General features: G+C 39.3%; 1 protein-coding gene and 1 non-coding gene across 2 annotated transcripts; both read left to right on the forward strand.

The window, feature by feature from the left end:
* The first annotated feature begins 834 nt into the window (after positions 1-834).
* LOC139692595 (U1 small nuclear ribonucleoprotein 70 kDa-like) lies at positions 835-20,017 on the forward strand. The gene is made up of 10 exons (XM_071590868.1): positions 835-1,104; positions 1,249-1,366; positions 1,470-1,534; positions 4,734-4,796; positions 5,952-6,033; positions 13,425-13,526; positions 15,490-15,700; positions 17,793-18,071; positions 18,209-18,285; positions 19,027-20,017. Exons 1-10 carry the CDS (start codon positions 961-963, stop codon positions 19,221-19,223), a joined length of 1,338 nt encoding a protein of 445 aa, XP_071446969.1. The 5' UTR covers positions 835-960; the 3' UTR covers positions 19,224-20,017.
* A 15,327-nt stretch (positions 20,018-35,344) lies between these two features.
* On the forward strand, positions 35,345-35,417 carry TRNAR-UCG (transfer RNA arginine (anticodon UCG)). The gene has a single exon. It is a non-coding gene; the product is annotated as a tRNA-Arg (tRNA).
* The last annotated feature ends 36,672 nt before the right edge of the window (positions 35,418-72,089 follow it).

Genomic DNA, 72,089 nt, shown 5'->3' on the forward strand with positions numbered 1-72,089 from the left:
GGAATCAATCTATCATGTATAATGACATTTATAACCTTCAACTTTCTGTTGCTCTGTTTACCATCATGATTGTAGCCTCTTTCGTGTTTTACACACTGCTGTGTTTTTCAATTTTGTGAAATTATGATAATTAATTTTATACATTATCAATTAGAAATATCGAAGAGGTTCTTTAAATTATATCATTTATACATAATTTACCATTTTGTTTTTACCCAATGCCTAAAAACTAGAACACTTTAAAGTCATCTTACTGAATAAAACATCTTATTCGCAGGGTTCAAATTCGGCGCGAAAGCACCATCAGTACTACCTGCACATTTTTTTCGAAGTAACTAATTAGTGTAGAATATCTTTTGTTTAAAAAATGGACAAAAAATTTAAATTAAATTGAAACACGGAATAAATATAACATTCCTGATAGCTGAAATAGAATTTCGAGGGTATCACTTTGACTAAAATTGTTGAATCGAGTAGACCGCGTCTTGATACATCCATTTTATTTTGCACATTAGTGTGCATTATCTTAAATATTGTTTATAATGAAGATGTATTTTTTGGTTCCCTATTTAAAACGGGCGATGGAAGGCTAATCAAGTTTTTTAAAAAGCTCGCAGTTGATCTATGAGGTTTTTGTAAACCTTCGTGACCTATGTAATATAATTACTGTTTTTAATTTCGTGATGAACTACCCCGATATTTTTCGTTACTGTTTCCTGTAAAAGAAATAAAAATATCCATAAAATATATATAATTAAGTATTAAATCAAGAATATTAAACAGGTATCCGTTATCTGAGGGACTACTTCGCGTTGGGCATCACTAACTCTCCATGTGAATGCATTTCTTGTTGGCCGGTAATGGCGGCGTCATAGGTGGATGCCTTTCACAATATAATGTTTTATTTAGTACACTGGACGTAGTGGACTGTGCTTCGGTAATTGCTTCAGAAACTTCAAAATGACTCAATTTTTGCCACCAAATCTTCTCGCCTTATTTGCGCCGCGGGACCCTATTCCATTTTTGCCTCCAGTAGACAAGCTTCCCCACGAGAAGAAAAATCGTGGTTATACTGGCGTCGGCGATTTTCTCTCTCTTTTTGAGGTTAGTACCATCATTTCATTGCCTTATGCCACTGTAGTTCTCTTATTACAAGAATGTGTGTCGTTGAATGGTTTAATTTCACTTTAAGTTGTATTTATGTGAAGAAATAGTTTCAATGCAATGATTTGTTCTCCACTACCATAGGATCCAAAAGATACACCACCACCGACTAGGGTAGAAACTCGAGATGAGAGGTTGGAGCGAAGAAGACGTGAAAGGGCCGAGCAAGTAGCGTATAAATTGGAACAGGAAATTGCTGTTTGTACGTTATCATTGGTTATTCTAAAGGATTCTGCGTTTAAAAAGTAAGATTTGCTTATTATACGGAATTACTAAAAATGGGATATTTCTGTTTGTGTTTCCAGGGGACCCGCATGGAATCGCGACTGCCACTGGTGATCCATTTAAAACACTTTTTGTTGCACGAATCGTAAGTACTTGTCCAAAATAATGTGTAATGCTTGCAATAAATCTATCTCTGTAAGTTGACTTTTCGCTGGATTGTTCTGCACATCGTAATTATCTTCTCGTATTAATTGAACGGCGGGTATAGCAATTGGTGGTGTTAGTGATGCCTTCAAATTTCATTGTTTAATTATAGTCTACGCATCCTCTCCCTGACTCGCATGCAATCGCTAGGCGCAAAAGATTCTGTACCCATCCATATTTACATTGGTCTTTACTATATAGTTTATACGTCACTTTCTAGAAAAGTTAATTGTCGTAATAAGTTCTTGGGAACTCTTTTACTAATATTCTCGGCCTATTCAATACCGCGTTTAATATTACATTTTAAGATATTAGCTCCTTGTCGAGGCATCTGAAATGTGAAAGAATCTTGGATCTTATAGCAGAATGGATGGACATTTTTCTGTGGCTTGTATTTATTCACAAGTCGTTGTAACCGTTTCCTCCAGCGCCTTCTGAGTAAGATGTGTTAAAATGTGAGTTTGGTAAAATTGAAACATGTACACTCTTCATTCATGTATTCCGGTGCACCTAGCGAATAAGTTACTGTTACGGCATATCCCTATGTTTAGAGAATCTTAAAACATTGTCAGAAAACATTTGAACGAATCTATAAAAGTAGAAAGTTTGGGAATATGTATATATATATTTATATTAATCCCTTGTGCCTCCAGTAGTGTAATAGTATTAATAATTACTAGAAGAAATTAGCCTAGAATGCTAGAGCTAGGAAACTAAAACGCCATTTCCAAGAGACAGTAATTGTAATTTAATTGTAAGTGCCATGGTTGTGGATGTGAAATCTTTTATTTACGTCACGATTTTTATACACATGAACCGAGATACTTAAGGAAGTTCATTTGTGTTACCCATCACGTATCCCAGTAACTGATAAATTTTTTGAGTTTAGTTAAGCTATTTCTGTGGGGGAGAAATACAAGATGCAATGGGTTATTTGCTCTCTTCATTCAGAATTTTCTCTATTTTTCTTATCCACTACACATTTTTGAAGTGAACTCTTTTTATTTACCTTTGAGTTAATGGTCTTAGACAAGTGATGACTTATCAATGTCATTGCAGAATTCTAATTGGGCTATTACCCTTCCTTCTGTCATTCGGAAATTTTCTGTGTTCATACGGTTTTAGTGGTTACGTTTTATCGGGTAAGCTAGTAGAGGACTGCCTATTGACATTTTGCATGAAGGTCTTACATTTTTGGAGTAGAATCACCTCAGAGTAGTAGTATGCATGTGAAATTCTAACCTCTTCTGATTGCAAAAACTGTACTGTATTGGTTATGAAAAAACTATCCATTACCTAAATAATACCACAAAAAGCAAGACTGTATAGGTTAATATAATTGATTTACACTAACAATTTTGGTGCTATCAGAAATGAACTGTTCAAATTTTAGGAATGGAGAAGTTCTTTTACTCGTAAATCTCATCTGGAATTTTCAAAATAAAATCTCTAGTTATTTGTATTTGAGTGATTATTTTTTCGATAAATGTTGTCCAGATTCATATACTGGAAAGGACTGTCTCAGGACTTGCTGGGTTGAATTATCTCATCCTGAAAGGATTAGAGGAGAAAACTCTGCAAATTTTATATTAAATACCATAGTTTTGCTGCAGTAGAGCATCATCATGAGGTGAACATAAGAGATCGTGCGAGCACTACATGTATGTTGCTTACTATCGTATGAGTTTTATGGTATGACACATGTTAAGGAGGGTAAGATAGATGTTGGGGAAAAGAGGTGGTATGAGACCATCTCACCCCAGCTCTTCTCCTGCTCCCCTCCTAATACCCACAAAGTCCCTAACCTGCCTCCACTAGCCAACCACTCCACCGCCTCCTCTTTCCCCCTTGATTTCCCCTTACACTTCTCCCTCTCCTGTCTGAAAATCCATGTATGTGCAGAGCTCTCATTTTTGGTCTGTTTACCTGATGTTGTACTGCAGAGAAACCATGATCATGTAAAATGGAGCATACTATTGCATTTGCAGTATTCTCCTTCTCATTTCTTTCCAAGACCTTAATCATTTGAATTATCTTTATTATAATGTATGTCCTCGGAAGGGCTGTGAAAATTCTATTGATTAGCTCCTTGCAATTAATTGAACTAAACTTTTAATGAAAAATATTAGTAATTGGTTTAGAGTAGCATCTTAGTGCTCTCAAGCATTAGGAAAAACTTGTATATGAGGCATGTTCAGAAAGTAAGTGTACCGTGACCTTCATGGGCTGTGATTTTTTGTTTAATGAGGTTTAGCAACACTGAGTGGTAGAGGGGAACTCCTAACCAGAGTGAGCATTGCAGGAACATGGTAGTATGTAAACTCATGTTGTGATGTCAGGTTGCGTGAAAGATACCTGTAAGAAATCCCACTGAGTGTGAGCCACGTGCTGTGATCTGCTTCCTACTCACGCAATGAGTAACAACTATCAAAATTTTTCCCCCAGTCATCATGGCCCATATGTTTTAGGACCAAACAGGCATAATTTTGGTCGAATTTCTGCCTCTGGGGGGGTGGGAGGACCATGGACCATCGATTGAGACCATCAGTGTTCAACGATATTGTGATACCCTAACAAAATTCATAAGGAGCATTCCAAACATAAGGAAGGGAATGCTGATAAGAGGATTGTGCTTGTTGCATGACATCTCTCATCCTAGCACAGGCTTCACCAAGGTGCTCACGTACTCGTTTGGTTTGAATTTTTTGAACCACCCTCCGTATTCCCCTTACTTGGCCCCTTCAGATATCTTTTCAACTTCCTGATGGCACAATTGGATGGAATTGAATTTTCAACCGACGAGTAGGTGCAGATACAGGTTCTGAAATAGGAGAAGCTGGCAGGAGAGTTCTTCCAGGCGGGCATAAAAAGTTTTAAAAAAAAATGTAAAAATAAAGTACACTTACTCTCTGAAAATGCCTTTTATATCGTTACAAATACAAATTGTTTGCTTGTATTTTGGCTGCAATTTTATAAATTAATTTTTTAGCAGACTGTTGTTGTGTGATTTTCTTTATAGTAATGACTATAACTGTTTTTTATTGCCATTGGATAGCTAGTTTGTTCCCATTATTGGTACAATTTGATTTTTTATTTTTTATGTTCAGTATGTTTTCAGAGATTAATTTTGTGCATTACAGAACTATGACACATCTGAGTCCAAGCTTCGAAGGGAGTTTGAAGTGTATGGAGCAATTAAAAAAGTAAGTTTTAAATCATAGTTTTTAGGAGTAAGATGCTGATTACACATTCCCATATTTTGCTATAATTTCACATTTAGGCTACCAATCATTTGGTACAAATTTAGATAGTATTGAAGCTTTGAGTATAGTGCAGTGGCCATGATTTGTGTACATCAGTTTACTGTCATTTTCAAAAGTTACTTATTCTTTGATCCCCTGCTTAGTTAGTCTTGTCCCCATATGACTATGTGACCTGAATTGTGGACCTGAAAGCTTTAAACACTTGTTCTTTTTGACAATAAGCAGCTCCCAAAAGCCACCAATACCAGTCATCAATGCTGTGAAGAAGAGTTCATTGCATATGATGAATTTACTGCGTGGATTACCCATTAAAGATACTTTACTTGTGGAGGAATAAGCCTAACTTCTTGAATTCACCAAAATGTATTAATTTGATACTACCAGTTTCATCACATAGGTGACATCTTTAGGTACAGGGACAAGTGCAGTACCTGAAGATGTCACTTAAGTGATGAAACCAGTATTGATAAATTTTTGTGAATTAACAAGTTTGTTTTATTTATCGAGATGAATGTTTGCAAGGTGAAGCCCGATATTTTGAAATGTTTACTTTGAGATTTAAAACATATATTTGATTGCATGCATCTTTGGTGATTTTGCATATAACTGCTCTGATAAACCTTAACATTTTTCATGTGTGTCATAGCAGGGGCAGTTAATTCGATGATGTCATTTTTTTAACTTTTTTAGTTAATATTGTGCTGGTGAATGCTTTTGTAAGACCTACCAGAGTATTCACCAGCACGATATGGTGTTGTGAACACTCAATAAGTCTTACCCCTTCAAATTTCCTCAGTAATAATTGTCCAGAAATGGCTTTGCATTAAGAACTTTGTCTATGTATAGAAAGTAATTTTAGGTGAAAAAAAGATTAAACAACCAAGTGCCCACCCAAAAATAATGCTTCCAAGAAAAAAAAATAAGCTAACCCATGGAATTTTAAAATGGTTGTGGGATGACTGTGGTGTTATAACATTTGAAAATGTTACTGACTGTGAGGATTGGGAGTATTAGATCATTTCCTTGAAGGATTTTGCTTCCATCCAACTGGAAAATGCTGCTTGGTCTGAAATATTGTGAATCATTTTATTTCAGATTGTGCTTATCCATGATACCAAGACAGGGAAGCCTCGGGGTTATGCCTTCATTGAATATGAGCACGAGAGAGATATGCATTGTAAGTAACGTTCAGTTTATGAATTTAAGCAGAGTATTAGACCTCCGACTGCAATTATACAATATTTTTTTTAATAATCTGCCAGTTTTCATTGCTCCTTTTAGAATTGTTTTCCTGTACATCAGAGATTTCATTTACTGGGTCTAATGAAAACTGCTTTTACCTATAACCCTCTTTTTGCTCTCCCTCTTGAGGTGTGAGGAGGGCAGCTGGCAAATGTTCATTTTATTGTTTTACAGAAATTGGTTTAAAACCATTCATAATAGATTTTTGAAATGCATTATTGTCTATCCATGTACATCTATTTATTTTGACTCCATGCCCTTCATTTATGTATACATTAAGAAAGAAATGTAAAACTGTTCATTAATGCTATTTAGATAAGTCATCTTATAATATCTTCTACTGATGATAGACCACATAGCATTTCTAGATATTTTAGGATGTTAGTAAAATTAGGATTTAAATGAGACTTCCACTTCATACTAGTATAGTTGTGTGTAGTGGCAGGCATTTCAAACAGACTCCATAGTTGCCCCCTGTTAAATTATGTTTTTGGCAGTAGCTACCTGTTTTCAGTTGCAGTTACATATTGTTTAAGCTGCTGCCTTAGCAAACTAGCATGACAGCCATTGTTTAGCCATGGCAATAGCTTTTCTGCTACCAGGACGGAAGGAATGGATTTGGGAGGAGGGGCAGATGTGGAAGAACTTGTGAAGGATGCACAGTCCTTCAGTGTGTATAGAGCATCTCTTAGCCATTTTTCTTGTGGGTTGGTAGTTTGTTTCCTGACTTGGTTATCAGTGGAATTTGTTATATCTCCCCAATTCTTCTCTGTTCAACCAAGAGGTAAGTATGTACATGTTTGTATTTGTTTACATGGTGTTTGATTATCCACTTTCTAAGGACATGCATGGCAGGAAAATGAGTTAATCTTCTCGTGTTGTTAGTTCAATTTTAAAGTAAATAAGTAATACTAATTAAAGCTATTTTTATGTATGGTTTCCGTCACAGTATTGTAACACACCAAACATGTCCATAAAAAAGGAATCCTGCAAAAGAAAATAACTAATTAGAATCTTCAGTTTTCTTCACTCCCCCTTATTAAGTGAGAATAATATAGCTTCCATACAGTGCAGCTAGTCATTTTTCTGCTACCGAAAAGGTGGTGGAGGCAACTGCAAATTTAGAAAAAGCACTTCCTTATGTTTGGTTTGTCACATTATTGTGATAAAAACATTGTGAATTGCCACATTGGTGAAATTTTGTTTGATATATTATTAAGGATACATACTTCTGTATATATTAGGGGCCTGCGGAGCAGAATATTTGTCCAGTGAATCAGGTTATGAACTGAATATTCAAATAACTTGGCGTACAAATAATTAATAAATTTCATCTGCTATTTAAAAATAATATCTAATCATTTAAGACTGATTTTTTACAATGCCGATACATTTTATGCTACCCTTTGGGTGACGTTTTGGTATTCGTAGCTTTGAAACATACTATTCCTGTGGCCCATTTGCAATGGCATTTAGTCATTTTACAAATTTCTAGAACTTCGATTGATATGAGTGAAATTCATATTTTCCTACTTTATGTGTGTAGAACAAATGTTAGTGGTGATCATCTGAAGTACTTGTGCAGTAAATGTTCTCTTCATCATTGGTTTGAGTTTACAGCATCACTAGGTTACATATTCTTTTGAACTATCATCTAGGTATTTGTTATAACTAATACGTTCAAAAATATTCATGATCATGTGTCCATGATCCCTTCCATGCTTGATATTATATACACACACTAATAGTTACTAATATTTCCTGGCATAGGAATTAAGCATTCAAGAAAGTTTGCACAAATGTAACCAGTGTTGCACTTATTGATTGATTGTGTGGTAACAGATCTTTTTCAGCATGATTTGATTCACTGGATTACTGATTGCTTTGAAATCAATAATGAAGAAGCTTTACAAGCCCCTTATGAGATATGTACAGTCCAGCTAATTGTTGGACGGAAAGGAGTACCTTCGAGGTTGATGCTTACACATATTTTCTTCTTTTGCCTTCAATGTCAGATTCGACGATTTCATTCTCACGTTTGATATATTGTAGTCAGTTTTAATGCTTGGTTATTTGAGTTCCACTAGATTGTTTAACCCATTAAATGTCTGGCACTAGGTGGTTCCTCGGAAAGTAGAAAGAAAAGTTTTGAAATAACATGAGGATGGATTATTTTGCAGTGTGATGATTAAATCTTAGGATATTGGACCTTTGTATCCCATTATATTTTCTCTTCAGTTTCTTCTCCCTGGGGGCCATTGGGGGGGGGGGGCATGGTAGCCAAGTGGGTAGGCAATCGATGGAGAATTGATAGGCTAGTGAGCCAAGGACCCAGATTCAATGCCTAAGGCATCCTCAGCTTAAACCGAGCTCTGCAATTGTAGGCGTGTAAGGTCTACTTGGGAAACAGCATGCAGCACAATCAAATAAATACTCTCCTACCCTGAAGTTAAGCTCAATCCTCTCCTATCAAGCCATGGATCCTGTTTTTTTGTCACTGTGATATTGTGTAATGCAGAAAATATTTAGTTGTTTGTATTAGTTGGATGCTTAAGCCTGTCAACTTGTTAAAAGAAATTTTGTTGATATTAATTTAAAATACTATTTTGTAGTACGTCATAGGTTGCTAAGAGTGACATAGTAACCTTATGTGTAGCATTTGACTGCTGACCGAGGAGTCTTTATGTGAATTTTGCGTACTCTTAGGGTTTACAGAACTTTCTGAGAAACTGCATGCAGGGCATGGGAAGTGACATATGGTGGCCATTTTCAGGGAAAATTTGAAAAAGTTAAGGAATTTGTGAATGGTTTAGGATTTTTTTTTTGAGGAATCTTACATATTTAAATTATTTTTTTCCACTTCAAATGACGAAAACTTGTCAAACAACAATGTTTGTTAGGGAAGATGGACCCACATTTTATATCAATATTATTGTGTAAGATAACAAATAATCAGTATAAGTAACCTATGAGTAAGGTTAGTCCAGTCCTATATAGACTATTTATATACTTTAAAATTAAATTTTTTTTACAAATCTTTATTTTAGCATTATTATCATAGTTTAAACTGTGGGTAAGTGAAGATTATCTCTGGAGTTTTCTTCCCCAGACACATTTGATATTTCTGCTAAAACATTTGGAGCAACCTTGAAGTGAATCATTTCAGGCCAACGGGCCATCTAAAAACTTTTAATTCTATCATCTAAGTGTAACCAAGTTTGTGCCTGTATCATCATGATGGATGATACAAAGTGAATCTTTCAAAAAGTATTTGCTAGTATTTCGTGGTAGGTTTTGAAGGAATATTTTGGAAAAGTTGGTAAATGTTTTGATTAGATTTTGATAATAACCCTAGTAGCAGCTCCTTCACTACATTTGTAAAATTTTCACACTAAAAAGTCTGGTGTTAGGTGTCATCTACTCCTTTTTAGAGTATCCTTCTTTGTTGCTCGGTTGGTTACTAGTTTTTGTACATCCAAGTCTCATGGAAGTGAAATCATTCCTGAAGGAAAAGTTTATTTTTTTGGATTATAGTTAGATCATGCAAATTTCTCATACTGTTTAAATTATCATTTACACATACATTTCATGAAGCTCCGGCATAGGCCACGGTTGAGCAGAATATTTTTTTACAATCTATTCACAATTTTATTGTAAGAATTCTCGAATTTACATCTCTTGTTCTTCCCATGATTAATTACTCGTCTAGAATTTTAGAAAGGAATATCCAATCTCTAAGCCCTTTTTCATAAAACTTGCCTGCTTATATTTCTGATGTAATTTTATAGATAGAAATTATTTAAATACAAAAGATTTTGTTCCTAGGATGTTTTTATTTCCTTGTTAAAATTTTCCCAAGATTAACTTCCTTGATCCTCCCAATAATATTATGTTGTACTTATTGATTTCACCTGGACAAGTGTTGCTATACTATTCTTTTACTCATTCATAGCTAGATCTGATTTCATATTCTAGGTTCTCATTCCAATGGTATTCTTAAAGTAGCTGAGTTATAAATGACATTGTGGCATAAATACGTATAGGTAAAGGGAGACCAGTCAGAGGGTTGCAAAATTCTCAATTGTTAAAGTTATGGTGCCATGTATTTCCCTTAAGCCATTCATAGCAAAAACATGGATATTGTATCGAGACTATGAATATTTAATTGTATTTATTATTCTACGTTTGAAAAACACTCTGTGTGTTAAATCAATCTTGAATAGTTATTCTATAGATTTTTATTAACAATCGAAATGGCTGAACTATATCTACCTGCTGGATGAAAAAATGTTGAAGAATTGCAGTTAAGAGCCCAATAAACAGTTGGTAGTTACAGCTTAGGGTCCTTGCAAAAGGTTGCTCGGGTTTATAGACTTCAATTTGTTAGGGAGTCTTCATTTTGTAAAAGGGAAATTTTATGGCTTTCTGTTGAAGTGAATATCTCCGTGTAAATATTTGATATTCCGAACTTGAATTTTATCATCATTTTCTAGGGTTTGAATCAGCTATTGTATATAAAAATATTTTTTCCAAATTAAAAGATGCAATTTTAATTATTGTTTCTTTTAGGATCATGCAAATTAATGATTTAGAGTCATGCAAATGACTGAGGTGTTTGTGATTTGGTTTCTTCTATAAATTCTTGTATAGGGAATCTGTCATTTGATGTAGCATGTATATGGAAGACAATTGGTGATGGCATTTGTTTTTTCATTTCACTTTGGCATTTCCACTGCCCTCTCACTCCATTCAGTTCCCTGAGTCCCTATTATATTTGTTGCAAATGGTGTTGGGTAAGTTTGAAAAAAAACATTGAATTTCACTTAATCATTGCCTCAAACCTTAGGGTTTTATTCACCATTCAATTGCTGATCACTATCATGTGTATTGATGCTCATTTCAACAATCCTATTCTCTCCCTATTTTTGGAATACTATTAGGTATAGGGCCGTAATAGCCTAGCTCATAATTAATTTCTTGTTATTTTAAGCCAGCTAATTCCAATGTGTGTTACAATCATTGTATCAATTCTTATGAAGTGTACCTTTTAGCCCCTTTGCTGTTCGCCTTAATTTTTAAAAGATGTTAATACAGTTTTGTCTTATTCCCGGTGACAGCATATGGCGAGCTGCTGGCAACTAGTGCCCTCTTATGTGTGAAATACCAAACATAGCTGGCTATATAGGTTTGTATGTGTGGTAAGACCCTGCATACAAAAATGAAAACACATACACTTGATGTGATTTGACCCTTTTATATCTAGTATCCCTTAAATTTTCAAACAATTCTCTGGCTTTAAACATAGTAGCGTAAACATTTCATTCTCTTTAGTTTGCTCATGCCATTTTTGATGTTATGATCCCTGGGAAAAGAGCTTAAATCTTTTTGAAACGTGGTGTTGGAGGCTTTATACTTAATTTTTATCCGGGTCAAACTTAAATTGGCTGATAGTCCGGGGTCAGTAATCCAAAAGTTTTTCATTTCCAATTTGAGGGTGGATGTGTACTATAGATAACAATAATAAAATTTGAAATTTAGCTGTAGACTTAGTTATTCTTATCACTGTTTTGATTTCAATCCAGTACTTCATTTGCACTATAATCCAAACTTGTTGAGAACCTTGAATGTCCTTTTCTGAATAATTTTAATGAAACTGTAACACCACGTTTCCATTTCATGTCAGGCCTCCCTATTTACTGTAAATGAGTGTAGTTAGGGTTACGTGGTATCTTCCATGCCTTTGGAAGGTTATGGGTAAGATGAGAATTGGTGTGGTTACCAATTTAAATAGCTAGAATAAATATGCGCTAAACTCAGGGTTGACGTAAGTAAGTTCAAGTAATAAAATTGGCGCACCAGGTAAATGTGTTGTTCAAGCCTTGCGGAGGGGTGGAGGAAGACGTTTAACTAATCACCCTGGTGACTGCAGTTCAATAAAACCAGTGGGGTAGTATTGATTAAAGTAACAGTTAACGCGATGGATGTGGAAAGAAGGGGAGAGCCAAATGCAGTCTGAATCGACCACTGCTCATGTGTCAAACAAGAGATTAAAACGGGAGGGAGCTAACATACTTGGCCTCATTTTTTGGCCAGCCTTAAAGAGGCTAGCTTCTGTAAGTATGCCATTTCCGTGGTAGGTATGTTTCTCAATTAAAAGTGCCTCATTAAAAATTAATCCTGTAATTTCAAACATGCCATTTTGACTCTGTGTGCATGTCATTTTTTTTCTGTTTTGAAGGAAAGTAAATGGGAATGGTCGTTCCAAATAAAAATTTCGACACCCTTACACACCGAGATCAAATTTGCAAGTCTTCTGAGGGTGGTGCAGTACAGCCATTGCTCTTGCCTGTTCTCCTTCCTTAATTTCATGTGCTTCTCTGCTGAATGTTTTTTTACCATAAAAACATAACTCATTTGATGTCAAGGTGGGTTCCATGTTGTTATTGCTGATATTCTTAGGACTCTTAATTAGGGATGCAGATAGATTAGATACTGTAATGTGGGAATATCAGTGTGTTATTAAATTGAGAGGTTGATTGGTCTACAGACATGATTTCACGAAATCTCTTGGCAGACTATGCGATATGTACACATCATTTTTGGGGCAAATTGAGTGGAGCTAGGGTTTGCTAGGCTATGCTTCTCTACATAAGTCCTCAACTTTTTCCAGGATTATCCCTTAAGTAGTCTTGAATGATTATTGAATGAGATAATGAGCTTAAATTAAATTCTCTGAAACTTGTGGAGAAAGCTGGAGTGACTTCCATAGCGTTCTTTTCTTCCAAATTCTCTTTTATTTCCTGCCTGAGTTGCTGTCTGGTGTTAGATATTTTGAGCTTTCACAAAAATTTTCATGAGGATTGAGTGCATTTTAGAGTAAACTTGCGTGCAAATTTGAGCGTTGATTGCAGGAATGTGGAGTAGGTTCTGAGCTAGCCTATGTATAAATCCTTTTTTTTTAGTTTCTTTTTTTCTGACCTTTTTATGGTAGCGAAGGAGAAATGTGCTGCATAATCTCAAAATGTTTTAGGTCCACATGGCAGTTAGTAGGTTTTACATTATATCCCTAATAATTATTTTTTGCCTCTTATAGTCACTATCATCTTGACTCTCATATTGTCAAGGTGATAGTCTCCACAGCTTAAGTATCTTTCTGGGAAATTGTGTAAGAAATGGTAATTGATGAAGCCACTTTTCTCCTTTCCATCCCTTTTAAATCCCTTCCTGTCAAATTCCTTGGCCCTCGTACCAAATTCTCACCTGCTGCCAACCTGTCATTTACCTCAACCTTCTGCTACCCCAATTCCTGCCATGGCTCATGTGTAGCGGCCTATAAGCATGCAGATGGAAAGAAGATTGATGGTAGGCGTGTGCTGGTGGATGTTGAGCGTGGAAGGACTGTGAAAGGCTGGCTACCCAGGAGATTAGGTTTGTTCTATTTGACTTGCTCATTTACAGTGGAATGTCATAATACGAGCATAATCCATTCAGCGATTTTTCTCGTAAAGCGAAACAACTTCTTGTGTATAAAGTGCAATCCAGACTGAAAAAAATAAATTATGTACAAGGTTTATTGAAAGAAAATTGGGTGCATCTTTTAGGATTGTGGATCATATTCACCTTTTCTCCCATCGTGTAATGAAGCAACTGGGAATGTGACCTCAATTTGTGAAATCAAAAAATATTCTAAATACATTTTTAATTATTTATGTGACGCACCTAATTCCTCTTTACTGGAAAGATATCTAGAGATGTTTGATTGTGCCGGTACTTTACAATTTGGTAAAAATGTGATTCATAATGATCATTAAATAAATGTATGGTCTGAACCGTCACTGCCTTATTAGGGGGATACCTCATGTGGTATGGTACAATGCAAAAGTTTCCTGTGACTTTCAAATCTAATTTAGTTTGCTGTTTTGGACTTAACAATTGGACCAATGGCCCATGGACTTCCTGAATGGTAAACAAGCAAGGGTTTAATTTCCAAGTCAGCACTTACATTGTGCAAAATAACAGCATGAGACGACCTTTCATTGCCTTACGATCAGGCGATGCATTCTCTTCCACTGTTTTGTGAACAAATTCAGGTTTGCTTCAGCATTTCCTGTGACAATTAAAAACTAATTTGGGCTGGTAATCCTCAAAAATCTTTGAGCTTCTTGAAGTCACCACTGGAAGTTCTCAGCTGCCTTTGACTCGAGAGCTTAATACTGTGGATGCCGGTTCTTATCATCAACTTCTCTAATCACTCATGACTCCCCTTAAATACTAGGTAGGTCATTTGATGATCCTGACATCTAATCAATGAGGTCGGCGAAAATAATTTTCCCCTTCTCACAAAGTATATTCTTATTTATGGTGTTGCATTGCAATTGCTTTTTGTTTTTGCATATGAGAGCAACCTTTCAGCATTGTTGAGAATACGTAACCATTGTGTAGAACTCCTGTCACTGTATTTGAAGCATCTCTCTCCCTAAGCTTGTCCTCACTTCTGAAGAAAAGGCCAATCATTGATGTTTACAGATTGTTGATGTGCATACCAGATCAGTCACACCCATATTTTGTTCCTGATTTTCAATAATTACACTTAATATTTCTTCTGTTATTTTTATTCTCTTATGTCTTCTTAGGATGGATTTTTCTTCAGGGCCAATTTTAAAACTCAGCAAAAAATGTTATTGAACGTTGCGCACGAAAATCACTAATAATATTTTGAACACAAGTTTGGGAAAATGAGTGATCCCTAGTTTTGCTAAAATACTAGTGGAACAAGTGATAGAGACAAACTGCTGGAACAGAATTCCCCTGTTCTCATTACTTGTTATGCGAAAAGTTGCTTTCTAAGTGTGTCATTTTCGGAACCTTAATTTTTGTTCGTTATACAAATTACTCTCTCTGCAAAGTGCTCGTAAAGCGAGGTTCCACTGTATCTGCATTTTTCAGTTTACTTGGAATTATCTAGTGAAGTGTGGTAACATCAATTAATTTTTTGTTAACATTTATTGAATATGCCATGAATGCCAGCTAATAATATTTACTTGATAATAATATTTAATTATTTGTAAATGACTTTGACTTTGATTTGTAAATTACTTGTAAATGAATCATTTATTTTTAAAATAGCTCATCAGTGATTCCATTTGTGGCTACAATTTTGTTCCATTATTGTATTTTTTTACTGTATTTGTTAGTTTTAATGAAATCTACTTATGTGCTTAATTTTGGATCTATAATCAAGTCATTTTTTTTGCTAATTAAACTGTTGTTTTTAAAACCATGTCCTAGTTTCAAAATTATTATGGGCATATAAGAATATTTGTGTGGAATGTAAAAGTTTCCCCACACTTAATGACGAAGTAATAATTGAATTTGTCATTACTTTGTGCAGGAGGAGGATTAGGTGGAACAAGGCGTGGTGGACCTGATGTAAACATAAAGCATTCAGGGCGTGAGGATAATGAAAGAGAGAGGGAGCGCTATCGTGCTGAGCGGGAGAGAGAGACACGTGAAGGTAGAGGACCTGGGATAGAACGTGGAGAGCGAGAAAGAAGAAGGTCCCGAAGCCGAGAACGTGACAAGAAAAGGAGAGGAAGCAGAAGGTAACATATCTAATAAGAAATCTTTTTGCGTAGTCATGACTGCTTCCATCCTGGTTTTGTTCACGTGTTGCACTCAAACATTGTTGCTTTACGTCGTAAAATCCAGGAAAATTAATAGAAATGGACTTACAACATTGTGGTAGCCAATCTTTGGTTACAGCAGTATGGTCCTTCCTGACATATTTAACAATGCTATGATTTAAACATAATCTTTTAAAATAGACCTTCAGATAAAATATACCTTGATATAGACCTTCCATTTTAGCCAATTCAGCCTACCTGGACAATTTGGCTAAAATTTGATAGTTGGCAATGGATTAGGGTTACTTTCATTAAATATTTCCTATTAAAAATTATCAGCTGTCATTATTATTAAATGAAAATAAATGTAAATAAATAACCTGAATGGTTTAATCTGTCCCATGACCATTAGAGTACTTAATATGCCCTATTTTTACATGTCATTTTATATAGGTATAAAAGGCCCCATTTAGATAACCTTGTATAATAATTATATTGCATTGATAATGGTAAATGATAAACTACTTTAAACTTCATTCATTTTTCATACTTTCTATTTTTGTACTTGTAGTGCCATGATGCAAGGACATTCAAATTTACTTGTGTGTAAGTAATATGGATTTCAATGACCTCAATTTTTATTTTATTTGTGACATTATCGAAAACTTACCACACTGCATCTTTCATAAAAAACTACTTAGAGACCCACTAGTAACATGGAATTGGATACAATTACTGCAATGAACAAGAATTAAAAGTACCATGCATCAGTATCTTGTAAACAGTTATGAACAGGCAATACCTACTGTTTGGTACCTTTCTTCCCGAGGATTTGTGCTGATGATGGTAATAGAGTATACAAATTCCAGTCTACTTATATGAGCATTTGCCTTAAAGTTATCAGGGTTTACATGCCAGAAAAAATTTGACCTCATTCCTAAGAATAAGGCTATTTTTTTATATAATCAACTTTGCTGCAGGCATTATATTTTCTTTGACATGAGCAAGTATATTAGCCTCTAGTACGTCATTTTATCTGCTGCACATGAATTAATTGCTAATAGAAACAGTGTAGGTATTCCAATTAACATTTTTGCTCAAACTTGCATGTGTTACATTGTTTTTGTGGTGTAGTTTCCTCAGACAGGGATGTACAGGGTGCCGCAACCTAACTTCTTTTTATGAAAGCGTTTTCATGAAGATTGTTGGCCATGAAACTTTCCTCAGTGGACCCATTGCTAAACTTAAAGAAAAAGTTTCTTTCAATATTGTTATTTGTTGGTGCTGTTACTGAAAATTATTTTTTGCATTTATCTATGCCATGTTAAAGAAAACCAAAATAATGTGGGAGGCCATCTTTTTGTAATTCGTGGCACTAGAGTGCTGCACATGTCCTTACCTACTTGGGTTATTTCATATTCCAGAATATGATGATCTGTTAATTGACCATTGCACCAATATCATGTGATTCATGCTTCATAGATAATTGACTGCTTTGTTCACTTGTGGAATGTAGGGATGTTGTAATTTTTTGGATATTGACCCAACAAACGGAATAGATTTAGGATTTACCAGAAAGGTAAAATTAGGTTTGTAGTCTTATATTTTTGCTTAATTTCAAACAATTCCTATGTTGAGAAACAATATTGAAAATTAGATATCAACAATACTGAGTACATTTTATGCCAGATTTCTTATAGTCAAAATTTCAGCTGGATCCAAGAGTTTTCATTGTGTACTCTTTTTGTGTCAGTAAGTACAGCAGATTCCATCAAAAGTTGCACTGTGAAAATACAGGTTTTATTGGCTATATTTTTATTCCTTGGTACCTTATTTTATAGTAAATTTGTTTGGAGTGAATAGCTGATGCAAGTTTTATGGCATCACTTATTATTTCATTGGTGATGTTAAAAAAATTAAGCAAAATATCAGAAATCATATGGTACAGATGTGGTATAAAAAAATGGTTTATTCACATGGTGAATGGTAGACCACTATTTTTTTCACGGTGTATAAAAATGTTGAGCCAAAACTTAAATTTATATTTTTGTCCTTGAACTGTGTTTTTTAGCCGCAGCAGAGAAAGGAAGCGTTCTAGACGCTCAAGGGATAGAAGGGATCCATCTTTGGCTGCAGATGGTGGTATGGATGACAGTATGGCTTCCGGTGTAGAGGAGCCTGTACCGCATCGTTCATCACGGGGTGACCGTGACAGAGATCGTGATCGGGATAGGGAAAGAGACAGGAAAAGGGATCGTTCCCGTCGCACTGGAGAATCCAGAAGTGGTGGTGATCGGGAAAGAGGTGATAGGAAGAAGGATCGTCGCGAGAAGGACCGTGACCGTGATAGGTATTTTAAAATGGAACTACCTGTGGTGAATGTGCACAATTGGAAAACTGTGCCTTATCAGCTTGGTATTTTCTTACATAGTGAAATGCCTATATTTGTTAAAATGTGTATCAACTGACAAAATTGTTCTTTTACAGGGATAAAGATCGCAGGGATAGAGATTATGATAGACCCGAAGAGCCAGAAATTAGGATTAAGCAGGAACCTCCTGATGGTTTGTATTATTTTTTCAAGACTTATTTTGTTTTAATTAAATTTGGTAGGTATAATTGGCCATGTGATTCATTCCATCGAAGAGGTGGTTGTGGGCATTCTTTCCATCATAGTCTGAAGCTCCTCTATTTCTTTGAAAATAACCTGACCTCTTTTTTGCCAAATGCTCCTGGGAAAGTAAGGGAGGTGTGAGATTATTATCATGCTTAAGTCATGAGTAATCAAAAATATTTGTACCAGAAGTAAGTACTATAAATGCCTAATTGTTTAGGTCATTTAAATGAGATGGAGACTTAATGTATAGTAGGATGTTGGGTTGTGTTTTGTTAGGTGATACAAAAGAATTATTTGGTAGTTGGTGCCCATCCAAAACCTTACCTTGAATGGTAGATTACCCACAATGAATAAAAATGTGCCATGGGCAATTTAATGAATAATAGACCATATGAACTCAATTATTTTTATTCACTCTATGGAACCTCTTAAACATAAATATTTCAAGAGTATAAAATATTTTAATAAAGCCTTATGAGGCAGCAAGTAATTTTTCCAGTGCTGATCAGACAAAAACAAAGTCATCAGGTTTTATTTGTTACTTTATTTCTCCAAATTTTAACCCTTAAAAGAAAAAAGTCATAATTGAATTTAAGCTGGAAACATATATGGTCCACACTATTACCCTTTTAGACTAAAGTGTGGTTAAATATTTTCTTTCAACTAATTTTTATATTTCCTTATGCAGATTATCCTGATTACTCGGGTCCAAATTATGGTGATGAGGGTAATTATGGTGATGCACCTATAAAATATGAGCAGGATGCTGGAGAAAACTTTGGTGTGGAGGAGGGAGTGAGGAGAGATGACAGAGATGGTGTGGGTGAAAGTGGACGAGGAGTTAATGGACGACAATTCAATGAATATGAGGATGACCAATATTAACTCTTTAAGTTGATTTATAGCTCGAGGTGGGTTGAATCCACCTGGTAAACATCAGCTTCAGAGTGTTGCATTTTGTTATATGCAGTGGAATATTGGCACCTTCTTAAGTAACAACAAACTTGGGTGACATCACTGGAAGTTAAAATCTGCACCCTTATTCCTGGATATGATGCAACTTTTGCTTCATTCTGACTTTCGACAGTGACAGGCTTCATGTGATGGTTTAAAGAGTTTGCATGCCAAAGCAACTTTTTGAGGTTTTTGATTTTCACGGATGAGATTATTTCTTTTGTCTGCAGGTAAGTCATGAACAGCTGTAAATTTGTTGCAATGAATAATGGATGGAATACTTCGGTATCCACTGTATTACTTTTATCATTGTACAACACATTAATTTGAAGGTTAACATTTTTAGTGAATTTAATTGTATGAGCTCAGGTTTTGTGAATTTTTAACAATGAATATGGGAAGAATTTTAATATACTGTGAGTGCCCACAAGTCATTGAAATGATTTTGTGGAGTACGTTTGCCAAGCAGTTATTAGCAGTGAATTTTTTAACCAATAACCTGCATACAATTGTGGTTAGTGCCTGAAGTCCTAGTCCATCATGTCAGTAATTGGTTTTCGATGAGCAGAACTTGTACAAATGCATGGTTTTATTACTGTCCAAAGTTAAAACATTTGGTTCTCCCAAGTGATCATGTTTTTGTCAGTAGTGAAGTAAATGTTTCAGTTAATGAATTAAAGCTGTAACAACTCATTAACAAAATGAAATTTTTTATTCTTACCGTTTGTAGCAGCTTTCTTTTCCCATAAACATAGTATTTACTGCAAGGGATAATTTTCATACCTGTGAAGGTGAGGCTTTGTAGAAAAGTGCTGGATGGTAATGTGTGGCATCATGTTCAGGTATGAAAGCATCAAGAATGACTGTTTCATGCTTGATAAATTTCATTCATAATGTATATATTAAAATCAAAAATGTGATTCCATGTAGAGATCACTCTTTATAACAATTGTAGGTAAAATTTCATTGATTGATTTAATGCTTTTCCAAGTACACAAATATATGGATGTATCTGACTTGAGGGACTTGTTGGCATTTGATTTTTTCTGGCACAAGTGAGGTTGGCATTAAGATTGTATAGGTCAGGAGGATTTTAAATGGACAAACATTAACTAATAAACTGGTTATGGTATTCTTTTCAAACAGTAATTCCCCTCACCATCTAGGCATTCTAAAATGTATTATTTATGCAGTATGGGAGGAGAAACATGCAATTTTGTGCCAAGGTATGCTGGTGAAAACTAGGTTTATTTACCCTATGGTGTATATTAAATGGATCTTGGTTACCGATGCTATTATCAGTAGAATGCAGCTTGTTGTTGCCCCAAGACAAGTATAATTTGTGAAGACGTGCAATTGCTATTTATAAAAATATGCTGTGGATAGAATGTCAAGTATGGAATAAATGCAGATTATTCTTAGGGAAATACCAATTTATTTTTACTATCTGATGGGGAAAACTTCATGAAAAGAGAATAAGTAGTCACTAGCTGTGTCAATTCCATGCCATCATACACTTTCATAACTGATGACAATGGATGTGATCTATCAGATTGTAGCCTTATAGTTGGAACCGCATGTTCTACCGATGTTGTTGAGGTTCAAGGTTTTCGAGTTCCCAAATACACGACTCTCAAAACAATTCTTTTTTCACTTGGTCATATTCTGGATCTATACATAATTAGACCTAAATTAAACATAATCTAAGCTTCCTCTGTTTTGTCGTGAACATTATTCATGCATCCATGTATAGATGATTTAATTATTTTTCCAATTATAGACATGGTCAGATAAGAGTGAAAAAAGTGGTATAGCTGAATTGGCATGCTGTATTTAGCTGTTAATCACTCAAAAAACATACTCCCATTTCTATTCTAGTAAGAGGTAGTAATAATTTATCATTATGGCAATTGAAGTGAAATCAGTTACTATTTGTTTCCATTCAGAAATTTGATATGGTAATAGTTAAATGAAAATAATTCCATTAGTACTGAATCAAGAGCCATAAAAGAAAATTATAGTTTTTCTCTTTGTTCCTATGAAGGAAGATAATTTTAAATTTATGGCCATGGCTAATTTATTTCCACTGTCAATTTTGTCTTGGTTTCTTCTCAAACATGCATTGATTTCTATTCTTGGAAGCTTAGTGTTTCTTGGCCAAATAGGTTTGGCTCGCTAAACTTACTGGGTCTGCCACTATCTGTCTGTGAAAAATCATTAACGAATTAGTTGATGCAATGCATATTTTCCTTCATCTGAAAACCATAAATAATATGCACAATGAAATGCAACGTTGACTTGATTATCATTTGTATTATTCATGGAGTTAGATGGCATAGAAAAAACATTATTAACAAATAAGATTTTCAAGACTTGAGTAATTTTTTATTGAACTCCTGGGCATTGGAAGTTTGTTTTCCAGCAAACTTGCTTTACATTCTGTTAAGTTGATTTGGCACTTTGCTAATATTATTATAAATCACAAAGTTGCACGTTGTGCGCTTTTCAGTTTGTATCATTTGAATTTATATTTAGGGAATTATCCTTGATTCTTTCAAGATGTTTTTCTTTGAAGAATTACGCTGTTCCATGTTCCTTTTCTCCATTATGTGGTATTTGAAATTACTTCTAGCGTCTTGGTTGAATCATCTTTTTACTTGATATGTAATTTGGTTCTACAGTTCAAATTTGTTGCAAGTAGAAATTTTTCTTCAAATTGAGATTTGACAGATTTCTTAATTTCAATTCCCTTTCATTTTTTAAGGTTCCTGTCATTTCAATTCTAAATGATGATAAACATACTAATTGCAGTAATTGTTCTGCATGTTCTAAAATTTCATGTCAGTTGATTAATGTAATCAAGTGTTGTCCCAAACGTTCATACATATTTAGTCAGACTGCAGATTTGAATTACATGTAGGAAATTGAAAGCCATGAATACGAGGCCTGTTGAAACTTATGACTTCGAATATGTCCGTGCACAGTATGAGAAAAGAAAGCAGTCTCTTCCACTATGCACAGTGGCACCACCACAGTGTAGTGATGCTGTGGTGATGCCACTGTGCTCAGTGGAAGGAGACAGCTTAATCCGCCTTTGTAGTGAGCCAGTTGCTGTGTGATGGCTGCTTTCGATTTTCTCAAGATCCCCAATTGAGTTCATCAAAGTTGCAGCACGTATAAAGTTAGTTGATTCTCAAAACTAAACAATTCATAAGATTCAGCATGTGTTGGAGATGATGATATGAGTGAACATCATCGTCTCCATCGTGAGTATGCATTAGGAATGGCTCAAGCATTATCAAAATGGGCAAATGTCGGATAGTGATGAGCATTCTGGGGGGCAATTAACAGCTCAGATTGCAGCTGTTGTTTAGAGGGTGGAAAATCTGGTAATGATAGATTGACTACGAGAGGTTGCCAAAGAGGTTGGTATAAATGATGATTATATGCATGCAATCTTGTGTGAAGATTTGAAGATGTGCAGAATGGCTGTTAAGTGGCAGCAAGCTCAGTGTGTTGTATTGTGTTTCTAAGTCCTCTGTAATTTTTCTCTCCAGGAGAAAAGAAGAACATAAATGGTAGAATTCTCTAGATGCAAGTCCGTAACTGGGCCTGAAACCCCTTTCAACTAATAGCTCAGAAAAGTCATGTGACATTTGTGTATGAAAAATTCTAAATTAGATCTCTATTATAATGGAAAAAAGCTGTGGCATACTTCTAAGAACCAATGAAATATTTCGTACCTTCTTAGTAGTAGGAAGAGCAGTTAGCTTTAGATAGTTTTTCTAATTGAAATGTAAATTAAAGAAAAGAAATGCTCTGTTGGTACCAAGTATAATTATGATACCAAGAATATTATTTTGAAGCAATCTGATACATTTTTTAATGATGGAAGCATTTGAAACTTAATGTCAAATAAAAGACGTGTCGCCAATGATTAATTAAAATTCCAAACCAAATCGGTAACTGGTTATTAAGCTGCAGCATTTTTTAGCTATTTAAACTATGGTGAGGCATTGTATCTATGAATCAAATTGGATATCAATTCATAGAAGATTCGGATCAAGTAGAGGTTTTGTTGTGATTAATGCTAATTCCAAGATAACTGATTTAAGGAAACTTAAGTCAACGAAACTGGAAGGTGAGATTTGGAATGCAAAAGTAAAGCAAAAAACTGCCATTGTGTTTTATAGTTGTCAGCTAAGTTTTGCTTGTGATTTAAAAACAATTTCACCTGCTGGTATTTATTTAGGATAATGTTATAAGTTAGCAGTTTACCAGATGGTTACGTACATTGTTTACATGTATGCTTAGTACTTAACATTGCATTTTATTTGCATCATCTTTGCATAAAATTTCACATATGCTATTATAGTATAAACTTTTTGTATCTTTTTTTAAATACATTTGCATTGCTTGGAAAAGGCTTGAATAGTTCTGCAAGATTGAGTCAATGATTGTTGTTTTGAGAAATACAATTTTTCAAAATATTTCTTTTGTGTGTGTGTGTGTGTGTGTGTGTGTGTATGGTTCATGTGATTATAAATTGAAGTTTTACATCTGTGCTGGCTGGCACTGGAAAATTTCTTAACCTTGGGGTCACTGCTGGCAACAATGCATCTAATTAATCCCAATTTTTTAAATGCTTGCCTGCAGATTTTATGTATTTGGGTCCCACAAGTAACGACTTTATTGATGTTAACTCGTAGGTAGTTTACCATATAAACTATTTCTAGGTCAACTCCAGCTAATTTGTCAACAAATCCATTGATCTTTTTAAAGAAATTTACCACCGAGCATTTAGTAAGGGTAAATGACAATCCCCATTTTGAACTATTTAATAATGCCATGTAGATTCTGTGCTAGAATTAATCGATCCTCATCCACAGATATCACCCGATAAATCAGTGTCATCCGTAAATAGCCTAATCTTACTTTTCACTTCATGGTTCAAATCGTGAACAAATATCTAGAAAAGCAATGAAACGATTGCATATCCCTTAGGTACCCCCAACGTCACTTGAGCACTGTTGGAACTAGTGCATCAAGGACTACCCTCTGTTCCCGCTCTGAAATAAAGTCTTCAACCCAAGTTATTGCGCCCTTGTTCATACCTGCGACCTTTAATTTATGAATGAGTTTACAATGGGGAACCTTATCAAGTGCCTTTTGAAAATCTAAAAAGATAGCATCCACTTGCCTATCACTTTCACCCGATAAAAGTAAGTCGTGTTTAAATAATCCTAATTGGGTTTCGCATGAGCTGGTTTTCCTGAATCCTTGTTGATTGTCACTTAAAAAGTTAATTTTATCAAGGTATCTCATTATTGAACTGACGATTATGTGCTCTAAGATTTTGCAACAGATAGAAGTGAGAGATTTAGGTCTGTAATTACTGTGGTCCTCCCTGTCACCACTTTTAAAAATGGGCATTATTTGCGTGGTTTCCCAATTTTTAGGGACTTTGCACTCTGTGAGGGATTTGTTAATTATAAATTCAAGGTACGGGGCAATGTTAGGAGCTAAATGTTTTATTACCTTAGCTGGTATATTTTCGGGACCTGGGGATTTGTTGGGTTAAATCTCTTTGAGCAATTTGACAATTCCTTGTTCGTCTGCTGCTATATTTGCCACAGGTTCAGTGTGCATTGTTGATACGTGGTGGCAACATCATCTGTGAAAATGCTTCGGAAGAATAAATTTGGAATGTTAGATTTTCCCACAATGTCAGTATGAATGATATTGTTACCAACTTTTAAGCAAGCCACAGTTTGCCTCTTTTACTTCCCTAACATACGACGAAAACGCTTAAGTGTCAATGTCCAAATACAATAGTAAGTGTAATCCAGTGTCTAGTACTTCACGTTTAAGGTCTTGTAAGGTGCTTTGTAATTGTGTTTTGGTTTCAATTTTAGAGTTTCTATACTTGTCCAATAACTCCGAGGATGATGTGTTCTTGCCTGCTTTCTTTACCCTAGAGTGTAGCATTCTCTGCTTTTGAAGGGTTTTGTCCCCGATGGTACAATAAAGGGGTTTGATTTTTTGTACCACCTGCGATTTGCTTTAACATACTTAATAGGGATGAAATCTGCAATGCCTTTTTTTATAATATTGACAAATTGTGTCCAAGTTTCTTCCACGGTGGCATGACAGAAGTGCGCTTTGAAGTAGTGATGAGTTTAATGGACTGGCAAAATTATTGAAGTCTGCTTTATGGTAATTATTATTTTTCTTTTTTAGTTAGCAATCTTTTTCATTTCTATGTCAAAGTTGACATTGATGGAATTATGGTCCCTCAAGCTCTCATCATTTGAAAAACTCATAATACACTATGGTGTGTTCGTAAGAAATAGGTCCAATATGCTCTTTCCGCGGGTGGGCATGCTTACTGCTTGATGGAGGAAGTTTCTTTGCCTCAATTTTATTGAGGAATTACATGATTTGCGGTCGAGGGTCCGAGATTTAACCCAATTGATACCAGGGAGATTAAAGTCACCACCAATTATGCTGAGTCTGTTATTACTTTAATGTGTAAATTGGTATTTTTGTTCATTAAGTGTTTTAACATCTGAGTCTGGAGGTCTATAGAAAGAGTATAGGTGAATGTTGGGTTGATTAGATCGCTGTTAGGTGCATCATATACTTTCTACGTTATTATTTTCAAATATATTTTTTGCTTTCAAAAATACTTTTCTCTGCTACAAACACTCCTCCAGGTCTTGTACCTCTATCACGTCGGTAAACTGTGAAATCTATTGGGAAAATTTTTTGGTTGTTTATATTATCACACTGCCAACTCTGTCCCTAATACTATATCAGCGGAATAACTTTGGATTATGTGCTCGAGGTCCGCTGTTTCCTGCTATTTAGTACAAGGATAGATAGATTATTTTCCATTTTGATTGATGTCCGTATTTATGTCTGACTGTAATTTAGTACGAATTTGTGGAGAAGTGCGTGTCAAATGTCTTTCTATCTCAATGCCAGTGTTGTCCATCTCTTTTATAATTTTATTAACAATTTTATCAGCACTAGCCCAAAATATTCGTGGTCCGTCAAATGACCTACTTTCTCTCCTAAAAAGGCCTACAGTGGTTGAGTATCCTATCCTATCTTCATACTTATCACGGTGATCCTGAAATGCACTCCTCAAAGACTGAAATTTCTTGGCTGATTGGTTAAAGCTTCATTTTATTCTAATCTGACTGAAATCAGTCCTTACTTTCATTCTTATTAACAACATATCTGATAACTAATAATGCTTTTATAAATAAACCACCAGTAAAAAAACTTATGTTTCATGTATTTAGTACTATAATAAATATTTTGGAGTGGCTACTGATGCTAGCAGCTGATGGCTTTGCTGCTGATTTGTAACAATGGGTCTCTAAATATTTCATTTTTTATTACTTGTTATTATTAAAACCCTAAGCTCATTGTTAAGCGCAGTTGTTAATTATCAGATCCCCCTCATTTATTATTTGCCATTTAAATATCCTTGTTTGCTGCTTATATTAAGTCATACTCCCCAGTAAAAATATAAAATGAAATTGGACTTCAGGGCATGCAAATGGTTTAGGGAAAAAGAAATGAACTAGTAGCAAAAAATTAATTTATTGAAGAGCCCCTAAAATTAGGTCACCCTCATCACTTTATTCAATGAACATTTTAATTTAAGAATGCATGCCTCAATTGAAGAAAAATTAAATGATATTTCATTAAATAGGAAAAAATAACGTTTTCAGGTCCATGGTCTGTTCATGTAGCTTTTTTAATGTATTTTTGCATTATATTACTAACTAGGCTGTTTGAGCTGTGGAAAAGATGGATGCGACAAATTTTATTTGAGTTGAACAGAAAACTAAAAGTGGTGAGAGTGAGAGTAGAAAAAAGGGAAACAAAGATAATGTGTAAAAGGTGCTGCTTGGATACTTCTTGTAGATGATGTTGCTGTAAACCACAAGGGAGCAGTGTAGTCAATGGATGAAATTGATCCTAAAGATGACATTTGAGGTATATAGTGGTGAAGCATCGCATTAAATGGTTGGGTAAAGGTCTTTGAGGTTGTTTAATGATTATTGAGTGTTAAGGTGGACATTAGTTGAAGATTAATGGGTGGCACAGATGAGTGGTGGCATTTTGGTTACTTATGTGAGGTTAATGGGAGGAGGATGGAGGATACGATCCAAGAAGTTTAAATAGTAAGGAGACCTTTAAAAGAGAAGGTGGGTGAAGGAGATAATGGGAAAGGCTTTCAAAAAAAGAACAGAAGCCACAGCTATTTTGATGCAAATGTCTTCTTCGATAGTTTAATGGTTAATTTCTAACTTATTCACTATCCGGAAATAATGAAGCTGTGATGATGGAGGGAAGGAATGAGGAGTGGGGGAAAATGAACCATGAGGATTGGAAAATGCTGTATGCATGGAGTAGGAAATTGAATCAAAATGGGCAGGAAACATTCTAATTAGCTGATACTTGCTGTAGTTAAGTAAGGATAGAAAATAATGGAACCTTAATTTACATGAATTCTGTAGATTAATATTTAAGGAGGAGATAGATATTCATGGGGATCAAGCTAGTAAGTGGTCAGGGGGACTTTCAAGAAGGTGGATGTCATTCACCAAGAAAAATTCAGACTTCTCTTTTCCACGGGAAAATTTATTAAAATAAATTCCTTATGCATTACATTTTTATGTTTGATTGTTACATGATTATGTTTTACGAATGGATTTCCAAAAAGTATCGGCCTCAACTATCTCTTAAAGTGAAAGTCATTGGTGGTTTTGGATCAGTTTGTTTTTACCAGGTGTTGAGTATGTTGGATTTATCTGGGCTCTTGAGCAAGTGTACATATTATACATTGCGTCATGTTATGGGGTGAGGGACATTTTACTGTGCAAATTTCAGTTTTTTTGTGTAAGGATCAATATTTAAAAGTCAAGTGTGGGAAATGAACCATTATTGGGAAAATATTCAACTAGGGATGGAAATAAAGGTAGCTTTTGGTATTTCTGTTTAGGGGATTTGGAAAGAGCAGTGGAAGTGGCTATTAATATTTTGAATTTGTGTTTACGGGGATACTCTGTATCATCTCAGTTTTGTAGCCTAGAGAAATTTCAAGTTTTAAATGTATCTTAGCTCTTTTGAAATTGCATCATTATTTGAGAGGGATGAAGAGGAGATGTTTTATTAGAAATTGAAAAACTGACAATTTGTGTTTAACATGGTGAAAGGAAGTTGAAGGAATATGATATTGACTGGAAGGTATTCCTGTGTTGCAAAGTCTAGTAAATGCAAGAAGGTGGTTTGTAACAATAGGAAAGGTCAATGTATTAAATAGAACTTGTGTAGCATTCTTTCTGCCCATGAAAACTCCTTTGGCCATGTTTACATTAATAATCCCTTGTTTTGATTTATCTTGATCATGTGGCAGAACACATTACAACTTGAGAAAATGCATTAAACTTAAAGATTCAAGATCTAATTGCCGGATAATGAAATTGAAGCAGTGACTGATATTATGTGAGGTGTTTGCATATTGATTGGATCATGAACATCCTCCAGGTGAAAAATTTTGTTTCCCCCAAGTTGTCTTGAAGATTAAAGCCGTGCATGCTTTAAATGGGATTTATTTTGCTAATACCTTCATTATTTTAGCACATTTAACTCTCCAGTGAAAACATAAGTTAACCATGCTTGACTTCAACTATTGGAGTGGAAATGTTTACCATTAGAATGGTGAGATTAGACATTTTGATACCATATTTTTTTCATATTTTGAGAATTATCCCTGAATATGCAGTGCTTAAAATTAATTTATTTACTAAATAAATTTGTAATTTAATTAGTTCATTTTCAGTACCAAATTTAGGGCCATCAATGAAATAATTTCAGTTTAAGGATTGAATTGTAGATGAAGGTAATCAGTGGCAATCAATCACTCTGATGTCCATTTAATATATTGACAGATGAATTGCATAAGTTGTTTTTGGGCTTTGACTCATGAAAGTATATTAAAGGTTAAATCTGATGCATCTTCCCAGCGGCATGTTGTTCAAGGTGATCCATCTCCTTTTATATAAGCAGAATGCTCATTTGAAGGTTCCATACTGCTTCTGGGGATTACCATCGCGTAGGTTGGCTTGTTGGACAACAGTCTAGCCTCTGGTCCTGGAGACGTCTTCAGGTTGAAGTGATTTTCATTGTACAAATACAGTATACATATAGAAGACACTGGCTAATCCAGAGCGCTCTGATTGGCTGTAACTTGGCCTAAAGGTGGAATTACCCTTTTCCACATGGAAATCAGGGCAATCCTCATGGTTAAAATTATTGGGAACTAATGATGAGCTTCTCTGAGTGGGATGATGGTGTGGTTGTGCTTCTTAATATCAATCGGTATGGGTTTTCTTGCATTACACTGAATGATCAAGGCTGCTGTTAGGTATTCTGCTCACAAATACAGCCAGAAAGGGCGGGACACTATTCTGTTCAATCTCCATGGTGAATTTTATGGCAGGATTTTGCTGATTTAGGTGTTTCAAGAATGACTAATTCTTCTCTCCTATGTGGCCAGATGATGAGGGTGACATATTGAATCCAAAGAGATGGTTTCTGTGGGTTAAACTCTGTTGCCTTCTGCTCGAAATTCTTCATGAAAATGTTAGTCACTGCAGGAGAGAGTGAAGATCCCATGGCTGCACCTTCCTTCTGTTGGAAACACTTATCATTCCAAAGGAAGTATATGTTCCTGAGGCAGAATTCTGCGAGATCGGGGAAAACCTTAGGTAATCCCTCCGTGGTTAGGTCTTTGATGGGTAGCATGGAGTCATCAGTTCGTGTTTTTGTGAATGGAGTGACTACGTCAAAGCTCACCAGCACATTTCATTCCTGGACTTTGGTGTTTTGAATGATGTGAATGAAATTTTTGGAGTTTTTCATAAATGAATTGGTTCTTCTGGTGTAGGGTTGGAGGGCATGTATTGCACCAGCTTTTAGGTTGGTGCGTTGATGTTGCTGACGATGGATAGTAGCGGGATCCACTCATTGAGAACTTCAGGTAGACTGTACAGGTATAATAGATTGGTTGACAATGGAAAGAGTTTCCGTTTTTCTTTTACTGGAATGGCTGATTGTTTGTTCTTCACTCAAGTAAGTTGTTCTATCTTTGCTGTGGGGTTACTCTTCAAATCAGAGTAGGTGCTGCTGTTCAATAAGGCCGCAATTTTGCTGTGATAGACCTCTTTCTTCATAATGACTGTAGCATTACTCTTATCAGCTGGTAGGACAAGAAGTTCCATACTGTCATACAGCTCTTTGAGCACTTAGCATTCCACAGCAGTGGTATTTGGTTTGGGTGGTTTTGCCTTATGGAGGATCTAAGTGACATCCTCCCTTATCTCGTTGGCCTGATTTTTCGGTAGCTTCTGCACTGCATCTTCGACTCCTATAACGATATTTTCTTTTTGAGTGATGGCAAAGTTGAGACCCTTGGGCAGGATGGAACAAGTATCTTCACTCAGTACCTGGTCTGTTAGGTTGATCAACGAGTGGTCGTTTTCAGGACCAGGGGTGATCGGATGTTGGACTTGGTAAGGTTTCTGGAACTTCTTCATCTGTTTCTCCTTCAATAAAGTGATGGTTTTTGTGCATGAGATGCTGGTGATCTTATCTATGGTCTCCCAGTCCTCCGTCAAGATGTAACTTAGTTCTAAATGCAGGTGATGTAGTTCTTTCAAGGCGTGATCCAATTCGTATCGGATATTATGCACTCGCTCCCGAAGAAGTGAGATGCTCCCTCATAATAAAATTTTCCAGGCAGCCTTGCTCTGAAGGTAGTGTTTAAGAGTGAAACAGGATGGTATTGTGTCAGAGTCTCTGTATGAGTAATGTGGAAGAAACGCCAAGGGAGAGAGAAATTTGCCATTCTTTCTTAGGTTCTTGGATCTCTTCATCTTCCTGTGTACGTCCTCCCCGAAGAGGCAGTTGAAATTAATCTTAAGGCTTCCTCGTCATCGATCTGATGAAGGTTCCATGCTACTTCTGAGAATTACCACCACGTAGGTTGGCAGCTTTACCCTCAGTCCTGGAGGCGATGTCTTAAGGTTAAAAACTTTTGCTGTGCATGCATCTTCATTCTTGCATTCAGAATCTCCACAGACCCTCTTTTGCATGCCATACTTCTCGGAGTGAGTTTAGACACACACCTGGGATAGGATAGTATCCATAGTCATAATCGCTCAGATTCAACCTTGTAGAGGGTGGCCTGGCATTTTTTTGAGATATCACCAAAAGATGGCAGTATAGTAGACCCAAACAGCTTATATCCTTGAAAGTCATCAAAGGGAGAATGTGATCATTATTGAAGTATTTAAGAGCGTAAATCCAGAATATCAGCTCCACTTTCCTCTGGCTTGCTACCAGGCTATGCATAGACTCTGACCAGACCTAGACTATAGGTCTTCTACTTGTAAAATTAAATTTAAAAGAGTTACATTTTGTTGAAAAATCATTTATCAGTCAGAAAGTTCCTGCTCAAACAATTTCACTGTTTGCTTGCAAAAATATCACCAATTCATCATATTTATAAAATACAGGGTGCGTTCCAAAATTATGCAAATGAATTTCCTGCGTAGCTCCTATTGGTCGAAGTGGGATCAAACCACTTGGAGTAGGTGGGGGAACGCTAAACTTTGTCGCGAAACTGCTCCCAGTGCTCTCCAAGCTGTGGAAGTGGCAGGACGTCAAGTGTTTGGGTGTACCAAGTGGGAGCAATTTCCCCTTGCCAGCATAACTATAAATGTAGAGATATCAAAAATATATCAAAAAATTTGCTTTTTTAATGGCATGATTTTCTTATTTTCATTAGTGCTTCTACAGGGTTCGTCCGGAAAATAAGTGTACTGAGCTCAGGAAAAAAAATTTATTACACTTTTACATATCTTAAGCTAATATTCCTCAAAATAGGACCCTTGTGAGTCGATACACTTTTTCCAGCGGCGTTCCCATTCCTGGAACGCTCCCGCGAAGGCATCATCGGGAACCTCTCGAAGACTCGTCGTCGACCTCTTCTCTGCCCTCCACAAACATCTTGTGCCACCGAAAGATCATGTTTCTGGACATGGCTGACTCCCCGTAAGCCTGGTTAATCATACCGACAGTTTCGGTAGACGATTTCCCAAGCTTTACCGCAAATTTGATGGAATAACGCTGCTCCAAAAACTTCGGCATCGCGTTCCGTGACGTGGGTCGAAGCGTGGAGGTTCGCGTTAACAGAGCTCCTCACTACACCACACCTCAGAGCCGACTGCCTTTTTCAGCGTCGCTTGCCAACATACCCCCCTCCAATCGCAGCCCGTCAGAGCGGTGCTGGGCGCGCCTGGAGCGGTGGGAAAAAATCAGTACACTTATTTTCCGGACGAACCCTGTACTATGATATTCGTTTTGCCTGCATAGTTTGCATTTCAAAATTATTATTATTATATAATGCTCTCGCAATTAGGCAATTGTCCTGGTGGCAGCCGTCAAGTCTGGTCCATGGACCCTCCATGCACATACATACTTACACAAAAAGAACAGATATGAGACAAAATGCTCTTGTATACAATGGCACTTTAAGATTACCAATTGCACCTTCACCATCACATAAAGGCTAGGTTCACACCATAACTGCGACGCCCATCGCCGCACTCCGTCAATAATCACGTACTCTTCAATTTCATATACCGATCAAAATCACGCACCGATAACGCATCATTCACTTTTGCAATGCAACTTCTCAAGCCGTCCACATCACATACAAACAATATTTTTAAAAGTACAATAGTATAATAATCACTGATTAATGAAGTTTATCACCCAGTGGCTGCTTTACACTTATTCTTAAAAGTCCTAAAATTGGATGGAAAGGGCTCAAACCTTCAGGCAGCTGGTTTCATTCAACAATACAAGTTCTGTTTAAAAAAGAGTATTTTTTCTTGCTTGGTTTTTGCGTTCTCTTTTTTATTTTAAAATTGCGGTCGTTTTTTTCTTTAAGTTTGGTTTTTCTATCTCTTTCCATAAATCTTCCCACGCTTCGTCATTTTTAACAATTCTATGCATCGCGCCTAGCCTGTACTCCTTTTTCTTCTATTTTTCAAACTCTCCCATTTCAGGATGTCCAACATTTCCGTGACACTATATGTTCTTTTGTACCTTCCGAGTACATATCTTGTTGCCTTTCTTTGAGCTTTTTCTGTCTTTTTAATGTCCCACCCCATATGGATCCCATGCTATGTACGAGTATTCTAGAATAGGGCTAACCAGTAGCTTATATGCTTTTTCTTTTGTGGCTACGCTATTTACTTTTAAATTTCTCATTACCAAATGAAGTACTTTAAATACCTTCCGTGTCACATTATCTACTTAGACTGCCCACCCAAGATCCCTCGTTAAGTAAACGCCTAAATATTTGCAATGACTGCTAAATAGGATTCATCCTCTAAAGATGGTGTAATTATCCTTTTGTGCATTATTTTTTTTGAAAAATTGATATGCTTACTCTTACAAACATTAATGGCCATATTATTTTTTATAACCCAGTCACCAAGGCGATCGATGCCATTTTGTAGTAAAACGCGGTCATTTACATGTTCTGCCCGTCTGTATATAGTGCAATCATCAGCAAGAGTCTTACTTAGGAGTGTAAATTATTTGGTGGATCGTTTACGTACATTAGGAAGAGCAATATCCCTAGAACACTGCACTGTGAAACTCCTGCTATAACGCTCGCCTTTCTTGAAAATGCATCCTCTATTTTTACTCTTTGAATTCTGCCTAAAAGAAAATTTTTTCTTGGTCTTTGTCTTGGCACTCGGTCGAAAGCTGCCGAAAAATCAACGATTACCGCATCAACATCCTTTCCTTCATCAATCGCGTCGCCGATATATTGGCTTAATCCCAAAAGCTGCGTTTCACAAGTATATCCCATTCTAAACCCATGATGGTGTTTGAATAGCCATCTATATCTTGTCCACAATTCCCGAATGTAGTGGGCAATATTTTTCCTGTGTTTTGCAAACAACTGATGCTATGCGTACCGACCTATAATTTTTGGCTGTTGTTCAACCCCTTTCTTGAAAATTAGTGTAATGTTTGCTTTTTTCCAATCATTAGGCAAGTCATTATTTTTTAAAGTTACTTTGAATAGATGAATCAGGTACAAAGCTATTGCGGTATTACCCAGTTTTAGAATGTCAATTGATATATTGTCCGGTCCCACTGACTTATTTTTTCTCATCTTCTTTATTTTTTCTCATCTTCCTTATTTTTTACACAAAATATGAGTCCTCCACGATAATACCGTTTGTCGAGGGAAGTAAGCTGTTTTGTGCTGTTACCCTGATCTCTCTGTCGTGTTTGAGCTATTTAGGCAAGCCTTATTTTCCTTTTTGTTTCCTGTGCCGCGAAAAACATCTGTGAAACGAGAGTTGAGAATATTTGCTATTTATACAGTGTCGGTCATAATGCTATTATCGTTAGTTTTTAATGTATTCACGCATTCCCTTTTGTCTTTCCTCGTTCTCATGTGTCTATAGAATTTCGTTGCATTCTCTTTCGACATTGCGTTGATTAGAAATGTTTCCTTTGCCTTTTTCATTTTCCTATTTAGGTTCCTCACCAATGTGCTGTTACGCTGTGACATTTCTTTACTTTCATTCTTTAATCTGTGTGCCTTTCTTACCGCTTTCATGACTTGTTTTACGGTTTTGTTGTGGTACTCCGGATCCGTATTCCGTTTCAAATTTTTAATGGGGATATACTTTGTTTGCCCTTTAAGAATTATTACTTTGAATGTTTCCCATATTTTCTCCACTACGAGCCCCTCCCGGAAACTTGCCCCTAAAAAATTCCCGAAACCCTTCCCTATCTGCCGGGGCATATTGCCACATTTTTTTTCATCCCCCATATCTCCCTTTGTTGATATCTTCCAATTCATCAGAAGTGTGCAAAATATCAACTTTTGCACCCTTGCACAGATGAAATGTTTGCTATATGTAGGAATATAGTGTGACCACGTGGCCTAATGGATAAGGCGTCGGACTTCGGATCCGAAGTTTGCAGGTTCGAATCCTGTCGTGGTCGTTCAATTATTTTGTGAGACTTTTTTATCTAATAAGATATAAAAAGCTGTTTGCGCCAAAAATTACTTTTAACTTCAAAAGAGAGAAAAATATATATGTATATATGTATGCAGTAAATATATTTAAAAAAGAGAATATATATATATATATATATATATATATATATATATATATATATATATATATATATATATATTCTCTCTCTCTCTCTCTATATATATATATATATATATATATATATATATATATATATATATAGAGAGAGAGAGAGAGAGACGGGATATATAGTGACGGGATAATTTACGATTCGATTTTCATTAATTTGCATAACGACGATTAAAAATCCAACGACAAAATTTTCTGACTTTTATGACAATGTGGGTCGCGGTAGTCCAGGGGATAGACTGCTGACCAGAGGGTCCCGGGTTCTATTCCTGGGCAAGTCTCTGGGCACCTGCAGCTCCACCCAAGCTATGTGATTTTTCGGATACCAGATCTTCCTGGGAAACCATAACCGGCACAAGGAAAGGAACTGGCCTCCCTACCCTGATGTGTGAATTTCACACGCCGTCGGGCTTAGTACTGGGTGAACTCTACCATCACCTACCAAACCGACCCTCAGGTTGATTACTGTGCTAATGATTTTTATGACAATACCGATACACAATTTGCTTTCAATAAATCTCTCTAATTGCTGGTCTTACCTGCATGCAAAAAGGGAAATCTGTGCGCGGATGACTTAGGGTTAAATTGGCCAACTCATATTCGTACATATATCTCATTGGGTAAAAACGATCATTGTCTAATCGATGAAGCATGAGCCATCTAACAGAAAATCACGTGTTGTACTTCACCGCCAGTTGTATAGTACCAATAAATTATACCAATTTCTAATATTTCCATTTTGAGTAGTACATTATAATTTAGGATTAAAAATAAGTCATGTATGACCTCAATAATAGTACACTAATTTTGTAACTTGAGTGATGAAATTCATAAATCCAATGTAACAATAATAATATATTCGTAACTTTCTATAGCCACTGATAGTTTTTCTTGGATCTCAAGTTGTTACAGTTAGCCTACGAATAGCTAAATACTTCATCCTTATTATTTATTATAAGTAATCTACCGGTGACAGTAGGTTTTGAACGAAAACAACCACCAAATAAATATCTCATCTCTCCTAACAAAACACCTGCCAACATCCTACTCTACAACACAATCCCTCTTCATCACCGTATACTTCCTTCCTCCCTTCATTCCGTCCAACATCCCTATCCTCTTGCTGCCCATTCCTTGTTTGCCTAGCAAACTCCCATCTATCACAGTCTTCAGCATCCCAATGCCAATCATTTGGGCCTGCAACCATCTTTCCTGCTTCCTAATAATTTTTCGCAACAATCCCCTCTCCTCCTCCACCATACCTAGCGCTTCCTCATTCGTTTTCCTTTCTGTTCATTTATTTTCTTCATCATCCTCCACTCTCACATTTCAATAGCCTCCAATTGACCCCCATCGTACTACGGTAGGAGAGATCTTACTAATAAAATTAAAGAGATAAAGTTTAGAACAGATAGATTTAAGATGCCAATTTTTCCACGAACGATACTGGATCATAATAACATTGTTCAACCTCGGTAGGGTCATGTTCGGGTAAAATTATTCTGGTGTGTATTCGCCCCCTGCCAGACATCCTGGCGGTGCCTTGCAGGTTATATATAAATAAATAAATCTACGCCTATCATCCAGCTTCAATGACCATGTTTCCGCGCCGTACATAACTACACTCCATACCAAAGTTTTAACGAGCCTTCTCGTAACATCCTTACTCAACGTCCATGCCATCCATTCCCTCCTCGTGAAAGCCTCTTTGCCTAACGAAATTCTTCCCCCTATTTCCCTACTCCCTCGACCATACGGGCTATAATTCAATATAGACAGTGGTATGGGAATACTTACATAGCATGCGACAACCCGTCATCGATCTGGGATGTAGGAATATAATATGGATACCGGCACACGGAGATTATTTCTTGAGATTTCTAAACTTTTCCCAACAATTACACATGATAATTTGATGAAATATCCATTACTATGGACACATATATTTATTATGGCGTCGTAGCTCGACCAAAACGGGCTGAAAGCACTCTCAGACCTCAAATCTCAGAAGATAAACATTATGCTGAAAAACGCACCACTACCGGGGTCTTTCTTAACCCCTAATCTTGGAACGGTAGAACGCAAAAACAGCCTGTAAATGACCTTCATAACTTGACCTGTGCCTGAATTTCCTCTAAGGAACGGTTTAATAATATGCAATGAAAGGAACTGATGGTATTGTCACTATTCATAACAATGGAATATGATCAAGGAATCACCAGGAGTAAGAACGGCAGTAATTGGCGTCGCTTCTGTGCGTAGTCAGCTGCCGATAAAAATACGAGGGTCATCCGGAAAGTAGTACCCGTTCGTGCCGCATGAAGTGCTGACGACGCGAGTAGCCGCTGGACGAGGTCAGATAGCTTCAGTGGCTTGTCTGCCTTCTCTGAGCCAAGTTGCGTGACGCTAGCATTGCCTGTGTTGTTTCTGTGATTGTTTACAATGTTTAAAAAAATTGAGAACGCCGCCAGTTGTGAAGTGAGGGCAGTGATTAAATTCCTCAATGCAAGAAACGTTCGCCCATGTGATATTCATCGCCAATTAAAGGAGGTGTATGGAGACAATGTAATGGACGAGTCGTCTGTTCGGCGGTGGTGTCGCAACTTCAACATGGGGAGGGGGAACACACACGACGATGAGCGTTCGGAGAGACCGTCTGTCATTACAGACCAACTGGTGAGCTCAGTTGACGAATTCGTGAGGAACGATCGGCGCGTCACAATTGATGACATCTGTGAGCATTTTCCCAATGTTTCTCGAACAATTGTTCATGAAATTGTTAAACACCATCTGCATTATGCAAAAATTTGTGCAAGATGGGTCCCTCGCGTATCTCAATGAGCTGGCGGCGAAGGACTATGCAGCAGGAATACAGAAACTTGTCACACGTTATGACAAATGCCTTAATTTGCTTGGAGATTATGTTGAGAAGTAGTTTAAAGTATCCTCTTTCAAATAAAATTTTTTATGTTTGTTAATATTTACTTTTGTGTCTTTATTTCACGAACGGGTACTACTTTCCGGATGACCCTCGTAGTTCCCGAATATTTACGAACGAGAAACCAGCATGCAAGGACAGAATAATGTTAGTTGCTTGCATTTTATGTCGCCCCTTACATTGCAAGGCATGCATATGTGAAATTATTATTAAGAAATTAGCAAAATTAATGCTTCCCCTTCGATTACATGATATTAGTTTAGCTAATCGAGAAAACTGTCCCCTAAAAATCTTTTACAAGCATCCATTGTAGCGTTCTTCTTATTCAAGTTGTCGTTTTTCGTCTCTGGATTCGGAAATTCACGTTCTTTCTGGAATTCGAGCCGAAGACTTGGCTGCTGTTCCGTTGGAAAAATGTTCGATAAAAACCACAGGATTTAATAGGTACCGTAGTTCCATCTACTCCTTTAGTTGGTGCTTATAATTTTTTCATCGGTGCAAGGTTCCCAGTAAGAACTGCTATCTCCTCTGCTTTCTCTTACAGCTAACCTTTTTTCAGCCTATTAACTTCCAATATCCTTACCGCTGTTCGTAAATAATTATTATTAGTGCTGGGTATGGAACGCCCTCAAAGCGATATCATATGGATCTCATTACTTTATGCTCCAGTTTAGTGTTTTGCACGCCAATCATCATTGATTTATAATTACAAAAAACCGTATCCATATCTGGAAGTCATATGCATCATCTTCTTAATATTAATGCTATCGTGCTGTAGTCGTAATGTTTCAAATCAAATGATTCTCCACGTTGAAAGTAATTGCTGAAATTAATTGCTGAATAATTTGTGACTACGCCCCCTGACTGTTACGTTTTGTTCGTTAAGCTATAGGCATATATTTTTTAATGCAACAATTTCAGAGTGTAAAAATCATTCGCCTTGACTGGGTTCCCAGTCAAGACGAATGCTTTTTACACTCTGAAATTGTTGCATTGAAATGCACATTAGTGGATGGCTCCGTTAAAAGTTACTGTTGCGGCATCTCCCGCAGTTTCTTTGGAATATTTTTTTTCTTAGGATTTTCAACGCTGCGTACGAGTAATGCTAAATTTATCCACTTCAGCTTCGTACGCATCATTGATACTTGAGGTGGCTTTAACAGTGAATTAGAACATTTTAAGGTGTGCGGCTCATAATTGGATCCCTTATTGTTATCGGATTTATGATAAATAATGCACACACTTCAGCATCAGACGAACCTTAACGTGAGGTTAGTACCAATTTAGAACCGTTTATCATGTATTTAGTCGTTCGAATTTCTGGTTTAATGCCATTATTCAAAAACATTTGGCGAATTTTAATTTTTCATGGAATATAGACACTTTTCGTATATGTTCAAAGAGGCATTTCTTTTATTTAGAAAAATAAATGAATTGAAAATTTGCATTTAATGGCTGCTATATCTTGTCACCTTTTGCCTCATGGAACTTCATTATTATCACTACGGCAACAAATAAATAGAATCAAAAGTGATGCGGCAGTCGTTTACAGGTAAAAGTTCTGGTATTACCTTCGTGGATAGTTATTTTGCTATTTGACTGTTCCTCAGGCGGCCGTCTCCAGGCTTCCCTTTAATTAAATATGAATATTTTGGTATTAAATATGAATATTTGTTGTATTTTAAACTCTTCGTCTACTTTAGTGTGTAATTTCCGGTTGTATACTTGCCTTAACTGCAATTGCTGCACCCACCATTCGGTTAAGTTTATGAATTATTAGTTGGCCAAAAAAAAAGAAAACTTTGTTTTGGAATGTGTTGATAATCATATGTTGATAGAATAGAGAATAGGGAAGGATGATATAAATTTAGTGGATTCTGTCCTGTAGTAAATGACACCTGGACGATGTAAAATACAAGTAATATAATAAAACAACTGTAATGGTATAATAATTACTATCAAATAACTATAGGCTTAATGTTATAACGTCCTCGTCATCTTAATTAAACAATCGGTATTAAGTGTAGACATTTTAGAAAAGTTAATTTTTTTATCCAGTCAACAAAAATGACTTTAATTCAACCCGAAGTTCGTTTAAATGGATGAGTCTGGTATTAACAATACTTGAATTTCGCACTAAGCTCTTTAGGGATTAGTACGAGGTTCAAGCACTCCAGTTAGGGGAGTATTTTGTTTGCCTATTTCGTTTGAAAACGTTCTGGTATCCGGAAAATAGTGCACTTCGGTTGTATCTATGGATGTAATGAGGTTTCACCCGGCGTTAAACTGGGAGTGTCAAAAGCCATCATCCAGATTTGAAACCGTCGGCAGCTAAACACTCTACCCGCTAAGCCACCTCATCGCCCGACAATAATTTATAATCATTAATTAACATAATTAATTAGAATTCGACAGTTATTTCTAATGATTTTATTGCCATTCAAGATACCGACTGTTAGTTTCAAACATCCTCGGATAGAAAGTGGTGTGACGGAGCTATTATCCCAATATCTTAAGTTGAAAAACCATGCGGATTATATTTCGTGCCATGGCGAAATATCATTTACTTGACCTAGACCATTGCGTAACGCTGTTCTGTGGTCTTCTGAGAACAATCCTCAATGATGTGAGCAGTGGTATTGTCTGAAATGTTGTAAATAATTACGTTCAAGGCTGCCAACAGAGCAGATTGAACAGCAGAAGTGTGATCGCTGTTTTTTAATACTACTACTCGTATCTTAACCAATGGGATCTCTAATCGATCGCAAAAGTAATTAAGGTTCACAAGACTGCCCATTTGTCTTTCATTTTCCCTCGATCGATTCATATCGAGAAAGCAAATCATCGATTGAAATAATTTTGACTTTCCAGAGCGTAGTATTCTTAAACTTTGAAAGTGTTATTCTCGACTCCACTATTACTCCAGTACCAGTTTCTCATAATTGCCTTAAGGTGTAATTAATGAGGTATTTATTTTTTGCAAAATTTCATAATAAGGTGCAAAACTACTAGAGTACTACTTAATTTGGGCTTCATCATCATGGATTGCTAAGTTACCTAATTTTGTAAAATTTTGGCTGGAAACGTCCAGTCACATGTGAGTCGAATAGATTACTTACAATAATAAAAAGATTAAAGTGGGAATTTAAGTACTAAATATGTATTCGCCAGATATATAGGCGTGAAGAGAATTATAGCAACATGAAAAACAACAAATTTAGTTTATGACAGAGTGAATAATGTAGGAATAATGTAATTGACCGTAAATCCTTCTCTAGTGTGATACCCAACCATTTAGATGTATGTCACTATGATTATTTACTTGAAAATGTGCTTAAAACATGAGCTTTAAGAATAAGAATTTATTGATATTTATACTATAGTAAATACTTATACATTAATGTAAAATATTTGCGCTAAATACTAATATTTTTGCATTTAATATTTAGTATTTATTCATATTTGAGCTGAAAATACGTCTTATAATGATCGGCTTTCGTTCACGTATGCAACTCATGTGCCTTAACTGTGGCGAATGGAAGAAAGTAACATTTGTTAAACACATATTGGGAAGCTATAGTGCTGGAAATCATTAATTAAGGACTAATACTCTATAATTAGACACCATATCGAATATGGCACAAGCATTTGGAAGTAATTTGAAAAAAAATTAATTTAAAAATCGACCAAAATGAATGAAAGTGCCGGCTAGTTCCTGGCGGAACTGCTATGAAAGAATACAAAATCTCTCCCTTACAGGTACTAACTCTGAAATGGGAGCCTCTGGCAACAAGAAGACACAATGATATTTTATTTCATTGCGCAGAGATTCGTCGTCTCAGGTGTAACTTCGTGAAGTAGATTACCAACGTTTTTCGTTACCTCTCCCGGGTGAAACACATACGGAGAATATATGGAGAAGCTAACAAAAAATTAGCATTTATTTGAAGAGTACTGGGTAAATGTGATGAAAAGGTCAAAGAGAAATATTATCTTTCACTGTTTAGACCTTATTTAGAATATGCTTCAAGTACATATATGGGATCCTCATGAAGTCGGATTGATTGCCGAATTGGATCGTGTGCAGCGTAGAAAAGCTAGATTTTTAAAACGTTGCCATGATAAACTTAGCAGCGCATTCAAAATATCAAAGGAGCTAGGCTAGGAATCACTCAATGGAGCGAAGGTCAGATTACAGATTAAATCTCTTGCATAAATTGGAAGGGCGTGTATTTAGCATTAATATTGAAAATGTATTATTACCCCATCGTACTACGGTGGGAGAGATCATGTAAATCAAATTAGAGAGATTAATTATAGAACAGATAGATTTAAGATTTCATTTTTCCACGAACTATAAGGGATCAGAATAACATTGTCCGACCGCGGTTGGGTCATATTCGGGTCAAAATTATTCTGGTGTGTATTCACCGCCTGCCACACACCCTAGCGGTGGCTTGCAGGGTACTAACATATCAAATATTGCAAAGGTATCATCCATCTTGCAATTTGACGAGCGGCATCGTAGGATTATGCCAAGCGTCGCACGCTGTCGATAGTGTAGAAAATAGTGACAGGAAAACTGGAGAATAACATAGAGGGCATAGTAATAAGCAAATTGATATATTAAATGATTAATTTATCTTTTGCGTGTTTGGATACCACAGCACATACAAAAGGGAACACTAGCATATTACAACCAACCTTTTAACTGCTCATTCCTATCCTTCTTCATGGCTGGTGGCCTATTATTCCTCCCCCTCTACACAGGCCCTTTTGTTGCTCGCGACTAATATTTTATAGACTGAAATTAACAAATTATTGCCTTTTTCGTTAAATTGCCGCGGTGACTCTTCTCTTTCAAGCATCGCATTCCGCTTTGCGCGGTGGTCCCTTTAACTTGGCGGCTTCCTCTTTTGAACCAACAACTACATATTTATTGCGAGGCATCGGTAAATTAGCAACCTAATTCAAACAGCTGGTTGATAATGAAAGTGATTGGTCCATCCTGGGTTTCCATCGAAGGCATAAGATTTTTTTCAACCTTATTTCCCGGCGTGCAAATCTCCCGAAATACTTTATATAGCGTTGCCGTCTTGGGATTATATCTTTGGAAGGTTTTCGGAAGCTGAGGCAATCCTCGGCCTCGTATTTTCTCCTTCTTTAGAGTTCCGTACTCCAGAGCAATGAATTTTTTAGAATCCCATTGAGGGCTGCGACTGAGGGTGAATTTTTGCTCGGATGAAGCGAAGGAGGGGAGGGGGGAGGCTGCGCCGGCGATGTTTGAGAAGGGGTAAAGAGAGGCTTTGGTTCAAGAGGAAGGCGGGTGTTATTGAGAGCCCTCTAATCCCAAGTCCTTCCCTAAAACGTGTACACTAAATGCAATTCGGGCGTTTAATTTCAGTTGTTGGGCGCGTTCACGGCCCCCCTACCTCCATTTAACATACATGTAAGCCTTCAATTAAAACTAAGAAAACTAGGACAATGTTTTTGGCTAAATACTTTTGGATGAATTAAATTACGTCCGGTAGTCCTTTAATAATGTCGAACAGAAGAAGGGTTATGCTACGATGTAAAATTTCATTTCTCACTTTGCTTTAAAATTTGTTCTCTTTTTTTCGAAGTGATTTCAGTATTCATTCAATGTACAGTGCAACCTTTATTTTATTGTAAATCCGTTAGCAATGGTAATTATTTTGCTACTCGAGTGAATAATGAAATTCATTTGTTTGTTCATTTTGTTTTCGTCAAAAAAACAAGTTGTCTACGGAATAATCATAATCGAATTTGCTGAAATGTGAGGCAAAATATCCCATCTCATCAGTTTTTGATGAATTTGTCTTTCGGCAGGTTTTCACTGGATCTTCTCCTCTTCTTTCTGTATATTCACTTGAGCATTACTTTTTTCTACGAATGCCCCAGATCATGACATTATGTAGCCTGAGTTATGAGCCCGTACTTGCAATAACTTTTCCGTATGCTGACAAGAGGCCCACGAGGCTTTGAGATTTTTCTCGAGATGGTGGGAGGGTTTCTGTTGCTAACGAATGTAAAGGGAAGTTCTTCTGCCTATTAAAAAAGAAAAGTAAAACGCCAGAGATTTCCTATGTCCAGTTAGTATAAAAAGAAATTCAAATTTCTTGTCAAACTTCTACAAAAACGACGTGCGGTTCTCTGTTGCACATGAAACGGTCTTTTTACAATCATGATAAAAATATAACCAGTGCATTAAATGTGCAATATTTTTAGAAGCTGGAGTACAAGTTCCTTTGGTCCAGTCACATTATGAAGTGAATTGACCAACTTGTATTCGCTCCAGGGGTGGCGCACTGCGGATAGACGCTATGATGAAAAAATACTTCTAAAAAGCGTTCGTTATTACTTTTCCCATCGTTCTTTGTAAGATGTCTTAATATAGTCTTTTTATTAGTTGTTGCATAGTCTACGTGGTTTCCTGGAACATTTTCCAAAATAAAGGTTTTCAAATGCTTTGATAATATACCTTGTACTACATGAACTCGAAATCTAAGCGGGTGAATGAAGTCTAGATTTCACGTACTTTATCATTTTACGTAATGCGTTGTCGAAATTTGAATCAATGCTGTGACCTCATTTGCGACTTTGCTCAAGGCCTGTATTAATCAATAGTCATTTTTAACACACGTTTGTCAATGGTTATTGCACATTTTTCATGCTGAGATGTGTGAATTAAACAGTTAAAAAAATGAGATATGATTGTTGAGTTGTTTGATTGTTGAGTGATAGAATAAAAGAGACGATGACCCTTAAAAAGAAGGCCATAATTCGTCGTTTTGTAAGTAACGATATGAAATATCAATGTATCAGCACCTAAACTTAGCAGTGTATTCCTTACTTGAAAACTACTGGAGTGAGATATTTCAATACTCTTCAGTTATAAGAATAATGTTCTCCCTTTAAATTCCCATATAATAGAACATAAAATGAATGTCAAAGTTTAGATAAATTATGCGCGTTATTTGTTCCATCTGATTTTGTTAATTTCAATACTTAACGTTTAAACCAGTTATATTTTATGTCACCTAAGCACTAGCCTGTATAATTCATGACCGTAGACGAAAATGAAAGTGAAGTAACGAATCTTAAAGATATTGCCGTGCTGCCACTCTGATAGCCTAAAGTTTTATGGGAATCGGGATGATGCAGTGTTTTATGTATTGATTTCCCACCCCAAAGCCCCGGGTTCAAATTCCGGAGGTGGAAGGAATTTTTTGTTGGTATCCCGATCCCTACTCGGGGTGCTTTGTGAAGGGCACTGTCCGCTAAGTACGCTGTGCGTCGGATGGGACAATAAACTGTGACCTGTATTTGGCGCCTATCGTACGAGTAGGCTAATACTAATGCTGGCTTTCCTTCCGCCCTTCCCATTCCCTGATCATCCTAACTCTACCTAATCACCCTCCTATCCCTAATTGCACAAATGCCGCTGGCTGTCGGTCACCCCGCCTAGCACTCTAATATTTTAGAAGGTGATAAACTTTACTCATTGGAATACCATTCCATCGAGTTCTTTATCAGGCACCCACTTCATCAACAACCGTTTTTGTTACTCCAGGGAGACTTACGTATAGAGAATAGATTTTTGCCGGGTTCTTATAGACTATTAAGCGGTCTTGCAGTTTTCTGTTTTACTTCTGAGCAAAATAAAAGCTTTTTACCGTAAAATATCGCATTCTTCAGTGCATCATACCTTCTCTACAATTTATTCCGTCCAAAATGCCTATTCTCTTCTTCCTCGATATCCTCTTATCTAACGCTCCTCCTAACCAAGCTTTAACGGTCCCGCCATCTTCTTTTTTTTCTCTATCGTTCTAGTTTACCTCATAATATATTGATCTTTCTCAACTAAAGCTTTGGAATGTAAAAAATGTATATTAAAGGCTTCTTAATGTAACATAATTGAATATAAACTTCTTATCGGTACGAATAGAAATACGAAACTTGTTAATTCCACACAAATTTTCGACACCAGACTGTCATCTTATAGGTCTGTGTTTGCTCTGTTGCAGGTGCACTTAAGGGCGTTGCAGACGCAGTTAGAAGTGAGTCTTCTTTCAATTCAATCGATTCCATAATGCTACGTCTGAAAAACATTTATGTTATGAAGGCTATATTAAAAAAAATTGAATTCACTAGCTCATGAATTGGTTCTTTATGTATTTACAAACATTAAAAAACATAAAAAAGATTTATCAAAACTATAAGTTTCCGCCTCTGATCTGACGATCGCCTAAATTCTTCCCAGAGAATCGTTTTTCATAACTGATCGTGTCGCGTCTGTTGTTGAATTCTGATTCAAAAGTTGTCTAAACACCGTTGCAGAGGACTCAATTATTAAATCAATCAAATCGCGATGAACTTTTATTCCTATTAGTACACTAAAGTCCATCAATGGGCACTACTACCCTGGAATGTGACTAATATTTCACCCGGAAAAAGCCTCCGCCGTTGCGGATCTGCCTGCACCAGATCCTTACGCCGAGTGATGTGCTTCCCCCGCCGGCCCATTCGCCTTGCGCGGCGGAAGCCCACACAAAATGAGTCTCAAACGTTCAGTTTGAAGTGCCTAGTTAACTGAATGCCATACGTTATTGGACTCCCTCTCCACCGGTGCTCTCGATATTCTTTCCAACGGTCGAATTTCCTCGTCTGCTGCCACAATCCTGCCTTCTCCTTGGCATTTGATGGGGCAGTATAAATGATAGCAGTTCCCATTTTTTATCAATGTGAAGTTCGATGCCACTAAGTTCGGAGGAACGTAAAGTAATGTCAAATTACTTGCTATTCAAAAGAATTAAATGCGAAGCTTTTACAATTAAAGCTTCGCTGGTTAATTTGGTGGGTATTGAAGTATTTAATTCTGGCATCATATTTTGAATTAGTAATCATCCGTTAGTTAAAGAAATTAAATTCCAACTTCGGCCACAGCTTATAGTTTCCATTTTACTAACATCATAAGGTTACCATCAAAAGTTTGATTTGCGATTCAAAATATCTTTGTGTTTAAGGTAAACGCAAATTTGTGGGTGAAAATGCTTAACCTAGAAAAAAATAACTTTTTGTTAAATATAGACAAAGAAAAAGAGAGTGAAAATATATAGAATATTTGAATTATTCAATATCCACCATAATAATCGTGTAATATATGTTAAATTCCGATTATTTGTTTGCTGTAATGTAAATTCAATGTGAAAATGCAATAACTGCCCATGACGCAGGGATTTCCTGTGAAAAACTCCGGTGTCACCGTTTGATCGTTTAAAACCTCCACGGTTGCCAGATCGCCAGCTAAACTTCTTGGAGGTTTTAGGGAAATATTCAAGACCACAATATCGAAAGAGGATAAAAGGAGAAGAAAGATAGATGAAGTCCCTAGGGTAGTGTCAATTGCACTCTGTTACCACTCATGTATCGATTAACGAAGATCGTATCGGAAAGGTATTATAATTGACGTTGAAGAGGGGGGGGTATAGGGGTAAGTAGAAGTGGGTGAAAAGACGAAGGGGCGTCGTCATTCACCTCTTCCAAGAGTTTTGAAACGTAACATTTTCTAGGACACCACTGCTTTGTTACATTTGCCTATGCAGGGCGCGCCCCAATTAGTAACCACGTCAAAGAATTGTTACCCTGATGTGCCTTTCTTAAGACGTACACTTGTACACAATACTATGGCTTCTAACCTTTAACATGGAAAAAAAATAATTTTATCACGTGTAGTGTTCAGAGATTATTCTATTTTGTAGTTATATTTTTATGTGGATGTTTTATGGGGAGATTTTAAAAATAAATGAGATTCTTTCGTGATAAAATTACTGGCCGATTTCATGTTTTTTTTAAAATTAGGCTCGTGGTGTAAAAGGGATGGAGTGGAGGATAAAGAGATAAAAAGGAGGGCAAGTGGAGGTTCTTTAAAGGATTCGCGATCACCGTCGGAAGAGTGAGTTAGGGGATTTGTTTTGCGGGAAGAAAACATAATTTCAGGGTGTACTGGGTATTCTAGGTGACGAATGGGAAGATGAACTTTTATCTCAGTATAGTATGTAATTAGTTGGAGTAATTAGGAAGGCCTTCCAAAATACGTATTTTGAGGCTGTTTAAATTCTGTAATGGCCACATCGGGTTTAAGCGGTGGACTGTTTTGCTGAGGGATATATGTATGCGTTGAAACGAGGGCTACGATGTGAAACGGAGTAAGATAGGATAAATGCCTGGTTAAGCATTCTATTGATTATTGGAATGAAACCAACGGGCTTCTGCACGTATTGATGTGAGCTATTTTGTTTTGCTGATGCTCAAGGCAATGTAGTTCCGTCGCTGGAAGAGATGATGTCCAAACACAACTGGCGCGAGAGTGGTGAATTTAGAACAAGACATTGTGCATAAGATTCATTTTTATGGAATAAAAGTGAGATAAATCAAGTGTCCATAGTGTAAATTGATTTTATCCTATATTTTATGATAATAGCTAACCTTTAATAATTTTTTCGGAAATTGTACCTTTCGATTTTTCAAACTAATTTTTCATCTAGTGGTTTATAATCAAAATGGTCAAAGACAAGTAAAGGTTATCAAATATATAAGTTTTGACGATTGTGACTGTCTTTAAAATAAGTTGAGATATAATTATCACGTAATTGGAGTAGCGAGGAGCACCTTGATACATCCGACGGTGGATTATCCATAACTATACCGGTGATTTAATTACGTGGCTCGGTGATTTAATATTACTTGTGGTATACCGACGCAAAGTAATATTTTGGACGGCATTTATTTGGCAAAAGTCCCAGCTGGGAAAATATCTTGATGCGTTAAGTATGATGAAATAGATATATTTTTCAATGAACTAATTAGGAAAGTTCTCTATGGATGTACGGTCATAATATCTACATATATGCTGCGATTTGGATATGTTATAGTATTATTGCATGTACTGTCTTGTGTTAATTTTGGTGCAGTTAATCTAGGATCTAAGTAAATTGATCCAGGGTTGCGACTGACGGAGGTTCACCTTTATTTGGAGCAATGAGATAAAATCTTTACCTAATAGGTCAACTTTACCCTAATTTCAATCATCAACTATCAATCTTGACCTGATAGGTACGTCGTGGCTTTAACGAAAACTTACTGGTGTGTTTTTCTCCACTTGGACTTGGTATGTCCGCTTTTTTTCGTTATTCGTTCATTTAAACCTTAAGATAAAGCGGATAAGTTGATGATACATGGCTTGTATAAAAAGTATCGGGAAAAATTTCGGAAAAATTAATATCCCGTATCGGAATACAGGTATATATGATTATCATCTAATTATTTGTTTAACTGTATCTCACATAGCAAGGTTTGCAATATCGTATTATTGTTAATAAATGTATTTTCAAGGTGCTCCGATGGCAGATACTATATTTCACTTCTTACCTTCAACTCAAACCGGACAAATTCTTTAAAGACGGTACAACATACCCGTGACTGAAAGTCGACCATCGTCCTTCTGGTTAGTAGGCGATGGAGAACCTTACCATCCTGCCGCTTTTTTGTCGATCTTCTTAGAAAATGATATTTTGCATTCGTAATGATCTTAATAAAATATAAAATTATATATTTGATGCATGAAACGTCTGCTGAAAGATTAGTTACACACGGAGAGCAGTCAGATTAATAGAATATTACTGTGATGTGGCAAATGGCACGTACCGAAGTGCAATTGGGCAAGTGGATTTGGAAATTTTCTAATAGCTTTATTTTGTGACAACTGAATAAATATTTTAACGTTTATAATATTTTAACGATTAATAATATTTCAACGATTCATTTAGGGATAAGCAATTTCCATACATGATAACTGAAATTTATTAAGAGTAGGTTGACTGTCATGAATACCATCAACGCCCTAAAAGGTACCTGTGAATCGGACAGCAAAACAGGGAGTAGAGTGCGGGATTTCCATCACACAGGGATATTTAATTATTTTAGTGGGTCTCTTAAGAAGTGTCACCTAAGTATCAATGAAATCCAGTCCCAATCATTATTTTATTGGTAGGCATGGCAGAAAGAGTTTGGGTGTTCGACGATAAGTACCAAGGCGACTTAGGGAAATAGCATATTATATCATAATAATTTGCCTTTGCCAGTTCTGTTGTCTCAACGCACTAATACTACCTTGATCAAAAATTTCCCGGAATTTATTCAGAAAATTAAAAATACAAGTTTATTCATCTAAATCTATATTGTCCCCTTCAAAGTAATCCCCATCGACTGCAACACACTTATGCCAGCGCTTGATCCAATCCTCGAAACATTTTTTATATTCGGTTTTCGGTATGTCCATCAGTGCTTCCTGCGATTTTTCCATTACTTCCTCTCGGCTGCTAAAACGCGTTCCCCGTAATGGTTTTTTAACTCGATTGAACAGAAAGAAGTCACAGGGAGCCAAATCAGGTGAATTCGGTGGCTGTTGGATGGTATTTGTTGCATTTTTCGTCAAAAAATTACGAATAATGATAGCACTGTGCGACGGTGCGTTATCATGGTGCAAAATCCACGAGTTTTCTGCCCACATTTCTGGTCTCTTTCGGCGAATTGCTTCACGCAAACGTCTCATAACGCCCAAATAATACTCTTTGTTTACTGTCTGGCCTTCTGGCAAAAATTCATGATGCACTACACCGTTGTAATCCATGAAAACCGTCAGCATTGCCTTCTTTTTTGACTGAAAACGACGTGGTTTTTTTGGTCTCGGCTCATTTGGTGAACGCCATTCACTTGCCTGATGTCTGGATTGCGTGTCGTACTCATAAACCCACGTCTCGTCTCCAGTAATGATCCTTTTGATGAATGTGGGATCGGATTCAGCCTCGCAAATCATGTCTTTTGCGACGTCAACACGGTCTCTTTTTTGCATGAAATTGAGGTCTTTTGGCATGCTACACGACGGAAACCCAAATCATTAACCACAATGTCTTGGGCGGATCCATAGGCAATGTTCAAGTCCTCCGCTATTTCTCTGATGGTTAATTTGCGGTTATTGACCAACATTTCTTTTACTTTATCAATTTTTTCACCGACTTTCGATGTCGATGGTCTGCCACTGCGTTCATCATCTTCGATTGACTCACGACCACTTCTGAACCGCTCGTGCCACTGGTAAACGACCGTTTTTTTTAGAGAATCGTTGCCGAAACACTTTTCCAACATTTCCAACGTCCGTGCGCCACTAAATCCGTTTTTTACGCAAAATTTAATACAAGTTCGTTGTTGCAAATTTAAATCCATTTCTGAAATTGTAAAAAATCGCCAACACACACAGAGACAGATGTACTCTTGGCTACGTAACTTTTGCAAATGTCAAGTTATGACACTAAGATTTAAAGGGAATATCAACAACAGATGTACCAATTTAACAAAAAAAACAGAACTCAAATCGGAACGATGGGAGCGCCACACGGTGGTTATTCCGGGAACTTTTTGATCAAGGAGTAAGTCCTCACCTACGTTCTATAAAATATTTTGACACTGCCTATGAAATTTAATATTTCCTGCATCTCCTTTTTCATCCGGAGCTCCCTCATACGTCACAGATATAAGAGATCTCTCACAGCCCGATACTTAAAAATTTCTCAATCCTCTTCCTCTTACATGCAAATATTCGGTGAGCTTCACTTTCCTTTGGTATACACGAGACACTTCTTGATCAGCCTTCTGCATCTGCATAAGTAACCTAATATTTTCACGTTCCAACCAACCAACGATTCAGATTGTGTAGTCTGTACTAATCCTAATTACTTGTTGCCAACCCTTTCTGCCCCTGAAATTTTGCCGTTCTTGCCGTTTTTTTTACTTTGCATGCCTCTTCAAGTTGTCGGTCATTCAAGCTTAAGTAAGTGCTCTCTCTTGGAACTTTCCTTTTCCTCCTTGGAAGTTCTAATCCACTGATGCCTCTTTAACGGAATGCAACCATCAGCGCAACGTGGATCCTCGTGACTTTTCCATATTGAGGGTATTTCAAATTATTTTCATCAATACTCCAACTAAAAAACTTTTAGAATTGACTAGTATGCACACTTTGTTACGAGAAATCCCTCCTTATGTTACCTAACCGCGATTAAGTCTTTTTTAAAAACCTTGGGTAGATTTTTCAAAGGACTATTAGTAATAATATTATTGGTATTTTGATTCGGGTTGTTAGATTTCGGATGAACGCAACATACAAAACGATACAACGAGAAAAATAGGTAATATTTAAAATCGTGTAGATGAGTTAATGGAGTATAATAAGTTGTTTGGTAAGAAAAATTTGCACCTACGCGATAATTATAAGGACACAAAAGGACCTTCTCGAACTTTCAACCGTATCATTAGTTGTAGTTTTTTTATGCTGTGTACTTCATCAACTTCACTGATATTTTCGTTGCCTTTCCGAGGTAAATTGTAAACTTACAATCCAGTTTACATATAATCCAAAAGGTTGTCTGAGTGTGACTCGGAATCGATATTAAATTATTTCCAATTGTAAAAATTACGAGTCGTGTGAGTAATTATACCTTTCTATATGATAAAATCCGAGGAATGATTTGTAGTAACTCTCCAAACTAACCTATTATCAGCCAATCTACGAGGTCTATCCGATAAATACACGAACTGGTGCAATCTAGCGGCTATGACGCTGACTATAGCCCCACCCACTAGCGACGCTAGTTGCCTGAGACTCAATGAGCCATCTATGCTTGGCAGATCGTCGAGCTGTGCGTATGATGGCAGTTATGTTTGTTTCTGTTGTCCTTGTTTTTACTCTTTGTCGAAAATGGAAATTGACGAAATCGCAGAGCAACGAAGCATTAAGTACTTTGGTGAAGTACGGTAAAAGTTATCAAGAAATTACTGAAATGTTGACATCTTTTTACGGTGATAATGCTCTGAAGAAAACATCCGTTCTCAAGTGGATCAAATCCTACCAAAAACTTAAGAAAAAGCCGATCAAAAATCAAAGTCATGCTCCCGGTTTTCTCTGATGTCGAAGGTGTTGTTCATCATGAATTTCTTCCTGAAGGATAAACAGTAAATTCTGAGTTCTACCTTAGAGATCTCAAGCGTTTGAGGGACCGCGTGCGTCGTGTGCGACCAAATTTGATTCAGGGCGATGAATGGATCCTTCGCCATGACAATGCACCTGCACATTCAGCATTGATTGTTCGCCAGTTTCTGGAAAAAAATTCAATCACCATCCTTGATCATCCTCCTAATTCACCATATCTCGCCCCCCTGCGACTTTTTCCTATTCTCGAAATGCAAATATGTGATGAGGGGACATCATTGTGAAGATGTGGACACAATAAAGCAAGAAACGACGAGAAAACTAAAAAGCCTGACTGCCGAAGACTTCCAAGGGTGCTTTAAACAGCGGAAAAGAAGATGGAATAAGTGTGTAGCAACGAATGGAGAGTACTTTGAAGGGTTAAAAAATGGATGTGGACTAAATTTTTTTAAATAAAGTTTTTATGGCCTCAGTTCGCGTATTTATTGGACATACCTCTTATTCATTCCTTTCTATTTCTTAGTGGCGATATCTTCCATCACCTGATTTTCAACCTTGGCCTTTCTCTTCATTTCTTTCCTCTTATGTTTCATTCGGTTATGGTTTTCCAATAAAGTGGCCCAATCCTTGTGTATTCCGAGGTAACCGTAAACCTTTCGTAAACCTCTCGTTCTGTTGCCCTCTCTAGGAATCTTCGAAGTATTTCTCAATGTGTCACTCAACCTAACCAATTTATTTTAATCATTCTTTCCCTCACTTCCTATGGTTTCTCTGTTGCTCCTATCATCTACTTCTCAGAGACGTCAATGTCTTCAACCTTTTAAAAAATTTAATGAATCGCTTCCGGTCTATGTTAGTACATACTATTCACTGTTTCTAGTTGTTCCTTCGGACATAAAGCCTTCTTTGACGTCACTATTCTGCTTACAACTCGTATAAATCTCTTGCTAATACAATCGCTTTTGATATTTATGCCAGAAAATAAAACTTACTCTAATGCACCTTTCCTGAGATTTATTTGGAGATTATCCTTCCCATTTCCGCTGCAGGGCATTACTTAAATTTTATTTCAGTTTATCTTGATGTTGTGCTATTTTATTCCCTCTACATACAGGCTAGTGTCCTTGTTGGGTCTTCTTTCATTTCTGTAAATATAGCTCTGTCCCCTGAAAATCGCAGCATGGTTATTCTTTTCCCGTGTATTTATACACCGTCTTTTATCTTTTCTTTTATTTCTCCTCGGTGTATGCCTCAAATATCAATGGCGACAATAAAAAGCTCTGGATTACTTCTTCCATTAATTTAGCTTCTTCTCGGCTTTCATTTCAACTAATCACCACTTCCTAGTCACTTCTATCTGCGGCGTGTATCAATCTCAATTTTTTCACAGCTTCTTTAGGTCCACTTTTAATGCCTTCCCATTTTTTTCGATTGATGCTATTTTGCAAATTTTTTCTATTCTTTTTTCTACTTCCCATTGGAAATCCATCGTTGGCAGTTCCCTTTTATCTGTTTAACTGCCAAAGATTCTCCATTCTTTTCTTTAGCTCCTTGACTAAGAGATGATGGTTCATCAATAGTCAATTACAGTCATTGTCCTTATCTCGTTTTTGCGTTGATTTCTTTTATTCTGAAATCTGATTCCCAAAGATGGTCAATTTGGCATCTGTTTGCATCCCCTAGATTCTTCCACGTTTATCTTTTTCACCATTAGTTTCGGAAGTATTTTCCACCGATAACTTCTACCTTTCTCCTAAACTGCGAAAGCTTTTTTTCTCCTTTATTTGACCTACCTGTTCCACACACTCGTATGTTCGGAAATTTCATTCTTGGTCCTCTTCGACAACTGAATTTCAGCCTTAAACTATTTAAGCTTCCTTTTCCATTTCCATATTTTATTACTTCGCCAATATTGTAATGTACTCCACAATTTGTCATCGTCGTAATTTTTCGTCAGCGAGGAAACTGAGACCACTACGATATCTACGGTGTCACTGCTGTCTTCATCATGATGGTATTTTAATTGTAGTGCCGGAAGCTCTTCAATCTCTATGCAAAAATTGTCTGCAGTATTGTTTTTCAATTCACGAAGTTTAAGTAAATGATCCTGCCGCTCGAAAAGTCTCCTCGTCGGGTCCTTTCCTTTCGATTACAATTAATATATATTACACTAATCTACGAATCCTCATCTTCACATTCTCATACCTATCACATGCCCTGAGTGACGGAATATTCGAAGCTTCGATTCCAAATTTCTTGATACTCTCTCGGAAGAACGAATGACAGTTTACCTTCGGTATATTTTGCTCGAGAGGGTTCCATGACATCTGTTATTTAAAATCATTAAAGAGAAATGCAAGAAACGTGAAAGAAAAATGTATTACTTTGTGACCAAATGTGCCTTGAAAACCCTCTGATCTATCCTAGCCGTTATTTTTTAAACAATATTCCAGGTTATATCTATCTTCATTTCCCCTTACTTTCTGACTTCATTCCATCCAATATACTCATTCATCATTTCCTCAACCTACCTTGCTTGCCTAACATTCACCCCTCTAGCACAGTCTTAAAAATTCCATCCCCAATTAAAACGCTCCGTATCCACCTTTCCTGGTTCCTTTTGATTTCTCTCAGTAACCCTCTGTCCACGCTCCACTCTACCTAGTAATTCTTCCTTAGTTTGCGGTACATTTTACCTTTTCCATTTATTCCCACAACCAAAATCGTAGGAGACTCAAAAGTTTACGCCTTTCTTCTTGCCTCAAGTGTCTTCGCTAAACGAAACAATGACAAACCACGAAAATCAAAATTTTCAGTAATCTTTTCTCAACATCCTTACTCAGCGTCCCAGTCAACAATTACATCTTCCTTGCAAAACTTTCTTTACCCACCGCAATTCTTCTTCTTTTGAAGCTGCTACTTTGACCATCATGGTCAAACACACTCAAGATATAGACTATTTCTTGTACTACAGTTAATGCTATTCAATCTTAACATTAAAATTAGCCTTCCGCACTATCACTGGTCATACCGACTCTCTTTCCTCTTGCTATAAGGAATGCATTGCATTAAATTTAATAAATTAGCATATAGTAAAACTAAATTCGATTAAAAGGGCAATACAGGGTCCGTACAATAAGTATCGGGACCGGTTCCAAAAATCAAAATTTATTGCAGTTATCATCACAATTACTTAATAATCTTCAAAATACATTCCTCCTGTGTCGTTACACTTAGGCGCGTCTGCCAATCGTCAAAAACCCGCTGGAAGTCGGTTTCCGGAATACTGTTGAGATGCTTTGTCGTCGCCGCTTGAACCGCCTCGATGGAGTCGAACCAATGTCCTTTGAGCTCCTTTTTTATTCGCGGAAACAAGAAACATCAGATGGAGCCAGGTCGGGGCTGTAAGGGGGGGGGGGTGAGGCAACGTTTCCACGCCGAATTTCGTCAGCAGCTGCTGTCTGTTTTTGTCCCTCGCTCAAGACTTTCGGCATCAGCTTCGCGCACACTTTCCTCATTGCAAGATCCTCTGCTACAATGGTGTGGACGATTCCGACTGAAAGGCCGGTCTCCTCACTGAAAAGAGCGATGGTTAAACGCCTTTCAGAGTCCAAAACGTTTTTCACTTTGGCCACCTGAGAATCGGTTCGAGGGGTCGTCGGGCGTACGAATCGGTGCTCGTCTTCGACGAGCTCCCGGCCTTCCTTAAACATTTTGTACCGCTCAAAAACTCTCGTGCGGCTAAGGCATTATCTCCATAAGCCTGTTTAATGAGTTCAAGGGTCTCCGACGCGGATCTCCCGAATTAAACGCAAAACTTCACAGCGTAGCGTTGCTCGACGGTGCGCTCCATGCTGGCGCAACGACACCACAAACAATCACAAGTCACAAAAATCCACCTCCTTTCTCAACGCATGCCCGGAGGTGACTCAACTAAAGTGCCCCTGAGGCGTGGGGGACCCCTCTACCGAGCCGACCGGTCGGACCCCCATCCACCGCTTTGCACTGCGTTGAGGCTACATTGAACCAGTCCCGATACATATTGTATGGACCATGTATATCGCACCTTATTACCTGGAAATAAAACTTACTCGTGATAAGAGAAGCGTGAGTACAGACAAAAAAGCTACTCCGGAACTACTAATGCTAATAAAACCACTATGGTTCGGTCATGTCACAAGAAGGAGTGAGAAACGAATCACCAAGCAGGCAATAGAAGAGAAGAGGAAATAGCTTGAGAGGAGTAGAGGGAGAAAGCCATGTGTGAATTCGTTGAAGAGACTCTTAAGACAAGGAGTATCAAGAGTCTCGGGAACTTAAGACAACGCGTGTGTGGGAAAACGCGTGAGTTTGACAGAGACGGAAGATATATGAAAATAAAGGTTAGTAAGTATGGAAGATATTAGTAAATGAAAGTAAGTTCCTTTCATAAACTATGATTTTACGTCTGTAGCTACCCTGAAAGTCACACATTATACAGAATTGTATACTGTAGAATTCGTTAGGTGTTCCTCCTCGAGATGGCAATGTGCTCGTTTCCCGTTGCCTTCCACATCGCATTGCTGCAGCGTTTATCTATCGTATTTTTAATACGATGCCAGTGAATGAGTAATGCTGTATCTTCCACAGTGGTCTCCTTCACTTTACTTCATAGAAACGAGGGCTGTTGCACGCTCCACGGCGAAATTGGCGGCCTACAGTTGAGGAGAAGTCCCTTTTCACGGCGCCTTCGGGGGTGTTTGTAGAATTTTTGGGCCATCTTACCCAAGGATGGACTTCTCCCACCCCAGCTCATTGTTAGAGTCCACTTCCTTATTTTGTAGCTGAATTTTCTAGCTTCATATCTACCCACCATCCACAAACCGGGGGGGTGGGGGGTGCACTTGACAGTTTAAAGCTAAGGCACGAGGTAACCATCCCACGTAATTATAATTTAGATGCTATTTCTGTCATCGTAAAAGTTATGATGTTTGTTTATCGAAATTCATATCAGAAGATATTGTTTTTCGATTCTATTATTTATCCCTAAAGTGTAAAAGTATTTTCATTGAAGAATTACCCCGCGTAGACTCATGCCGCGCCTTCAGGCAGGCGACAGATAATTGATAGATATCACCAACCACCGCTACCCTTGACAAATCTCACGAGAGGGATTTTTTGGAAGGTGCTAATCTTTTTTTTAAACGCAACCTTTATAAATATTTGTCTCTCAGGGAATGCCGTAAGGGCATCAAATCGTCATTTATACAAGAAATCGCCACTCAATTGGTTAATCACGATCGAGCCGTTCTTTGTGTGCCTCCATCTCTCCATTCACTATATTATAATTTGCCACATTGCTGATTGGGAGAAAGGGGAGCGCTGATGCACAACTATGGCGGAAGCCTTGGGAGACGTTCTGGCGTCCCAGGTATTCACCTTGCGAGGTTGTCGTGGGACGTGTGAGGAATTCCTTCCGAAGGGCGCCGAGAGGCTTTGATGACATCAAAGTGATGATGACCTCATAACTACCGATCACCTCACTTCCGGGTGTTTTATTCGCTCTCGTCGTCTCTTTTAAAAAGTCAGTTCCATCGACTGGAGTCAAATGTTCCGGAAAATCAAATATCTCCCCATCCGAAGATTACAGATATTTGTAGTATTTTGAGCACTCGGGGCTCGGTGATCGTGGACCATTCTCTTCTCCCGTTCGATATCCGTCACTGAGCCGGCAGTCATTACCGATGAGCAAGTACCTCAATGAACGGGGCCGTTCATCTTTAAAGTGTTTGGCTTAAGCTCGGCGCTGAGAGCCATGACACGAGAAGATAAAGAATATTCTGAGTAAAATGCCAATGAAGAATGGGGAATGTTACGTGAACTACAGTGATTCCCCTGAATAGGTGGTATTTTACGACGCTTATGTTTCACTGACATTGAGCGAAAAAATCAATTCAAAATTCAAGTGTCAATTTTTACATAGAATAATACTCATTGCCATACAGTTAGTTGTATAGCATTGAGCACTAGAAATAGTATGGGTGCATTTTAGTTATGAAAACAATCTTTTTACAGCGTTAAGACTTGAATAAACAAGTTGGTTTATTAGTGATAACGAGTAATTCAACTGCCATCGGTTTATTTATAATAAAAATATATATTCGACCGCCGGTCTCATTAATGTTCTCGCCATAATGCTTTAAAGAAATTCAAGAATGGAATAAAATATATTCAGACGCTTATAAATTTACAAATAATTTCATATATGACTGATTAATATTAATGTGAATCAAAATTAAGCATCGTTTGTTGTTGATTGTTAGTTCATTTCGTTCTAAACTTCATCATCATAGGTCGTTCAATCCTGAGATTGGTTGACTGTAGCCCTCCGTTTTAGGATTGAACGACCAATGATTTTATGTTCTAATGATGACAGGAACTCTTCTTCCAGAATGCTCATAAATAGGTCTATGCATGAGGCAGCCATTCTCGTTCCCGGGGCAGTGCCTTTTATCTGCAGCAATAATTCATCTCAGAACGAGAAAGCATTTTTTTAGCACAAAGTGGGTCAAATTGAGGAATCAGTGGAAACAACATGGGGAGACAAAAATTAGGAAAGGTAGTGCCATAATATAGCATGAACTTCACTGTGGGGAATAGAAGTGTATAGGGAGGTAATGTCTATTGCAGTCATTATGACATTGCTTTGCAGAGTCTCTCTAAAAAGTGGTGTGTCATGGATGAAGAAGGGAAGTACAGAGATTAGGGGGTTTGACATAGAAGTTGATATAAACAGAATGTATCCTGTGTATACCGGAAATGATAGGTTGAACTAGTTTTTATGGCATGTGTATTTTGGCAAACGAATATAAAAATATATATATATGAGGGGCATGGGCAGAAGTCAACAGGGTATACAATCAGTTAGAGGAGAAATGTGTGTGTTCCTGGAGGGAAACATTTGATTATGATGGTGATTGGAATACAATAGTAGGTGAAGAAAGGGATGGTAATGAAGTAGTGAACTACAATTTAGAAACAATGAATAACCATTGAGAGAAAGCAATAGAGTTCTGCATGAGACAGGCCTTAATCATAATGAACACTGGGTTTAAACACCATAACAGGAATACATACACATGAAAAATGCCCGAAGATCTAGGAAGATATCAGTTCAACTATATTATGTTAGGCATATATTTAGGAACAGCGTGATTTATTTTCACTTTCCCAGACAATTCCCAGTAATTTACGAGGGTCATCCGGAAAGTAGTACCCGTTCGTGCCGCATGAAGTGCTGACGACGCGAGTAGCCGCTGGACGAGGTCAGATAGCTTCAGTGGCTTGTCTGCCTTCTCTGAGCCAAGTTGCGTGACGCTAGCATTGCCTGTGTTGTTTCTGTGATTGTTTACAATGTTTAAAAAAATTGAGAACGCCACCAGTTGTGAAGTGAGGGCAGTGATTAAATTCCTCAATGCAAGAAACGTTCGCCCATGTGATATTCATCGCCAATTAAAGGAGGTGTATGGAGACAATGTAATGGACGAGTCGTCTGTTCGGCGGTGGTGTCGCAACTTCAACATGGGGAGGGGGAACACACACGACGATGAGCGTTCGGGGAGACCGTCTGTCATTACAGACCAACTGGTGAGCTCAGTTGACGAATTCGTGAGGAACGATCGGCGCGTCACAATTGATGACATCTGTGAGCATTTTCCCAATGTTTCTCGAACAATTGTTCATGAAATTGTTAAACACCATCTGCATTATGCAAAAATTTGTGCAAGATGGGTCCCTCGCGTATCTCAATGAGCTGGCGGCGAAGGACTATGCAGCAGGAATACAGAAACTTGTCACACGTTATGACAAATGCCTTAATTTGCTTGGAGATTATGTTGAGAAGTAGTTTAAAGTATCCTCTTTCAAATAAATTTTTTTATGTTTGTTAATATTTACTTTTGTGTCTTTATTTCACGAACGGGTACTACTTTCCGGATGACCCTCGTACTTCGTGTTGATTTTAGACCTAAATCTCATTCTCAGACCATTCGGCACATTCATTGTTATTCAGATTTTATGATTCTGTGCACGGGTTTAATTTATGTACGCGTTTTTATTTCACCTTCAAAGGTAACCAGTATTAATTAAGGTAGTTAGAGAGAAGTGTGAACTCCTCTCGGTTCATGAAAGATAAGAAAAAACTTAAAAAAAACTCTCGCGCTAATTTTCATATTCTCTTTTGTATTTGGTAAATATAACTTAACTCATGTTCGCCGTGTGAACGCTTTCAGAAATAATTTTTCGAGTACACGCATTTTATAGCCTGAGGGTCTATTACTTTGCACACGGTCTATGATAACGCGGGTGGTGTTCTCACGGTGGGAAAAGAAGTTGCAGTTCAGAGAAATATATTTTTCCTCTAATTGGTGAAAGTAAAATTTTTGACGTCCGTCACTCTGTATCTGTATGTACGTATTTAGTATTTACTCATAGAAATGAAAAGAGACGTAATTTAAAAAAAATTGCATTTAAATAATTCTCATGTAAGTATACCAGAGACAAACAGAAAATTTCACCCCGGATGAAATAATACTCTACCTGCCCCTGAAGCTCCCTTTTGGTTATTTGATATTTACGGACTATGTGAATGCTGGCTTGTTAACAGTGTAGGATGTGAAAGGCACGTTCGCTTATCGTGAAAGAAATCGTCTGGTAATAAGAGCCTAAGGACATTCATCTTCCCATACAATGAGGCCACGCTAATGTCTCTCTCTCTTTCTGTTCAGACTTCCGTTTTGAGGGTACGCTACGCTGCTCACCTTAAAATTTTTAGGAACCTACTTCTGTATTCCGATCACAATGTGCCATCTCCACTACTTCAAAAATGTCTACAAATTAGCCCTCTAGTGGCCTTTTGCTTTAATTTAAAATTTTTACAAACTTATAAATCTTTCTAGATGGAGAATGTTTTATTTTGTTATTGATGGTTGGATAAAAGTCATTGTGAATGACTTTCAAGTTTCAATGAAGTACTATAAGATTTTAAAGGCTATTTGAGGTAATATTTCTTGACAAATTAAAACATCTCTAGAATTGCACGTGAATATTTTTTCCCTGGTGTTATTTCCGTTTTTGTATCTGACCATGCTTTCAATGAATGCTTAAAGTTAAGGGGAAGTTAAGCTGAACATTATTGAAGAAAGATGTCACATTGCACTAGGGTTTTAATATTATGAGTAAACATATATATATATATATATATATATATAACTAAATAAAATAGAAACACTATAAAGGACACTCACGCGGTAAATTGTTTAAGCTTTCGGCCTTCTCCGAGGCCTTCTTCAAGTAAGACTTGATTAATTACTAAGATTTTTAGTCTTACTTGAAGAAGGTCTCGGAGAAGGCCGAAAGCTTAAACAATTTACCGTGTGAGTGTCCTTTTAAGTGTTACTATTTTATTTGTGTTCTATTGTGCCGTCCCAATATTATACTGATCGTGTGAGTGTTTCCGTATAATCGATATATATATATATATATATATATATATATATATATATATATATATATATATATATATATATATATATATATATATGTGTGTGTGTGTGTGTGTGTGTGTGTGCGCGCGTGTGTGCGTGCGCTCGCGTGTATAATTTTAAAGCACACAATGAACTTGCTTCGATTAGGAAATGATCTGAAGGTGGATATTTTAATTGGTGGTATGACCCGTCTGGCGGGATGCCTATAAATAAAATGAATAAATAACTCATGACCATATCAATTTTATGCAGTGTGAAAGTGACAATATTAAGTATGCAAAAAGCAAACTTTGTTTTCCTTTTTGTAAATACTTTTGTTGATAAACAAACGTTGAAAAAAGAACAACGGAAGAAAGTAGAAAAAGATAATATCCTATGGAAAGGGTACATTTCTATTCGTTAATATATATGAGGAAGCTTTCTCAGAAGAAATTTGGAAAATTGTAAGTGAATCTGCTTTGTGGATTGACAATTGTTGGTGGAATCGTGAATGAATATGAGTGGATTCACCAGTAACAGTCAAGTATGAAAGAAGAGTTTCACGCGGGATTGGTAATATTGTGAGAACGAATTTAGAGTGTAATCACGAAGCGACTTACTGTGAGGAAAATTAATGGAGGAGGCAAAGCAGTAAACCGAGAAGGTCCTTGGTGGTTGCGGCCGAAGTGGCTGTCAAGACAAGGAATATTATGTTTCATAGAACGAAGCAATATATTACTGTGAAGAAAAAACTTATCATTCAAGGACGCCTCTATAGAAGAAAATGGTAAAGGGCATTCCTAAGCTATAAAACTTAAGGCCCTCTTTTTTCACTGAGCTCACAACGAAAGGGAACGGCTTGATGGATGAATTATGTATGGGTGGACGGTGTTTCACAACGTTATGTCAAGCGGCCTTCACCTGTTTCCGGATTTTAATTTAGAGTTTATTAAAGGATGCGAACGACGGCTGAATTTATTTACGCTTTTGGGGAGAATTGGAGGAATTATATGATCGTTAAGATCCGTGGGGTTGAGGAAACGTTGGAGGGTTTACGGTGTCGACTTACGCCTGATCATTACAAGGGGGGTCGAGTGGACCATTATTAAACTCGAGGACAAGTAGATCGACCGAGGGATCCAAAGGCCTGAGCAATACACTGGAAACGCTTTCAACCCACCACACGACACCCTAGTAGTAAGACCACTAAAAAATAGATCCCGGTCACGGTAAGGGCTTGGACCCATGACCATCAGAGGGGGAAATCAGCAAACTGGCCACTACTCCAATCCACCATCCCTCCCCCCCCTCTCTCTCTCCACGCGAATGCATTCGAGTATTTTCCCTCGGACGACTTAATGGGTGCGTCGCGGCAGCTCTTTAGAAATTGCTCTTCTTCATGAAAGTTTGTGCGAGCCTGATCAATGATTTTACTCCTGGAATTGAATTGATTGACGTGTTGTAGTGGCGCCCTGGAAGCTCTTCCGCGGATCCGTCTCCAGCTCCCCTCCCCCCTCAAACTCCCTCGCCACCTTGTTCCACCACGCTCACGTGCCCCTCGGGTGAGAGGGTGGGGGAGGGAAGTTTGTGTGGAGGGGGAGGAGGATGGGCGAGGTGGGCATTTCTGGCAACTCACGCCGCGGAACCTTTTCCTTCCCACCCCACCCCTGCTCGAGGCGGGTAATCACCGACTCCGCGGAACACATTTGGCAGAGATTCCGGGATCGTGTATGGTGTGAATGCATCCTCGGGTTTTGTGTTCGGGTGTATGTGTGTGTGTGCGGGAGAGAGATGAAAGTGCAGGGCCACCTGCGCTGCAAGCAAGCATTTTCAATTATCGGCAGCTGGATATGGATAAGCACTCTCTCCTATTCCCCATAAAAGATTTCACCTTCACGGTGACCCTCCACCGGAATACTCTGCGCGGCACCCACTTTCCACTGCCCCCAGGCACCGTTCCATCGCCCCACGTGGGCACGCCCCGTACGTGGGACCCCGACCGAAATCGGGGTCTGGAAGGAGGTTGGACGGGGGAGGGGAGGGTTTCTCGAAACGGCCCGTTATGGCTCGCACTGCGTTTACAAACGACGGCCCCCCCCTCCCCCACTTAAAACTTTAATTTGATTAATTTCCGTGGCAATAAAAAGGCGGACCGCGCTTCCGTGAATGCGGGAATGCTTCCTTGAGCGCTCAAACTCCATAAATTTCTCTCCCTTTATTATATCCTCCACTCCCCCACATTTCCTCACCTCTCGACTCCCACTTCTCCCTTTCCCTCACATAGATGGCATGCGGTGAGAAACACTTTGCTTATTTTTTTTTCATCGTCCTCGCAAAAATGTGAGCGTTTCTTCCTCCAAAGCGGCCTTCTTTCCGTCGCTTCACCATTAAAAAATAAATCCCCGCGGGCCTGAATGAAAATGCCCATTTTCACACCACCCCTTCCCTTCCCTCATCAACCCCCAATCAAAATCTCTCTGCTCTCCGATCCCTTTCCCCCCTCTACCTCCTCTTCCGTCCCTTCTCCATGCTTCCTTTCCCTAATCTCTCGGCATTCGAAATTTAGTGTCCAGATGGACGGATGGATGGATGAATGAATGTGACGTCCTGCGGACGGACTGTAGGGGTGGAGGGGAATGGATGATGCTTTGGCATCACTTTTTGACTTTCGGAGGAGTAGAGTGATGGAAGGACGCATGGAGAGGGATGGGGAGAAAGAGAGAGAGAGAGGGTGAGAGGCAAGGAGCCGTAAGGAGAGAGAGACAGAGATAGAGGAGAAAGGGGTGAAAGAAAGCATCGTGGGGCAATACACGAGGCAATGCGTCGACGTTTTTCTCGCAATGAAAAACTCATTTTTAGTGTCAGCACGTCGTTGGAGAAGGAGGGGGCAGAGGAGGAGGAGGAGTGAGAAGGGCATAGGGTCGCAGTTGCAAGGAGTGTTTGAAAGGAGGATAGCGATGATTAGGGGGCAACGGAAAGGGCGGGGAGTGGGCAATCTGCGATGGAAGTGGGGGAGGATGGGGAGTAGTGAGAGAAGGGGGGATGAAGGAGAGTGGGGCGTGGATGCGGTACGAGTGGAAAGAGAACGGAGAAGGAAAGAAGTTGACGTGGTAGGAAGGGAGCGCGGGGGGAGAGGCTGTGTGCTGGTAGGGAGGGGCAGCGTGCGGGGTGAAGGAGAGAAGGAAGGATCCAGAATGCGGAATGGAAGTTGGGCGAGGGGGTTTGGAGGGAGGGATAGAAACGGAAAGAGAGGATAACGCAGTAGGTACGAGAAGGGGGTGGGGAGGACGGGAGGCGTGTATCGGGGAGGTTCCTCCTCGAAAGGAGCAGGGGGGAGGGCAGGGGGAGAGAGGGTTGGTAGCGGAGGATGCTGGGAACGTGGTGGTGGGCAGGAGAAGGAGAAAAATGCATAAGCAGTGTGGAGGGTGTCAGGGGAAGGAGGGGGGTGACGTTCGGAAAAGGGTGATCGGTGGAGTGGGAGGAGAGTTAGGGTTTTAATAGGGTTAGGAAGACCGGGCGGAACGGGGAGGGGGGAGAGGTATTGGGAGAGAGGGTCGGGAAAAAGGGGGGGGGAAGCGACGAGGGAAAGTGGTGGTGTGGCTGGGGGAAGGTTGTGTGAAGGGGGGGAGGGAGGAAGAGAGAGAGAGGGAGAGAGAGTGGCGTAGCGGCGGCGGCGGCAGCAGCCCGTGGATTGGGGGAGGGTAGCGGGGAGGAGAGGGATGATGCGGAAAACCGAGAGAGAGGGATACAGATGAAGGGAGATCTCTCTCTATCTCTCCCTCTCCCCCTCAGTGGGGGGAAGAGGAGGAAAGGGTGGGAGTGAGGGAGGGGGCGTGCGGTGCGGGGTGAAATTTGGGAGGGGGCACGAGGGAGCGTGAGTGTGTGTACGGCTGGGAGAGGGCGTGTGTGTGTGTGTGGGACGGGGGGTGTCGGAGGATAAGGCTCTCTTTCGGGCGGAGAAATGGTGCAGATAGCCTATGCATGAGGGGCAGAATTTCGAAGGAAGGACGAGGAGGAGAAGGAGAAGAAGGGGGAAAAAGTAAAAAGGATTGGATGGTAGAGGCTGTATTTTTTTCTCTTACTCTCTCCCCTCCCCCCTTTTTTTATCCTTACCATTTTTTTTCCGGGAGTGTGGGGTGGGGGATGTTAAGGTCGCTCGGTTGGCTCGTCGCGTAGGTTACGGTCGTGAATGAGGAGGATCAGGTAGCAACAGGAGTGGGGGTGAGGTCGGACGGGTGGGTAGGGGGACCGGCGTTTTCGGAAGGGGATGGTGCTGGTGTGGGGATGGCTCGCACTTTAGGGAAAGGGTGAAGTGGGGAGACGGTGGAGATAGGGTGCGGAGGGAGAGATGGTAGCGTTACGGCCCGTTACATCTTTCATGCCCACCACCAGCACCGCCGCCACCTCCCTCGGAAGCGGAGGAGGATCTTCCGGGCCGTCCGATTGCCCTCTTCCACGCATCGACGGCACCCAACCAACCACCCTCAACCTCCACCTATTCCTCCCCTCATTCCTTCCCCCCGTCGATCCCCAAGCCTTCGGAACCAATTCCCTTCTCCGCCTCCTCCATCTCTGGCGATGGACCCTCGCGTCTCTTCCTCCCCGCCGTCCTCACTCAAAGCGAAAAACATTCCCTCTTCCACCGCCGGTCGGTTCATCCGCGTGGAACGTTCGGGGGTTGCGAATAGTCTCGCCCGCTGTTGGCGTGCTATCTTCCACTCTCTCTCTCTCTTTCTCTTCTTCTACTTCTTTCCCTCTTCCCTTTCTTGCTCCGTCTCTCCTCTCTCTTCCCTCGGGCTTACACGGAGGTCCCGGGGCCGCCGGGGAGGGCAAAGCAGATCGATGTCGGTGGGCGTCGTCGTAGTCGCCTGGGCCCTTCGTCGGAACAGGCGGGGGGCCGCACCGCAGAAGAAGGAACGGCAAGGGAGAGAGAGAGAGATGAAGGGAGAGAGAAGGCGGAAGAGGGAGAGGCGTGCGCGGAAGGGGGTGGGCGGGAGAGGAGGGGCCCACGCCGCGCTTCCTGCGGACACGAGGCAGAAGGTGGGGGAGAAGGGAGGGGAGGAGAGGCGCGTTTAGCAAGGCATCGCCCCCTCCTCCCCTTTGCCTCATCTAAGCTCCCCCCGACTCCTCCCTCGCACGCACGATTTTTTTTTCGCAGGGGATCCCTTCCGTCATAATGAGGGGCCTTTTGAAGCCGCATCGCACAGGCTCTGCAACACCGACACACCACCACTTAAACCAACGTGGACACGAGGCGGTTCGTTTTAAAAACAACTCCCTCTTTTGGCACAGATGCTAAATCCCTGCCCGGAAATGGGTTGAGGGATGACGTGGGGGTTGGAGGAAGTATGTCATGTTATAGGTGTTCCCCGAGTCATTACCCTCCAAAATTCTACCCGAGTGGAAAGTAACATCATTTGGAGACATGTTGTATATCCGCCGAGCGAGAATCGAAGCATCGATTGACCGGCCACTGGAATCAATTCCTTGTGTAATTGTGATAGATTTGAGTCAGGGAAGGACCGTCATTTAATGGGGTGCGCCCTAAAAGTTTCAAGGAGTTTCGCGAGACACCTTATCACTCTCGATATACGAAATCAGTTGATGTGTAAGGGTCGAGATATACGAAAAGTTGATATTTAGACCGTCAATATAATATATTTTTAATAATGAATATAATGAAGAATTGTTTACAGAAGCACTCCATTGCGAAGTAATGCAAGGAGCAAAGGAATCTAAGTACATTGTACTTTTCCGTGCAGCATTTATATAAAATGGCTCGTAAGTTTTCCGTCGTCCACAGGGCAACCATTGCGGCATCGACCTTGAACCCGTTATTTTGGAAGTGACCGTTAATTTGCGAAGTTGCGATGGGTTGCTCTCTATTTCGTATGTGAGAAATACAAAAACATGATTTCTTTACTAAAATATGCCTCTCGATTTTATTTGCGGACTGTCCGAGCTTACGCTCCTGGGAAACGTCTTTTTAGTGTTTCGCGTGGCCCGCTGTCAACCGGATGGGACGGCTGAAAAATTTATATGTGTTTTTAATGGTGGGATCGAGGAATGTGGGGGAGGGTGTGGGAGGGGACCGAAACAGAAATTGTGGCAGGGGCCTCTTTCCACATCGCCACCCCGTTGCCCTCCCTCCCGCTCGCGCGCTCATCCCCTTTTAACCCCCTCACATGTTCTCACCCCTTGACCACACATCCACACGTATACGCAAATGTGGCCATTTCATGAGTGGGTGGGGTGGAAGGAAAGAAACCAGGGGTGGGGTGGGAGATGGACCCCTCCCCCTATTTCGCTCTCTTCCCCCCCTCTCTCTCTCGGTGTCTCTCTCTCTCTCTCTCTCGATCTCTCTCTCCCTGCTTCCCACTGCGGAGCGGCTGCCCACGGGGATGCGGGGTGTCTGCGAATTGTGCGGAGGGAATATAGGGTGGTGGAGGCGGTCGCGTTGGTGGAGCAAGTGAAGGAGGGGGCGTACCTACTCCCCACACTCTCTCTCTCTCTCTCTCTCTCCGGGTGGCGGGGAGGTTTTTAGGGAAAAACGAGAAGTAGCGGAAGGGTGAGTGGGGGGAGGGAGAGGGAGGAAAGCGAGGGTGAGGGAAGGGGGGGACGCATTTCGGGGGTCCGTGTGGAGGGGGTCCACGGTGCGGGGGTGGGGGCACGGGAGGGCGAGAGGTGTAAAAGGGTGTGAGTAGGGATTCGGCGGAGGAGGGCAGGGGGAGTAAGCGGGGGGGGAGACGTGTGCGCACGCGGAGTGGGGAGGGTGTTGGTGTAGGAGGAGGGGAGGGGAGGGGGTGCGGGCACATGGGTGGGTGCGAGAGGACGGGGGGGGGCGGAGGAGGGGCGAAAGGGAGGGGCGATGAGGGAGAGGGGGAAGTGTAGTCGGGGCTCTGAGGGAGAGAGGGTAGGCCTAAGGCGGTAGTCGGCGCAGGGCTCCCGCGCGCGGCGGACTCCACTTAAACTCTCTTCTCACTCTCTTCGCTCGCGCTCTCGTAGTTTGCGGCGCGTGTGACTGGGTGTGTGTGTGTGCATGTGGGCGCGTGCATGTGTGTCTGTGTGTGAGTGCGTATCTGTGGCTCCGGGGAGGGGGGGTGGTTTTTTCTGGGGGGGCGGGTGGAGAGTGCGGGACACCCCTCTTTCTCCGCGTGTCCCTCTTGACTCGCCCTCTCCCCGTCTTCGTTTCCCGCCTCCTCCGTGGGAGGGGAACGTTGCCGTGAGAATCCCCGGAGCACAACGTCACAAGTTGGGACACGGGACTGGAGAAGGGTTTTGAGGAAATTAGTTGGGCGTAGTGTAACGGCAGCCGCGAAGACAATAATAACAAGAGAGGGCGTTCGTTATAAGAGCAAGACGGTTTGAAAACTTGCCCCATTCCAGCCACAGGAAGCCTCTCGACATCGCTGTTATTTCTCCCTACCACCCGTTCCTACTCCCCCTTCCATCCGAGTTCTCTCTCGTAAATAAAGCCATATCCCCACTGAGAGAAAGGGTTCAAGTGCTTCTATCCCCCATTCCTCTCCATAAAACCCCGACATTTCCCCCCGCCCCCGGCAACCTCCTCTACCCCTATATATATTTCATACACCGGTGTGGCCTCCGCTTTGACCCACGCGCGCGGGCGGCATTATTACGGGGCCTTTAAAAACGCCGGCGTTCGGAGGAGGAGGCACCGGCTCATATTTCTTTTCCTCCTCTCTGAACGCGTTCTGGGTGGCGGGGAGGGAGTAGGGGGGATTGTTCGGAGGTCGGGGGAGCCAAACTCCCGCCGCATCCTCATCCCGGGCGAAAGCGAAGGGCACCACTGCTCTCTGCAGGAGGGACCGACCACCCGACCCTGTCGGTCGTATCAGAGAGCCGAGGGAGGAGGAGACCGGTCCGTCTCCGGGCGTCTGCACCGTCCCGGCGCCCCGCTTGCGTCTTAGAAAGGTGGGGTGAGGGGGGCGGAGGAAGAGGAGAGGAGGAGGGAAAAGGGGACGCAGGCGCCGGGGGTCCCCACGACGACGCCACCGCCGCCGCCGTCGCCAGCCGCCGTTTTTCGGCTCCTCTGTCGGTCTCCGTCGTCGTAGCCGCGTAAAAAAAGAAGAGGGGCCGATCCTCCCCCGCCCGTCCCTCGCGCTCCGGCGGGCTCTCCTCACCCTCGAGGAGAGAGGCCGGCCGCCGCCACTGCCGCCGCCGCCGCCGACGGGCTCGCTACTTGGAATCTCTCCTTCTCTCTCGCGGGGGGATGCCTTGACGTGTGCACAACCCTACCGAAGACGGCGTGCGAGGACCCGTGCCAAGTGAGGAGGAGGAGGTGGAGGCGCGGGTGGAGGTGGAGGAGGCGGAGACGGTGCAGCATGGAGCGAAGGCGGAGGAGGAGGGAGCTTCTCTGACCGCCTCCAGACCCCCCTCCCCCGCACACACACACACCTCTCCCGCCCCCCTTCAACCCCCGCGGCGACTCCCCCGGTTTCCCCTCCCCCTCTTTTCCCCCCTTACTACGAAGTCTACTCCCGCCGCCGCTACTACGGACGTGTGCTCTGGAGGTCCCGCTGGCAGCAGAAGGGTGTGAGGCAGAGAGAAGAGCCAGTGCGTACCGTCCTCACCCCTCGGTACCCTACCCTGCCCTACTAGACCCCCCCCTCAGAGCGAGGAGAGCACAGACTCTGCGGCGCGGGAATCAAGGTGGTGGGCTGTGCGGAGGCGGCGGCGACGTCGTGGGTCTCGCTGATATAGGGGCAGTGTCGTCGTCCGCGGGGGGCTCGCTCGAGTGCAGGGGCGGCCCGGCCCCTTTGGACGGAACATGAGTCGTGGTGGTGGGGCGGCGGGGTGGAGTGTGGTGGTGGAGGTGGTGGGGAGTGAGCGGAGAGTGGGAGGAGGAGGAGAGGAGGGGGAGGTGGCCAGGGGGAGGGAGGGGAGGGGCAGTCGCAGGGCGGCAGAGGAGAAGGGCTGAGGAGGGAGTCGTAGTGGGGAGGAGAAGGAAGAAGAGGTCTCTCCCGTGTGTGAGTGTGTGTG

This window comes from Hetaerina americana, unplaced genomic scaffold, assembly GCF_022747635.1.
Source record: "Hetaerina americana unplaced genomic scaffold, ioHetAmer1.1.p SCAF_4, whole genome shotgun sequence".
Lineage (NCBI taxonomy): Eukaryota > Metazoa > Arthropoda > Insecta > Odonata > Calopterygidae > Hetaerina > Hetaerina americana.

Excerpts from the sequence above, each read along its gene's own strand:
- LOC139692595 (XM_071590868.1), top strand. The coding sequence starts at position 961 with ATGACTCAATTTTTGCCACCAAATCTTCTCGCCTTATTTGCGCCGCGG. Across the intron at positions 4,797-5,951 it reads TGTATGGAGCAATTAAAAAA|ATTGTGCTTATCCATGATAC; the intron begins GTAAGTTTTAAA and ends ATTTTATTTCAG. Across the intron at positions 6,034-13,424 it reads GCACGAGAGAGATATGCATT|CGGCCTATAAGCATGCAGAT; the intron begins GTAAGTAACGTT and ends GCTCATGTGTAG.